Source organism: Vulpes vulpes, chromosome 12, assembly GCF_048418805.1.
Source record: "Vulpes vulpes isolate BD-2025 chromosome 12, VulVul3, whole genome shotgun sequence".
NCBI classification, from domain to species: Eukaryota; Metazoa; Chordata; class Mammalia; order Carnivora; family Canidae; genus Vulpes; species Vulpes vulpes.
The window spans coordinates 26,447,434-26,519,522 of NC_132791.1; the positions used below are offsets into that span (position 1 = coordinate 26,447,434).

The 72,089-nt window shown below is 35.2% G+C and overlaps 1 pseudogene; it reads left to right on the top strand.

The window, feature by feature from the left end:
- The first annotated feature begins 8,393 nt into the window (after positions 1-8,393).
- LOC112927594 (chorion-specific transcription factor GCMa pseudogene) lies at positions 8,394-29,680 on the top strand (annotated as a pseudogene).
- Positions 29,681-72,089: the final 42,409 nt, after the last annotated feature.

Sequence of the window (72,089 nt, forward strand, 5' to 3'; positions counted from 1 at the left end):
ATATTAAAAGTGTGTTACATCTAAAATTGCTACAGGGCAGACACTGGGGAAGGGCGGGGGGGGGGGGGGCAAGAGTATTTGGTGAAACCCACACAAAGGAGAGGAGACCAAAACAAAGACACTAAAGGAATTTTAGGCCTCTATCATCTACAGCTACAGCAAATATTAAACACAGCCTAAATTCCAATGAGATCAACATAAATTTCCACATTAGAGGCCTATTTACCTCAGTTGCTATTATCCAATATAAGTCTAGCTTTCAACAAAACATTCTAAGGCATGCTGAAAACAAGCAAAACACAATCTAAAGAGATACAGCAAGCATCAAGACCAGTCTTAGTTATGACATACATGTTGGAGTTATCAAACATGGAATTTAAAATAAATATGATTAATATGTTAAGAGCTATAATTGGAAAATATAGATGACATGCAAGAATAAATGGATATATAATCAGAGAATAAAATTCTAGGAAATAATCAAAGGAAGCACTAGAAATCAAAAACACTGAAACAGAAATGTAGACTGCCTTTGACGAGCTCATCAGAACATGAAATATGACTGAAGAAATAAGCAGTGAGCTTGAAGATAGAAACTTCCCAAAATGATGAGAACATCTAAGAATTGTAGATCAGTTTCAAAATATGTGATGTATATCATTGGAATACCCAAAGGAGGAGAAAGAAAAAATGGAACAGAAAAATATTTGAACTCTCTAGGCCAAGAACTATCAAAATTAATGACAGACACCACACCACATATCTGGGAAGCTCAGAGAACACAAAACAAAATAAATACAAAACTAACTACACCAAGTCATATCATAGTCAAAGTGCAGGAAATATAAAAATGAAAACTTGATAAAAGCTGGGATTGGTAGGTAGATGGGGAAACCTTATCTATAGGGGAAAAAGAATAGGAATTACATCAGACTTTTCATCAAAATTACATCAAAAACTTTGAGAGCAAGAGAGAAGAGTGAAATACTGATAGTGATAAAAGAAGAAAAAGTACACCAGCCCAGAATATGTGTGAAATTCTCCTTAAAAATTGAAGGAGAAATAAAAACTTAGACAGTAACCAAGGTAGTTCATTGCTAGAACACTTGCCTTTTAAGGAGTGTAACAAGTTTCTTTGGATAGAAAGAAATGTGATTCTGCATAAAGAAAGAAAGAGTACTGCAGGAGGAATAAATGAAGGTGAAATAGAATACTTGAGTCTTCTTATTCTTTTTTTTTAAGATTTTATTTATTCATGAGAGAAACAGAGAGAGAGAGAGAGAGAGAGGCAGAGACACAGGCAGAGGGAGAAGCAGGCTCCACACAGGGAGCCCACTGTGGGACTCCATCCTGGGTCTCCAGGATCACACCCCGGCTGAAGGTGGCGCTAAACCGCTGGGCCACCAGGGCTGCCCAAATCTTCTTATTCTTAATTGATTTAAAACACAATTGATTTTTTTAAACTAATAAGAGTGGCAATTTATTGAATGATTATAGTGTATGAATACCTGAAGTAAATGGTATCAACATCATAAAAGACAGGACAGATGAATTGGGAATATTTTGTTATTTGGTATCTGGACTACATATGAAGCAAAATAGCGTTAATTGAAGACAGACTTAAATTAGTTAAAACTGTATACTGTAAACTCTAGGGCAGCCACTATTTTTTTTAAAGGAAGTATCACTAATCCACATAGAGAAGAGATAAAAGTGAATAATAAAATACTCAATGAAAACAAAAGAAGGCAGAAAACCTCTGGGAATGAGTAAGAAACAGGTAAAAATATGGTTTATGGAGTATATAAAATCTTACTTTAAATATGAGTTACTTAAATATTCTAATTGAAAGAGATTATTAGAATGGATATATATTAGAATGGATATGTGTGTGCATATATATGTATATATGTAAAATATCTCCAAGTATATGCTGCCTAAGACAAAACTCACTTTAAATACTATTCTGAAAAACTAAAATTCAAAGGATGAAGGAAGATACACCATCCAAAAACTTTCTAAACAAAATAAAATAGCTATAATAATTCATACAACACAGTCTTTATAACACGGACATTTATTGAAAATAAAGAGAAGAAATATATAATGATCAAGGGGTCAATTCTCTCCAAAGACATAACTATCTTAAATGGGAACACACTAATCAACAGAACATCAAAATATGTAAGGCAACACAGTTTAATAAGAAGAAATAGATAAATCTCCAATCATGGTTGAGGACCTCAGAACTGTCCCCCATCAGTAACTGGTATATCAGGCAGACAGATAATCAGTAAGTATACAGTTGACCTGAACAGCAATATCAATCAATGTGATCTAATTGACATTTATAGAATGTACCATTCAACAACAAAAGAATATACGTTCTTCTCAAGCTCTCACAAAAAACAGTCATTCACCAGGAGAGACCATTTACCAGGCCATAGAATACACCTTAATAAATTTAAAAGAATAGAAATCATACAGTGTATGTTCTCAGACAGCAATGAAATTAAACTAGGAATCGATACCTGAAAGATAGCTGGAAAATTCCAAAACATTTGGAAATTATGCAACACGCTGTCACATGACACATGGATCAATGAAGTCTCAAGTGAAGTTAAAAACCATTTCAAACTAAATGAAAATAGTTGGGATGCAGCCAACAAACAAAACAATTCTTAAAACTTAGTGCATCAAACACATATATTGGAAAATATTTGAATTACTAAGCTGAGTTTCTAATTTCCTCTATAGTTCCAAAACCCAGAAGAGTCTGTCACACGTGCTTCTTCCTGATATCATCACATTGGCGGCAAAATATTGTTTTAATTACCTGTACACAGACAACAGATCTTGAAGAGGTTATATAATGAAAACCTTAACAAGACAACAGATCTTGAAGAAAACAGACTTTCTGAGAAAGTACTTTTGCTTGGCCCCCAAACTGAAATGTAGTGCATTATACTTCCAGAATCTAAAATTAAAGCTATCCACTGAAGAATATAATTTTGTTTGACAACTTTTAGTATCAACTATTTTAATAATATTGAGTCAATAATGTAAGCTACATGTTTGGCCTATTTAACAATATTTTAATTATTTGACTTTTATTTGTAGATAAATTTCTTTTCTTTCACCATAATTTTATTTTATTATTATTTGTTCTCCCTTTCCAGCCTCAATTTGCATTTAGAATGCTTGTTATAGAAGTACATAGATAGAGTGAAGTTTTGCAAGAGGCCTGAAATGCTGCAGAGGCTGTAGAAATGAAGCCTTTGGGGAGCAAGCAGAAGCTTCTTCTGAAATAAAGCTCAGTTGTAATCTTATTGTGAAATCCAGCTGCTGTCTATGAAGAGTACAAAAAGCTCCTTACTACTCAATAAAGGCAGGTCCTCTTGATTATTCTTGATTTTTAATTTTGGTGCATGATCCAGTGATCTATAGGATTGATGCAATTTAAGATCACAGGCGTAGGGTACTTGGGTGGCTCAGTGGTTGAGCATCTGCCTTTAGCTCAGGTGTGATCCCAGTGTCCTGGGATCAAGTCCCATATTGGGTTCCCCGCAGGGAGCCTGCTTCTGTCTTTGCTCCTGTCTTTGCTTCTGTCTCTCCCTCTCTTTTTGTGTCTCTTGAATAAACAAATAAAAACCAAAAAATAAAATAAAATAAGATCACAGGCTCTCATCCTTGGCTGACTAAGCATATAATAAACAAAGAGACAAAGTGAAAAAATGGCATGAACTGCCCTGGGTTATATTTTTTCATCTTCCATAAGCTTCCTCAAATAAGTTCTATAGATCAAATAAAGAAGTTATCTAATTCTTTATATTTGTTGTCATAAAATATGTCATCTTATGTTTTAAACTGTCATAACTTCTTATCCACAGCATTAGTTTGGAAGAAGCTAAAAAAATAGTTCCACAAATAACTGCACAAGAAGAATGACATTATCTGTCTCTTTTCAGAAAATCTGTTTTTAAAAAATTTTTAAGAGCAATATGTGTTGTTTAAAAGATTCCAGCCATGTGAATTTAAAAGTTAAATTTCTCTTCACGTGGCTCTGGGCAACTTTACTGTCCTCTTCAGAGACAACCTAACACCTACCAGTTTCGTTTGTATAATTGATGACTTTTTACTATGCATCTTTTTTTTATATTTATATATACACGTATAATATTGTACATATTTTATATTCAGTTATTTAAATAGCTGTAAGTTATTCAATGCTGTGGCAATGATATGAGTTTGACTGTTTCTGTAATAAGCCACTGTGATAAATATATAAACTGCCACAGGATACACACAGACACATACACACACAAGCATACACATCACATACCACACATAAATGTTCTTTATAAGAATCTCTATAATATAGGTTCCTGGAAACATAGTAGCAGCACGAAATTATATGTGAAGTTTATACTACTATTGGCTGAGATTATATTGAATACATACAATTTGGAAAAAAACAAACAAACCTGGTGCCTTTAAAATTAAATGGTCTCATCCAGATAATCATTTGTTTCTTCATATATTCTCCATGTCCTACAGAAATCTTTATTAGTTTTCTTATAAATATCTTTTTGGCTTATTATAAATTACTTTAAAATTGCATTGCTGTGTTTTTTATGATATGCTGAACTCTGCTACGGGTATTTCATGTTATCATAAATGCAGTTACAACTGGTATACTTTAAATATTATTGCCCATGTAATTTTAGGGATCCCTGGGTGGCGCAGCGGTTTGGCGCCTGCCTTTGGCCCAGGGCGCGATCCTGGAGATCCGGGATCGAATCCCACATCAGGCTCCCGGTGCATGGAGCCTGCTTCTCCCTCTGCCTGTGTCTCTGCCTCTCTCTCTCTCACTGTGTTCCTATCATAAATAAAAAAAAAAAAAAATATATTATTGCCCATGTAATTTTAGACAGAAGGAGTTTTTTCAATTTTTAATTTATCTTTTGATGATATAAAATTGCTAAATATATATATAGTTTAGGGATTTTGGAGGGAAGAGAAGTGGGAATACAGTTACTTGAAATCTCAGTGTATTTTAAAAAGGGGTTTGGGAGAAAATGCCTCAAATATTATTTGTTCAAATAATCAAATTGCTAAGGTGCCTGGAACATAATGGGTGGAAGATAATGTTTGTTAATACAATTAAATGAATGAGTGAATAATGATTAAGTTAATGACTAGATATCTGAATATTTCTACCAAACTACACTCTCAGGTTACTATGTTTTAAGATTATCTGTTAACCACAATCTTTCCTCCCTTATTTCTAAGGCAACATGATTAGGCTTTATTTTTGTATTTTTCTTGTAGTTACAAATAGCTAAATAAGTAATTTAGCTCCAGTGGAAGTAGAATATAGGCCCCAAAGCTATTGGTATGGCATCTTCATTCTTTCTCCCATTTCCATTGGCTACAACCTAAACATAATGGAATGCTCTTATGAACTATGCAGTGCCCTGGGTGATGACAGGGCCGCTTGCAAACTTAGGATACTCATACTCAGAGTTGGACATAAGAGCAGGAAAAAAAAAACCCAAACAAGCAACAAGAACAACAAAACAATCTTTCATTGGGTCTTTTTGTGCTAGTCCCCTGCCTTAGTATAATACTGTAATACCACCTATTTTAGCCTCTCAATGTTATGACCCAGTTGAATATCCTCTACCTGAAATACTTCTAATTTGATTTCATGACACTATATTTTCCAATTTCCCCTTGTGTCAGGATCCATTGTTTCTTAACCTTCTTTTCTACCTCCACTTTTCTACCTAAATTTTAAGCCCAGAGCTTAGAGGTTGGCTTCCTTATATTTTCTACAAACACTCTGGCCTGACAATATCTCATTCATACTTATGGACCAAAATACCACAGTCTATGGAAGTGGTTCAAAGTATCTTTCCAGTCTTATCTGTGAAATGCAATATTCATATAGCCAACACATTACTTAAAAAGTATGTTGTAGTTTATAGGAGCATGGATTCTGCATCCAACCCAGCTGATACTTAATATTAAGTGTGAGTTGGGGCAAATCAGTTAACCACATACTGCCATAGTTTTTCCTCATTGTAATATTGTAATAGTAAAAGGTCTCATTTCATGCACTTTATTAGGAATGAAATGAGTTTATGTAATCCATCTGTATATAAAATACTCATAAAACTTATAAAACATTGATGAGTTCCTTGATCAGAAGCAGTGCTATGTGGAATAACATAATGGTGAATAAGGCATTTTGTAAGTTTATGACTGATGGTTTTGGCAGAGACATTCGTGCAAGGAAGACAAATGTGTATCCAGAGTAAACATCTATTCCAGTAAGAGCAAAGCAAAACGTTGTCCCCTTCCATGATAGAAGTGGCCTGATGTAATCAACTTGCCATTAGGTAGCTAGCTGATCACACTGGGGAATGGTGTCATTGTGTAGGGTACTATGCTGGCCAGTTGGGCACCCACTAGTGTTTATAATTAGATTTGCCTTGGTGAGTAGATTTCCAGGTTACTGAGTGCATGCCTAATCTCCATATCTGCCAACATGGCCACTTCATGAACCCACTAGGCAATGACAGAGGTAGCTGGGGACCGAGGCTGACTGGTAGCCACAGAGTGGGTCATCTTGTTCATTTGATTATTAAAATCTTCCTCTGCTGAGGTCACTCTTTGATAAGCATCTACATGGGGTACTATTATGACTTGGTAAATTAAGAAACTCAAGCAGTTCTTTTGGAGTATAGTGTACCTCCTTATGTGTCACACTTTGTATCCACTTTTAGGAGCCTGCTGGGACTTCAGTCTAGTAAGAGGTAGAAGCAAAGAGATGAGGTATGGCTAGGTTTCAGAATTTATCCCCTCAATGGAGCAGAGAGACCACCTCTACTGTGGGTGGAGAGGGTACCTCACTGGATGGGAGTAGAGAGGCCTCTTTCACTGGCAAACACTTATCAGAATTTAGGAGCTCAATGCCCCAGCTTCACCAGGGTCTTCCCCACACATCATCCCAACTTTCAGGATCCCCATTCTTTTTCTAAGGTAGTTAGGGAGAATTCAGTCAACTAAATAGTAATGGATTTTTACTTTTTTCATTTTTATGGTTACATTTGATAGCCTTAACATGTTTATGGCAGTATGCTACCACCTTCTTGCATGTATGGTAGAGCTGGCTTACTGAAGGATTTAACTTTAAATTAGTTCTTCTTGGGATGTCTGGGTGGCTCAGTGGTGGAGCATCTGCCTTTGGTTCAGGGCATGATCCTCAGGTCCTGGGATCGAGTCTCCCTTCAAACTCCCCACAGGGAGCCTGCTTCTCCCTCTGCCTATGTCTCTGCTCTGTGTGTGTGTGTGTGTCTTTTATGAATAAATAAATAAAATCTTTAAAAATAAAAATAAAATAAAGTTAGTTCTTCAGCATCGGCTTTACCTGTCTCTGCATGCTTGCGCCTTCTGTAGGTCTTTCTCCATGTCTCGTGGTAAGCCACTCACCACTGCTTGGTAACCTGGTGCTAGGTTCCAGCTGCAGCAATGGAAGTGGGCTATGTGTTGCCAGCAGAGCCTCAGCCTTAAGTAGGCTCTTTGTGCCTGGATCTCAAGATGGGACTTTGTTAATGTTCCTGACTATCTCCCAGTAGCAGCCAAACCATTCCTGTGTCTGTGTTTGTTTCTGGCATGGGCCTTCCTACTATTCTCCCAGTGTTATTAGATTTCAGACTGCCCCAGGAGACTTTTCTGCCCCTCTTCCCAGGATTAAGTTTTTCTTCCCCTCCCTTTTTAAGCCACATTGATTCTAACGATGTTGTAGCAACTACAGGGTTCCCTTCTACTTCTCTACTAACTGAGGCTTGTGTTTCGCATGACAGAGAAGTTAAGGTGATGGTTTGGGTTTACAGGCTTTTTATAAAGTGGTAGCCATTCACTTTCATACGTGAACCACAGAAAGGCACTCTCTAATTCTTCCTTGTAGATTTTTCGTATGATCACCGAATGACAGCCTGTGGAAAAGAGACTGTGAATTCATGCAAAGTCCTCTTGTGTTTGGATACCTGCTAACCCCAAGTGACACATCAGTCCACACGTGACCCCAAAGGGTTCATTAGTATTTTACCTTATTATATACTACCTTATTATAGTGCAGTTTCCCTTGCTTTCTAAAATCTACAAAAGTTCTGTTGGTTCATACATCTATTCAGTTATACTTACATTCAGTTATAGTCATATAGTTTGATATATATTTTTTGATATGTCATTCAATATATAGGGAATTGCCTCATGAATTATAAAGGCTGAGACATCTCATGAACTGCCATCTGAAAGCTGGAGGTTCAGGAAACCTGCTGGGTAGTTTGAGTTCAATCCCAGAGGCCTGCGAGCCAAGAGAGATGATGGCGTAAATGTCAGTCTAAATGCAGAAGACCAATGCCTTAGCTCATCCAGTCAGAGAACAAATACTTCTTTACTCTTTGTGTTTATTCCACCCTCAACAGATTAGATGATGCGCACCCACTTTAGGAAGGACAATCTGCTTTACTCAGCCTGCAGATTCAAATGCTAATCTCATCCAGGAAGATACTCTCAGACACACCCAAAAATAATGTTTGGACAAAGATTGGGATGCTTTGTGTCCTGGCCAAATGGACACATAAAATTAACCATCACATTGCCCTTGGGCTTCATACTAATTGAGTAGCCAGTGTTCTAAACTCTGTGATGAGCTCTAGAAAATTCTAATTTGTAAATCATCTTTTTGTTTTGTTTTGTTTTGTTTTTTCAGGAGCAATGCACTGCCTAGCTTTCTACATAATAGGTGTAAGAGGAAATCCCAGATTTGTGTCTTAAAAGCATAAATGATATCATGGCATGTCCATTTACAATCAACCAGTGAATTCCCATTGTGCTTATCACAAAATTCAATCTTGTTACCATAGTTCTGAGAGATTTTTCTCATGCTTTTCTCTCCTAGCTCTCCCCCTGGCCCTTTTAACCTTTTTTTCTTCTCACTCATTCAGCTCTAATATATTGTCCTACCTGTGGTCTTCAAATATGCCATTGTACATGTTCTCTCAAAAATTCATTCTTCAGATTTAAAACTCCTTTATTGATTACAAGATTTAATCTTAATTCTTAGTTTAAATATCATCCAAAAACTGTAAGACACGTTAAGTCCATAGCAGTTTGTTTTCTTTAGAAAATAATTTCTAATAATTGTATTTCTTTTTATGTGAGCACTTATTTGTTCTCCCAAAGCAAGCATCTTAAGAATTGGGATCAATTACATCTTGCTCAACGTTAAGTCTACAGAGTCTTGGGGATCCCTGAGTGGTTCAGCATTTTAGCACTTGTGTTTAGGCCAGAGCATGATCCTGGAGTCCCAGGACTGAGTCCCACATTGGGCTCCCTGCATGGAGTCTGCTTCTCCCTCTGTCTGTGTCTTTGCCTCTCTCTCTCTCTGTCTGTGTGTGTCTCTCATGAATAAATAAATAAAATCTTAAAAAAAAAAAAAAAAGACTACAGAGTCTTGAATAGTTTTCCATGCATAGTAGACCACTGACAAATATCTATTACCTGTTTCGGTAAGATGAACCCCGTAATTTTTGGAATTCTAATTGTCTATCCTCTTGTTTCATCAGAGCCAGGGATGATCTTGAAGAAAATAACTTTCCTATAGAACGGTTCATCATAAAGATTAATTTAAAAGACCAAGTAACATGTGGTATAGCTTTTGTTCCTGTTACCCTTGACATAGCTTTTTGTAATCCCATATGCTTAGAGCTGTTAAGTATTCCCTATCGTACTTTATTGTATCTGTTGTGTCTATTTATACTGCACAGATTCTCAGAGGAAAACACAAATAGGCCAGATGTGAGAAATAAGTACACACACCATATGAGAAATAGTTGGGTATTTTGCAATATAGATTGCATTGAAAGTTATTCATATGCCAATGTCAAATGTTCATCAAACTTATCTTTTAAGACAAGCCTGCTGACTTATTTTTTTACAGATACCTAAGCCATACTTTCCAGTTGTGTATTGATTTTTAATAATATTTAAACTAGAGAGAAGTTCTTTCATAATGATATCTGTTGTTTTATTTGACAGTGCTAACTTTGCACTAAGTGATTCCTGAAAATTTATGAGCAATGTAGATTTGGGAAGTAGTTCTAAAATCTTTTGCTCTTATTTAAACTTCTCTATCTTAATTTAAAATTTTCTCACCAGTGGTTAAAAGACTCTTATACCACCTCTTATACAGACAACATCCAAAATTATGTTTCAAGTCTTGAGATCTATCATAAGTTCTATGTCCTGCAAGTTGAACCAAAATTAAACACTTAAAAACTCAAAGACTTGAACTAAAATTTTATTTTACTTTTGAAATACTTTTTTCTTATTGTTATTCATTGCCCATTATACTACTTCATTTTTTCCTACCCCACTCCACTCCCCAAAAGCAAGAATCTGGAAATTCATTAGGTATTTTTTGTCCCTTGTGAATTATACTTTTATTTTTATAGTAAGTTTTATTGGTTCTAATCCCTCTACATTATTGATATGCATCTCCATATCTCTATTTCCAGTACCACACAATATAAGGTGATCAGTCAGGATTGCTTATCTAGACTCATAATTGTCTCTTCAAATTTGTCTCTCCTCTTCCTCAAAATTATTTTATCTTCAATGTATTTAAAAATTCTGCTCGATACTTATGATTTTTAAAAATTTTTTAATTTACTTATGATAGTCACACATAGAGAGAGAGAGAGGCAGAGACACAGGCAGAGGGAGAAGCAGGCTCCATGCACCGGGAGCCCGACGTGGGATTCGATCCCGGGTCTCCAGGATCGCGCCCTGGGCCAAAGGCAGGCGCCAAACCGCTGCGCCACCCAGGGATCCCCATTTATATAAAAAAGCCACTCAAGTTTTTTTATTCTGCTAAGTAAATATTAATACGCTCCGCCTTCCTTTCAAAGCCTATTATATCTATATTACGAGATGTTGTATCTCTATATTATGAGATATAATAGGCTTTGTCCTAGTGGTGTATTTTAGACAACTTCTCTTAAAAATTACTTGTTAGGGATCTCATTAAAATGCAGAAAGTACAAAATAGTTCAGTTATTATTTTATAGGAAAAAATTAAGTGGATAGCACTTATTCCAGTGGAGCCTTTCTAAAGAATGGATTCTCAACTCACTGATACTAGTCAACCTTTTTGGATCATAATTCCCCCTTTACCATTAAGATGGTTGGATTATAACAAGTAATTTTTTTTAAAAATTTTTTTAATTTTTATTTATTTATGATAGTCACAGAGAGAGAGAGAGGCAGAGACATAGGCAGAGGGAGAAGCAGGCTCCATGCACCGGGAGCCCGATGTGGGATTCGATCTCGGGTCTCCAGGATCGCGCCCTGGGCCAAAGGCAGGCGCCAAACCGCTGCGCCACCCAGCACAGGAATTTGGTTGAATTAGGAACTACTGCTACTTCCAATTTACAGATGAAACCATGGCTAACATAGTTTATATCAACTTTTATTGAGCTAATATGTAACAGCAAAAATTTGGACTCAGGTCTTTCTGATCCCAAAGCAAATAAAATACTGTCATGAATACCTGCTGTGTGTTAGAGAACTACATGTTTTAAAAATGTTATATTATCTAATCTTGATATTAGACAATAATTTTATTTTGTATTTTTATGATTTGTTTATTCATTTTTGAGAGAGAGAGAGAGAAAGAGAGAGAGGGAAAGTTGGGGGATAGGAGGAGGGAAGGGAAAGAGAAACCTCAAGCAGACTCCTCATTGAGTGTGGAGCCTGAAGTAGAGCTTGACACAGGGCTCAATCTCAGGACCCTGAGATCATGACCTAAGCCAAAATCAAGACACAGAAGCTTAATCAAGCGAGTCACCCATGTGTCCCTAAACTCTGTCAGTTTAGGTTGGGAATGGTAAGGGCTTATTGAAGGCCATATGGGACTAAAGTGTCAGAGGTGGAACTCAAGAGCAGATCTTCTGAGTGCCAAAATCATATGCTATATCCATTACTCAGCTCTATGGTTATGACTCCATAAAGATAGGCACAGGCTTTTTTTCTCTATTTTTCTTCACTAGCTTAGAAGAATTCACAGCCATACAGCTTCTTTAGTTAGTCCACTACATTTAGTTCAAAGGGCTTTAATGATGAAAGGTTAGGGGGAAATTATATGGGAATAAAACATTAATTTCCTTTTCCCCATATCATTGTGTCTAACACTGGGATTACAAACCTAAATTGTTCCTGATTTTTAAAACTTTACTATTATAATTTACATACAATTTTTTCATGTGTCCCCAGTGATATTTATACTTTCTTAAGAAAATAGCAAGTCCACACAAGTAAAGGAGTTGAAGAACATTCAAGGAGAAGACTGATCAGATTTGGGGGGAGAATTGTACTTTCACTAAAATTTGTATATCAAGTCCTCTAAGTTGAATAAGATTTATTTTTCAGTTCCTACATTTATAGATTTACTCAATATTTTGTTTTCTCAAGAGACAGATCTCAGTTGTTTGGCATCCTGTTGGCACTGTAAAGAGGATTATAGAGATAAGATAGTTTTGGAAGAATTGCAACTTAAGAGTGTAGCAAATGAGTTTAAATGGTTAATTCTCAGATAAATAACTTGCTTTTGTTTTGTTTTGTTTTTATGATTCCATTTTTTAAAGGTTTTACTTCATTTATTTGAGAGAGAGAGAAAAGAAGGCCATGACCTGAGCTGAAACCAACAGTCAGACACTTAACCATCTGAGCCACCCAGGCACCCCAATAACCTGCTTTTGGATATATGATACAAGGATAACTGTAGAAGATGGAGAGTCAGAATTATGTAAGATAGGAGACTAAATGGAAAAAAAAGGAATTAATAGAAAGTAGAAAAAATCATATATATAGTTTTATTGAAAAGCAATCATGTGACATTTTGAGGTGGATAGAAGAGAAAAATATGTAAGAGGTCTGCAAAGATAAGATCATGTTAATGTCATGCATATTTTTATATCTTAATTCATAGGTATTTTAAAGACATATTTATATAGCAATATTGCTCTCAAAACTCTGCTAACAAGTCAATGGATTTATGGATTTTGCAAAATACAGTCTATTTAGGAATATGGCAATGGTCCCAAATAATTTTGAAGTGAAAATATGAGTTAAATAACCAAGGAAGCCATCATTACTCAAAAAATAATGCAACCTACATGGATGACTATTTTACTCATATCCTCTTTATTTTAAAAATAACACAACCATTATGATAGGTTAATTTTTATTTTACTTTAAACTTCTAATACTCTGTATAAACCATATGTGAAAAATAATCAGTATCATTAGTAATAAGAAAATTCTAAAACTAAAAAAATATAAGAGTTGTACTGGTACAACTGGTACTGTGGCAAAATTAGCATACAGAAAATGTATAGGGATGCCTGGCTCAGTTGTTTAAGTGCCTGCCTTGGGCTCAGGTCAGGATCTCTGGGGCCTGGGATCCAGCCCTGCATCAGGCTCCCTGCTGAGTGGGGAGCCTGCTTCTCTCTCTCCCTCTGCCTCTCCCCTTACTGTGCACACGCTCTCTTTCTCTCTCTCAAATAAATAAATAAAATCTTTAAAAAAAAGAATATGTACATTTATTATGGATCTGAAGCTTCAAAATAGCTATGTATTTCTCCTGAGTAGAACATAAGTAGATGATTTTTTAAATAAATAAACCATGGTTCGTGACCACATCATAGAAAAATTAACCAGCCAATTCTATCTCTCCCTATGATATTAAATAGACCTTCTTGGGATCCCTGGGTGGCTCAGTGGTTTAGCGCCTGCCTTCTGCCCAGGGCGTGATCCTGGAGACCCGGGGTCGAGTCCCATATCGGGCCGCCTGCTGGAGCCTGCTTCTCCCTCTGCCTCTGTCTCTGCTTCTCTCTCTTTCTCTCTCTCCCTCTCTCTGTATTTCATGAATAAATAAATTAAAATCTTTAAAAAATAATAATAATGAAAAATAAATAAATAGACCTTCTTTTTTTTTAAGATTTTATTTATTTATTCATGACAGACACAGAGAGGCAGACACATAGGAAGAGGAAGAAACAGGCTCCTTGCAAGAGCCCAATCTAGGACTCAATCCCAGGACCCCAGGATCATGCCCTGAGCTGAAGGAAGATGCTCAACCACTGAGTCACCCAGATGTCCCTAGACCTTATTTTTCTCAAATTTAAAAAGAGCTACAAAAAATTACTCCTTTGACTCTGTATAGATTGTATGCAAAAAGTTATGAGGTAGTTTTGGCTTAAAATAAACATTTTGATATTTCAAATTATGTAAGTATTACAGATTCATTACACAAAAAATTTACTCTTTTGAAGAGTAAAATTGAATAATAGATGAACAAGTGCACTGAGAAGACCTAGGGTAGATTCTAGTCTTTGCTTTTATAACCTATGTTTACTAGGGAAGTCCCTTAGCTTCTCTGAGCCTAAGTAATGACTATAAAATGGTTCTGATCCATGTTTGTCTGACTCACAAGCCTTTGTGAGAAGTAAATGATATAAAAGGGATAAAAAGAATTTATAACCATGAAACTATGAAAATGTATGCATTCATATTTTTTCAGCAAACCAAGTTTTCCAGACTTATTTTTCATAAGAGTGGAATTTAAGGGTAGTGCTTTTTAAATTCTTACTAGGATAAAAACACTGGGAACAGCATGTTCCATTGTTTAATATTTTAGTTGGGGATAGGGCTAACAGAAATCAGAGTCTTGTAGATTGAGTGGTTTAGAAAAAGTAACTATTCATTTTTCATACATAAAAATCAGATGTCATTTGCCTATTTTAAACTTCCAATAATATTAATACTATACTCTTTCAGTGTGCCATGTGAAACTCATTTTGCTTTAGAGCTATTTTGAGCTAAAGATTGGCTGTGAGGAAAGCCTGGGCACATACCTCTATCTTGAGTAAGCATCAGAAGTGAAAAATATATATTGGTACTTTTCTCTAAAGATAAAGGTTTAAGTCTCATAATGGTGGATAAAAAAAAAAAGTCAGAACTTTATTTCTTAGTTTGTTTTGGATTTGTGTGGTGTAAAGCCCAAAAGATCTTGCTAGAGAATGAATGTACTTTTTTTCCTGCTGGATACTATGACTCAAATCTTATAAGGCAGACATAATAACATGACATGCTTCTCAATACCTTTGATCCGATTTGATAAAAAACAAATCTTAAATTTCCCATATTTCTAATGAAACTACAGCTGACTCCACACCAGAGATTCTGAAATCCTAAAGATCAGATAGCTAGGGAAAAGCTCTCTAGCACTCACTGGTATATCAGTGCTCTGAAGAGAAGTGTGGATCTGAAAGCAAGCCGAGCTTACCTGGATGATTTCAGTTGAGTAACTCAGAAACATAATGGAATAAGTAAGAACTAAAACTTTAGCTGAGACTACATTTTCAAAAGGTGTTTTTCTTCTTCAACAACCTCTTTTATGTATTCTTTCTGCCTACATTCTCAACTATGTAAGTAGTATGTACAACTGGTTAAAAGTTCAGGTTCTGGCAACCCGGGTGGCTCAGCAGTTTAGCACAGTCTTCACCCCAGGGCCTGATCCTGTAGACCTGGGATTGAGTCCCATGTGGGGCTCCCTGCATGGAGCCTGCTTCTCCTTCTGCCTGTGTCTCTGCCTCTCTCGCTCTCTCTCTCTGTCTTTCATGAATAAATAAATAAAAATCTAAAATAAATAAATAAATAAAAGTTCAGGTTCTGGTATCAACACACATGGCCCATAAAGAGGTTCTGCCCTTATTAGGTTAAGTATCTTAAATGAAGACTCAATTTCTGTATGTATAAAATGACAAAAAATAACAATCGCTACCTCATAGAGTTAATAAAATTGAGACCATGTTTGTAGTGCTTATTAATATAGTTTAATGCATGGCATGGCATGAAGCACATCGTTGGTAATGTTATTAATAAGGGCACCTGAGATAAGTGTCTGCCTTCGGCTTGGGTCATGATCCTGGAATCCCTAGATGGAGCCCCACTTTGGGCTCCCTGCTTGGTGGGGAGTCTGCTTCTCCCTCTCCCTCTGCTCTCCTTTACTCATGCTTGCTCTCTCTTACTCACTCTCTCTCTTAAATAAATAAATTAATCTTTTAAAAATAATAATTATATATATTTGATAATATTAATTATAAAAAGACATATATACCCACTTTTGGGTGGCTCTAATAAACACATTTTACTTATTTTGTGATTGATGAAGGATTATACTGAATCTTTAAGGAACTAATGATTGGCTAGGATGTGGGATGCAAAAGCTTTTTGCCATTTTAGGTCTAATTGGAGAGACTCTGAATGTTGCACTATTAAAAAGTGGACAAGGAATCTCCTTAGTTGTCATGTTGATCCACATATTCTCTAAAATGTGAAGAAAATTAGCTGATCATCTCAGCATTTAAAAAGCCAAACTACCAGTTTCAAATAAACGGTTTTGATTTAAAATGTTGTAGGTGGATGATACTCTTACTGTTCAAATCAATCTTGTCTTTTACCTCTCTGTTAAATTTCCTCAAATGATACCTACTATTTTCAGAGCAAACTAAATGGATCTCTATATGATTGAACCCTATAGTTAGGTTAAATTCTAAGCGGGAAAAAAAGGTAGCCATACTCTAATACCAATATTTTCATTCTCTGCCTCTTGGTTGAAACATTTCTTTTAGAGCATGAAAAAAGAAATGAGAGACTGAGAAAATTATAAGAAGTTTACCTCATATGAACATTAGATGGTGTTTACTCAAACACATTAAGAATGGCACTGAGGGAAATGTCAATTGTCAAAGTACTTACAGGAAAAAAATACAGATTCTAAAATTAAGCTGATGAGTTTAAATTCTACATCTGTTAAATGCTAGCTGGATGATCCTAGGCTAAGTAATTTTATTTAAATAGATCTGTGCCAAATTTCCTTACCTTAAAAGATGCAAGCACCTACTATCTTACAGGTATGCTGAATGAAATAACTAAAGTAGCATTAATGTTAACTAAAATGTAAATTAAAATAGATCTTTTAGAAGTGTTTATTATGTTCTTGGCACTATGCTTATTAATTGAGCATATCACTTTATTTATCTATAAATGCCTTATACAGTGCCTGAAAATAAGGGCTTCTTAATACATTTTTGTCACTCTCTGTATAAAGTCATAGATTGCCTCATCTATGTGTGGCTCTGTGACAAGGGAATACAATGTAATATAATTATCTGGTTTTTTATATCTTCACTACTTGACTGGGAGCTCTCAGAAAGTAGGAAAAAGGTGGTTTTATGTGTGAATTTTCAGGGGACTTTTGGCAGACTTTTAGAATATATTATGTCCTCAATAATGTTTGTTTAGTGAATAAATACAAAGAAGTAAACTCTGGATTGGTAAAATCCAGGAAATAGATTTAGTGAAAGATAGTGCTTTAAAATTCAAGAAATACTGTAAAGAATCAATTACATAGAGCAAGGCAAAGCCTATTTAAATGCTGCACAGCTGGCATAGAGAGAAGTATGATGGATTCAAAGAAGGAAGTCATTGTTATGAGTCAGAATTAGATTTGAAAAAAAGCTCAGCAAGTAGGACCCCAAGATCTGAAAGAGTATTACAAGACAGGAAGCGTATATCAAAACTTCCCAGGAAGACTAACTATGACATATTCATAGTGTAAGGAGCAGACTGCTGTGGCTTCCTAACACTATCTATTTGGGCACAAATGGGGAGATGAGGTTGAAATGGAAACTGATCAAGTTTGACCATGTTACTAATAGTTACCTATTGGTGTCTTTTGAGCAAGAGTTTGCCATGAAGATTGTGTGTGTGTGTGTGTGTGTGTGTGTGTAACTATTTCAGCTTTGGTTAAGACAGATGGAGAAGGAAATAATTTGGGGACCTCGGACCATTTAAGCTCCTACTAAAATTCTGTATTTGTGGAAATACAAGTCTAGGCTTAGATGATAATACTGAGAACACAAAGGGAAGCATAGACACAGGAGGTAATGAAGTGAAGACACAGAGAGAGTTGATGAAATAAGTCCAAAAAGCTAGAAATATACTTCTATCCAAATGGAAATCCATTAGCAAATTTCATCGTGAATTCAATGATTTCTGAATGTGGCAGCCTAATGTTTCTCACATATGTCTGCCAAATACAATTTTAGGGTGGTAATACCAGTTGTTATATGAACAAAAGAGAGATCTGTGGTCAAATAAGCTTAGAAATTCACAATTTAAAAAAATAAAGCTGATTTCTTAACTCAGTGATCACTGTCACTGATAGTCCAGGAAATTAGTACAGTTATTCTTCTTACTATTAAAACTATTTGGTTATATTAAACTAACCCCTTACTGCTCTTTTTTGTCAGAGCATTTCATATGGGTTGAATCTAGATTTAGGAAATGCTGATCTCCATTACAAAGAATAATGCTTTTTTTCTTACAGTCTATTCTCAACCTGACACTTTTATTTTTCAGTTGCAGTTGATGTTATTGCCCTGTCTCCTTTAGGTCTTGAAGGATTTTTTCCAGCTTTTAAATTTTTATTTGATTCGTTCTTCTCCAATTATTGGAGAAGAACGAATCAAATTTTCTTATGGAAAAGAACCTTAAACTGATTTTCATGTTGTTTCTAACAGAAAACCAATTAGTGAATCATTCACTGCCATGAAAAATTTTTTGTACACCTAGTTTTTGAACATTTGTGTCTGAATTCATATTTTCAATATAACAAGGAAAAGGACATAGGAACTTTTTAAGGTGTTTCCATTGAAATTTAATAAGTTTTCGTTGTGTCATAAAATGAAGTGCTTAAACTGAAAATGTATTATCATTATCCTTACTTATTTTTTTTCTTGAAGGTTTATATCATTTATTTGGGAGTGCTCTAACATAACTTCACTTCACTTCTATAAATCGCATTTTTCACTATTCCAGGTATTATATCAAGTGATTAGTGAGGATATACTTCAGAACTTCCTATGTACTTCTGCAAATGATCCAAAATATTTGCTTGAAATTTCGTCTCTAGGTCCAATTCCACTCAGTCTAAAATGCTGGGTTCATTACAGATCAGATATAATATCTGTTAAAGAAGGCATGACTTAAAATTAAATGATGTCTGTATTGTCAACATTGGCTTTTCATCTTCTGTGGCATTCAAAGGATTAGTGACAGGACATTCCTGTACCCTTAGAACCCTGAGTCCCAGGAAACTCTTTAAAAACACTACCTACTGAAAGCATTGGTTGGTCCCTTTAAATGTTCAACTATTCTCAAGGTATAGAACCAGTTAGTCACAAGTTAAGCTATTACACATCAGCTTTGGTCCCAATGATAGTGTTAATATTAATTAGTTAATAATGTTAACCTCTCAAATAATTCAAGGCAGTTTAGCAAGTTGGGCTTTCACTTCTGTAATGGACTACAGATGCTGTCCAGATAATACATATTTCTACTTTTATTTCAAATAATTACTTGAAAATATTTTTGTCATCTTTAATAAAAGTATTTTTCATTTTTTTCAACTTGAATTTAGAAACCTTAAAACCATATTTGTACAATTGCTAGGAATGACAATGGATATTTTATTTTTTTATTTTTTGGCAAAAGTTGTTCATAAGCAGTGAGGATTACATTTGAACACACAGAAGTAAAAGAATATATTTCTTCTCAAGATGATCTTTATTTTTTATTTTTTAAACCTCACAAAGCTAGAGCTTCCTGTGCATTTTATAGTACTAGTAATTGTTAACCTCTTTTAAATTTATCCTTTGCCAAAAAAAAAAAAAAACCCCACACATGATTGTATATATATTGTATATATCCTGTCATCCCCATCCCTAATTGTACAATAATACAGTAAAATTCATTGGTAACATTTTACAAACTGTGGCTTCCTCAAGAGAGGCCATATGCAGATGCCCAATATTATACACATTTGCCCGGGGCCAAAATATCTTTGAGTTCAATGGCACTTGGAAAATACATGGTAAAAATCAACTATCACAGAGAAAGAACATTGGAGCCATAAGAGCTATGCCTACACAAAGGCAAAAGATGACTATGTAGTGCTGTGGTTGGCATGTGGAAAATTTTCAAGTGTTTGTGAAATTACATTGAGAAAGGAGACAGGGCTCCTGCATAGTAGATGGAGAGAAGTGGCTCTCCCATATCCTGCCTGTATTCCAGGATCCTTTGTTCTTTGAGACTTAAAATCATAGAGTTGGGCACAAAGGAGCAGTAGTGTGCATTCATAGGCAGCATCTGTCCTGATCTCTATCTCTCACCCATTCTGAACACTGCTTGTACTTGCCTTTTGGAGTGAATGATCACCATTGCAGCAGATATCTCAAAAGGGACCTCTCACTCATTCTGTTGTTCCTATTACTTCTCCCATGTCTACTGTTAACTTCATTCTTATTTTAAAAATATTTTGGATAATCACACCCATTTCAAATGCTTCAGATACATTTCCCTTTTACTATATCTTCTTCGTTCCAGGAAACTGTAGCCAAGTCCAGATTGTCTATCTTTAATAGGATGCTTCATAGACACTTGGAACACAATAGTTCTAAAATAGTATCCTCCCTGAAACTCTAGCCCTTACATATGCTTCTTTTCTTGAAATTCTGTAAGACTCAGTATTAATGCTATTAATTTAGTCATTCAAGACAAACAAATCATTGATATTAATACTCCCTTCTCCGTATCAATAGGTGATTAAATTCTAACCATTATATTTGCACATTTTTAATATGTTCCATGTGTGTTATCCTCACTTGTCCTGTTCCAGTTATTCTTCAAGGATAATCTCACACTCACATTACAACTTATTTTGCAGTTGTCAGAAAGACGATAACTTTGGCACGTTCAGAGAACAGAGAGAGCATAGGATGTCTTGAGGATAATGGAATGTCTTCAACATAGGTGAGTAAAAGTTGGGAAGAGTAAGGTCAGGGAGTGGTAGAGGCTGCATGTTTTAACTCTTGAAGGACCTAGTAGATTTTTTTTATAAATGTAACAGTAAACCATAGCAAATTTTTGAGCAAGATAAAAATATAAATTTAATTTGACTTATATTTATAAGGATCATCTAGTCATATGTATGGAAAAGGGACTGAATAGGGTGTTGGAGAACACATGAGAAGATGGTAAAGAAGTATGTGGGACAGACAAATTAACATGATTCTATAAAAGTTTTATAATCGTTTACTAAATTAATTCAACAAATATTTAGAGATATTTTACCATGTAATAAAGAGATAAAGCTTTAGCACCCCTACCCTCAGGATAATTACATGCTGATGAAGGAGCCTGCAATAGATATCTGCATAGATCTCAATGTGGACACAATCAGGGAATAAAGAAAACCTCTTTGGGAGAGAAGGCACTTGAGCCCAATTATGAAGTTTTTATATTTGTAGAATTAAGTAAATACTTATCAAGAAGAGCATATGAAATTTATATGGATGTGGAAATAAGAACATTCAAAGGACCTCAAATCAGTGTATTTACTGTGATATACAGCTAAGGATACACTTTGGTTTCATCAATGGAATTAGAATAAATATATTCACTAACCTAAAACTCCTTTTAAGGATGAAAAATTGGTAAAATATTTAGTAGAGTGCTTGACATAGAGAAAACAACAAATGGTAGTATAATTTATTATTATGGCTGGTACAGTGAGGAATGTTTGTAGCAGATGGTTTAAAGAAGTGGTTGAAAGGAGGAGGCAAAGTGACACACGGCAACTTTTGGAGATGATGGATATGTTTATTACTTTGAAGAGGGTGGTGATGGTTACCACAAGTGTATGCATATGTCCAAATTCATTAAATTGTATATTTTATATATATGCCGTGTTTTATTTATTAATTATGCCTTCAAAAATAAAAGACTAACGTATAATTAATAAGGCAGATATACAAATATAAAGTAAACTAAACCATAATAACTATTAAATCTTTTAAAAAGAGAGAAAAAGTAAAACTAGGATCAAGTAGGAATGGTTGTGTTTGCTGTTAGTATTGACTTAATCATGAAAAAAAAACCTAGTAGTCATTCATAGTTTCTATGCAAAATTTATATAATTAGATTTCTCAGAAAAATCATGTGAAAGACGTGGTGGAGAATGTTACATGGCAGAAGGAGGGCTTTTATCAAACTGCCTGGTTAGAAATCTGTGCTAACTCAGATGTGAGGCGCTGACAGTCTGCCCTAAGTTATAGGTCATGTAAACAAAAAGATTATATGCAGAGAAATTTTAGTATACATACTTTATAGTTCTTGGAATTACATTGAATTTCTGTTTTAAGTTGCTGCCAGAACATAAAAACGAAGAAATTGAGTATTTGTTAGAAGTCTGAGTTGACTGAAATTCCATGAGGTTAAATAATAGGTCAAAAGTCATTCAGAAAATAGAAGAGCAGTAATTTAATTTTGATCTGACTCTGGGTCCATATTCATTGCCTTGTTCTTTGCCTTACCAGTCAGTTTGGTCATTAATCTCCCTAGAAAAAATGCTTTCTTCACCCCTTGGTCCAACCACATTATTACTTTTTGTATTCTCTCAGTAATTTGTATAAACTGCTACTAAAGCCTTAATCTCATTATGTTCCAACTGTTTGTTTAGTGTTTTTTTTTTTTTCTAAATAGTTTGGAAATGTCTGGAATTTTGCAGTAATAATATTTATTTTATATAAACACTGTGGGTTCTCAGGTTCATAAAAAATTGATTGATGAAAGAGTTAAAAATATGGTGGCCAGTAACCAGGAAAGTGTGATATTTTATAGAATCCATTTTAAAATGGCACCATTATGTCCTACTGTTCAAAAGACAGGTCGAACTATCTGAATTCACAGCTCTGCCCTCTTATATGTAAGCTTTGCCCTGTGGAGAGAAAATATCTTATGTCTTTAGAAGGCTGTGCTGAAGTTCAGCCTTTGCCATTCAGTATCACAGCAGGAATATCACAGCCCATCACTTCTAAAAGTTAATGTACCATCCTTCACAAGATCCTCTCTAGACTAATATTGCCAAAGGTTAAATGACATTAATACTGAAGTTCATGACTGCATAATGCAGTTTATAATCCTGAGGACATACTTTAACAGCAACAGCCATTCTTCTCATATTCCCCTCGTCTTTTGGACATAAAAATTGCTCTTGTGGAAAATTGTCATTTCCCAGAGGTATAGTTCTTGGTGATGGGGCTTCATGGGGCACAGAATAGCTAAAACCTGAGTAAGGAAGAAAACAGTAGATAAAGAAAGCAACTGCAATCTCAGGATAGTTAAAGTCTAATAATTGGTTTTCTTATGTTCTGTCTTCTCTAAAAAACAGAGAATGTGAAGCTGTGTTTTATTTTTTCCCTATATTCCTGTGAGTGCATCCTGTGTTTGTGTGTGTTTATGTTTGTGTGATACATCTTGCTGTTTTTCTAGTTATTATCCTCTGATGATAGCAGATATTAAAAATCTCCTAATGATCCTGGATCTCAAGTGACTATGACTTTGTCAATATGTACATTGTAGAGAAAGAGAGATATGAGGAACTCAAGCTGCTTGAAACTCATTATTCAAGACAGGGACATTTATTTAAGTTCCTAAGCACTTCCCCACCAGTAGGTAGACATATAAAGTCTTCAAAGAAACTCTTCAGGCTATACATTCTAGGTAACAGACAGGAGTAAGGGATCTTTAGGATTCTGTTAATCTGGGTATTCCTTGGCCTTGCAGTAAGGAGTGTATTTTATTAACAAATATCACATTTTACTAATCTAATAGCTGATGAGAAAACAAAATCACTCTTCTATAATAACTATTTATTTCCTCCTCCTATAATGCCATCACATTCCAGAATAATGGCCCTAGTCAGTGTTCTTAATAATACCATTTAAAACTTAAAAATATTAACAATATATGCCAAATTGTAGTTAGAAAGTGGCCCCCAAAATGTGTCTTTTTATGCCCATTTGTATAGTTCAAAATCATGATGGATAATTCAGATCATGATCAATGGTTATAAATTAGTAGAAGCAAGTGAAGTACAAACATAGTTGCAAGAAGTATTTAAAAACAAATAAACTGCTTAAATAACTTAGAAATATTCAATCTCTTTATTTTCTCATGACCAATTTCCTCATTTATTTTTTTTAATTAAACCAAATAGAAGAGAGGGGGAGGGGGCAAGATGGTGGAAGAGTAGGGTCCCCAAGTCACGTGTCCCCACTAAATTACCTATATAACCTTCAAATCATCCTGAAAACCTATGAATTCGGCCTGAGATTTAAAGAGAACAGCTGGAATGCTACAGAGAGAAGAGTTCACGCTTCTATCAAGGTAGGAAGACAGGGGTGGGGTGGGGGGGTGGAATAAAGAAACAAAAGGCCTCCAAGGGGGAGGGGCCCCACGAGGAGCTGGGCTAAGGCCTGGGCGAGTGTCTCCAGGACAGGAGAGCCCCTTCCCGGAGAAGGAGGAGCTGCACCAACCTTCCCGGGCGGAAAGGTGGTCTAGGGAGTTAGAGCAGGATCCCAGGAGGGGCGGGAATTCCCTCAGGCTCCCGGGGGCACTAACAAGAGCACCTGTGCCCCAGGGAGAGCCCCACACCCCGCGGCCGAGCTCCCTAAAGGGCTGCAGCGTGCGCACGGCTGGACCGGGAGCAGCTCGAGGCGGCTCGGGCGGAGGCTCCAAGGAGTGGGCTGCGCGGCCGGGAGCGCGAATCCAGCAGCGCAGGCCCGGGAGCACAGGGCGCCGGGACACAGCCCAGGATCCGGTGCACCCCCCGGGACAGGCAGAGGTGGGGAGGGCCCAGGACAGCAAGGACGCTCCTGCTGCTGGGCGCCCCGAGCTGTGCAGATCGCCCCCCGCCCCAGGAGCATCCAGGCCCCTGCGAGATGCGGTAGTTACTGCGGGAGCTGACTCCAGGGCTGGAGAGCTGGCCGCCCGCTGTTGCTGTTCCTCCTGGGGCCTCACAGGATAAATAAACCCCACTGAGCCTCACAGTGGCCTCACAGGATAAACAGGATAAACAACTCCCGCTTAGCCCTGCACCAGGCAGGGGGCTGAGCAGCTCCCCCAAGTGCTCACAACTGAGAATCAGCACAGCAGGCCTCTCCCCCCAGAAGACCAGTTAGAAGGACAGGGGAAAAACAAGATATTGACCAAGCAGCACTGGAAAGTTCCAGGGGAAGTCAAGGGATTTACAGTATATAGAATCAGACAATTCTCCCCCTTGTTTTTTGTTTTTTATTTGCTCCCCCCACCCTTTTTTGCTTTTCTCTTTTCTTTTCTTTTTTTTTTTCTTTTATATTTTCTCTTCTTTTTCTCCTTTTCCCAGTACAACTTGTTTTTGGCCACTCTGCACTGAGCAAAATGACTAGAAGGAAAAATTCACCTCAAAAGAAAGAATCAGAAACAGTCCTCTCTCCCACAGAGTTACAAAATTTGGATTATAATTCAGTGTCAGAAAGCCAATTTAGAAGCACTATTATAAAGCTACTGGTGGCTCTAGAAAAAAGCATAAAGGATTCAAGAGACTTCAAGACTGCAGAATTTAGATCTAATCAGGCTGAAATTAAAAATCAATGAAATGAGATGCAATCCAAACTAGAGGTCCTAACTACGAGGGTTAACCAGGTGGAAGTACGAGTGAGTGACATAGAAGACAAGTTGATGGCAAGGAGGGAATCAGGAAAAAAGAGAAAAACAATTAAAAGATCATAAGGATAGGTTAAGGGAAATAAATGACAGCCTCAGAAGGAAAAATCTATGTTTAATTGCGGTTCCCAAAGGCGCCGAAAGGGACAGAGGTCCAGAATATGTATTTGAACAAATCATAGCTGAGAACTTCCCTAATTTGGGGAGGGAAACAGGCATTCAGATCCAGGAAATAGAGAGATCCCCCCCTAAAATCAATAAAAACTGCTCAACACCTCAACATTTAATAGTGACACTTGCAAATTCCAAAGATAAAGAGAAGATCCTTAAAGCAGCAAGAGACAAGAAATCTCTAACTTTTAGGGGAGAAATATTAGATTAACAGCAGACCTCTCCACAGAGACCTGGCAGGCCAGAAAGGGCTGGCAGGATATATTCAGGGTCCTAAATGAGAAGAACATGCAGCCAAGAATACTATACCCATCAAGGCTCTCATTCAGAATAGAAGGAGAGACAAAGAGCTTCCAAGATAGGCAGAAACTGAAAGAATATGTGACCATCAAGACAGCTCTGCAAGAAATACTAAGGGGTATTCTGTAATAGAAAGAGGAAGTTCAAGGGAACAATCCACAAAAACAGGGACTGAATAGGTATCATGATGACACTAAATTCAATCTTTCAATAGTAACTCTGAACATCAATAGGCTTAATGACTCCATCAAAAGGCACAGGGTTTCAGACTGGATAAAAAAGCAAGACCCATCTATTTCTGGTCTACAAGAGACTCATCTTAGACATAAGGACACCTACAGCCTGAAAATAAAAAGTTGTAGAACCATGTACCATTCAAATGGTCCTCAAAAGAAAACAGGGGTAGCCATCCTCATATCAGATAAACTAAAGTTTCTCCCAAAGACTGTAGTAAGAGATGAAGAGGGACACTATATCATACTTAAAGGATCTATCCAACAAAAGGACCTAAAAATCATCAATATTTAAGCCCTGAATGTGGGAGCTGCCAAGTATATCAATCAATTAATAACCAAATTTAAGATATACTTAGATAATAATACACTTATACTTGGTGACTTGAATGTAGCACTTTCCACAATCGACAGGTCTTCTAAGCACAACATTTCCAAAGAAACAAGAGCTTTAAATGATACACTGAACCAGATGGATTTCACAGATACCTACAGAACTTTACAAATGCAACTGAATACACATTCTTCTCAAGTGCACATGGAACTTTCTCCAGAATAGACCACCTACTGGGTCACAAATCAGGTCTTAACCTATACCGAAAGACTGGGATTGTCCCCTGCATATTTTAAGACCAGATGCTTTGAAATTACAACTAACTCACAAGAAGAAGTTTGGAAAGATTTCAAACACATGGAGTTTAAGGACCATCCTGCTAAAAGATAAAAGGGTAAACCAGGAAATTAGGGAAGAACTAAAAAGATTCATGGAAACTGATGAGAATGAAGATACAACCGTTCAAAATCTTTGGGATACAACAAAAGCAGTCCTGAGGGGGAAATACATCACAATACAAGCATCCATCCAAAAACTGGAAAGAACTCAAATACAAAGCTAACCTTACACCTAAAGGAGCTGGAGTAAAAACAGCAAATAGATCCTACACCCAGCAGAAGAAGAGAGTTAATAAAGATTCGAGCAGAACTCAATGAAATCAAGACCAGAAGAACTGTGGAACAGATTAACAAAACCAGGAATTGGTTCTTTGAAAGAATTAATAAGATAAACCATTTGTCAGCCTTCTTAAAAAGGAGAGAAAATACTCAAATTAATAAAATCATGAATGAGAAAGGAGAGATCACCACCAACACAAGGAAATACAAACAATTTTAAAAACTTATGAGCAGATATATGCCAATAAATTAGGCAATCTAGAAGAAATGGATGCATTTCTGGAAAACCACAAACTACCAAAACTGGAACAAGAAGAAATAGAAAACCTGAATGTGCCAAACATCTGGGAGGAAATTGAAGCAGTCATCAAAAACCTCCCAAGACAGGCCTTCCAGGTAAGATAACTTGATCTAGACTACAGCCTTTGGTTCTCCTGAAGGCAAGAGACAGCACATGCTCTAAATAATTTTTCTAATACAAAGAAAGGTTCGCTGAGATCGTCAGCCTCTTGTGGTCTAGGCAATGTGAGCTGACCAAATTATTTAAGTAACACTTTTTTATTTTTTCCATCTCCCTTCCTTTTTTTTTTTTTTTAATTTTTTTTATTTTCCAGCACTTTGCTTTGCCCCAAATCTCCGAGCAAGCCTCATCAAGTTCACCTCGAGTCTCTTCAAGGACAACTTCATCAAGGAAACCTTGAAACCTGACAAAATTTTTATTTATTTATTCATGAGAGACACAGAAAGAAGGCCGAGGGAGAAGCAGGCTCCATGCGGGGGAACCTGATGTGGGACTCAATACCAGGACCCCAGGATCACGCCTTGAGCCAAAGGCAGACTCTGAACCACTGAGCCACCCAAGCGTCCCTAAAATGAAAGTAATTTAGAAAATACTTGAAGAACTCCCACCCACCCACCCACCCTGCAACAATATCAGAAAACAGTCTCCAGGTCTAAGCTGCTCGACTCAAGAGTGGATTGATCCCACTGTATGAAACACCTTTGAAAGGAAAATTCTCCACCACTTCTGCCAGAGGTTGAATAGACGGAAACCTGTGGAAAGTCAAAAAGACCGACTGGTTCCAGGAATGGCCAGATTCTTATGAGAAGCACATCTACAGCTCTGAGGACGGGAATGCACAACGGCATCTGAGCAGCTGGGCCATGCGCAACACCAACAACCACAACTCCCGCATCCTCAAGAAGTCCTGCCTGGGTGTGGTGGTGTGCAGCCGCGACTGCTCCGCCGAGGAGGGCCGCAAGATTTACCTGAGACCTGCCATCTGTGACAAAGCCCGGCAGAAGCAGCAGAGGAAATGCTGTCCTAATTGTGATGGGCCTCTGAAGCTGATTCCTTGCCGAGGCCATGGGGGCTTCCCGGTCACCAACTTCTGGAGGCACGATGGACGCTTCATATTCTTCCAGTCAAAAGGAAAGCACGATCATCCAAAACCAGAAACTAAATTGGAAGCCGAGGCAAGAAGAACAATGAAGAAAGCACACACAGCATCTTCCTCTGTCTCCTTAAAGCTGAAGGGGATCCCAGAGACAAACTTTCAGGTGAAACTCAAAGTTGGGGAAGTTTACCTTTAACTTGGTCTTTCCAGGAAGGCGTCCAACTGCCTGGTAGTTACAGTGGACGTTTAATAGCTAAGCCTCCCCAGCAGAAGTCACTGAATGATTGCTTATTCTTCTCCAAGACTTATTGTTTGGGGGGAACCACTGATTTGGCAGACCCCACTTCCACCTTGGGCCCCACTAAGCTCTATGAGAAATGCAAACTGTCCAGTAGTTGGATCTATAATAGTGGGGACCTGCTTCATCCTGTTTCTGGAGTCTTCTCTGACTACGATGATCGGCAAATGTGGAATAAAAACACTGCTTTGGGGAGAAATTCTCTTAATGACAACTGTTGTCCCAATTATCCTTTTCCTCTGACCAGCTGGCCTTATGACATTCCCCCTCCCAGAACTCTTCAGAATCCTTTACCCAGCAGATTCCAGTGGAACCACCTGCAGCTGAAAGTAGCTATCGTCCATTATGGCCAAATCCAGGGGGGGATCTTTATGTCGAGAAGGTGCATGTGGATTTTAGCAGCTGCTTCCGCCACATGCCATTCACCTCAGGAAGACCCCTTTCTCTTTACCTATACCTCCCATCCCCACCATCAATATTCATTGACAGGCAAGAGCAGCAAATGGGATTTTGATGAAGAAATGAGGGGCATGGGTTTGGATCACTACAACAATGAAATGCTTCTAAACCTCTGTCCTTTAAGATGATCCAAATCTAAATCCTAGAACACTATTAGCAGAAATGTAATTTAGTGCAGACACTATGGAAAATAGTATAGAGTTTCCTTAGAAAATTAAAAATAGGACTACCTGCACTCCCATGTTCATTGCAGCATCATTCACAATAGCCAAAGTATGGAAACTAGCTAAGTGTCCATCAACAGACGAATGGATAAAGAAAATATGGGGTGTGTGTGTGTGTGTGTGTATATACATATATACATATACAATGGACTATTATTCAGCCACACAAAAGCAAGGAAATCCTACCATTTGCAACAACATGGATGGACCTTGAGGGTGTTATGCTAAGTGAGATGAGTCAGACAGAAAAAGACAAATACTGTGTGATCTCACTTACATATGGTATCTTAAGAAACCCAAATTCATAGAAACAGATCAGATTGGTGGTTGCCAGATGTGGGGTGTGGGGTGGGGTGAGGAGAGAATTTGGTGAAGGCAAACAAAAGCTACAAACTTCCAGTTTTAAGATAAATTAAGTCCTGGAGATGTAATGTACAACTCTGGTTAACAATATTGTATTGTATATTTGAAAGTTGCTAAGACAGTAGGTCTTAAATGTTCTTATGACAAGGGGAAAAAATTGTAACTATGTGAAGTGATAGATATTAACTTATTGTGGGAAAAATTTAGTAATATATATATATTGGGTCATTATGTTGTACATCTTAAACTTCTACAATGTTATATGTTAATTATATCAAAAAACTGGAAGAAAAAAAAAAAAAAACCTCCCAAGACACAAAAGTACAGGGCCAGATCGCTTACCAGGGAAATTCTATCAAACATTTAAAGAAGAAACCATACCTATTCTACTAAAGCTGTTTGGAAAGATAGAAAGAGATGGAGTACTTCCAAATTCGTTCTATGAGAACAGCATCGCCTTAATTCCAAAACCAGACAAAGACCCCACAAAAAAGAATTATAGACCAATATCCATGATGAACATGGATGCAAAAATTCTTAACAAGATACTAGCCAGTAGGATCCAACAATACATTAAGAAGATTATTCATCATGACCAAGAGGGATTTATCCCTGGATGCAAGGCTGGTTCAACACTTGTAAAGCAATCAATGTGATTGATCATATCAGCAAGAGAAAAAACAAGAACCATATGATCATCTCAATACATGCAGAGAAAGCATTTGACAAAATGCAGCATCCATTCCTGATCAAAACTCTTCAGAGTGTAGGGATAGAGGGAACATGCCTCAGCATCTTAAAAACCATCTACAAAAAGCCCACAGCAAATATCATTCTCAATGGGGAAGCACTGGAAGCCTTTCCCCTAAGATCAGGAACACGACAGGGATGTCCACTCTCACCACTGCTATTCAACATAGTACTAGAAGTCCTAGCCTCAGCAATCAGACAACACAAAGAAATAAAAGGCATTCAAATTGGCAAAGAAGAAGTCAAACTCTCCCTCTTCGCAGATGATATGATACTCTATGTAGAAAACCCAAAAGACTCCACCCCAAGATTGCTAGAACTCAGACAGCAATTTGGCAGCATGGCAGGATAAAAAAACCAATGCCCAGAAATCAGTGGCATTTCTATACAGTAACAATGACACTGAGGAAAGTAAAATTAAGGAGTCCATCCCATTTACAATTGCACCAAAAGCATAAGGGACCTAAGAATAAACCTAATCAAAGAGGTAAAGGATCTATACCCTAAAAACTACAGAACACTTCTGAAAGAAATTGAGGAAGACACAAAGAGATGGAAAAATATTCAATGATCATGGATTGGAAGAATTAATATTGTGAAAATGTCTATGCTACCCAGGGCAATTTACACGTTTAATGCAATCCCTACCAAAATACCATGGACTTTCTTCAGAGAGTTGGAACAAATTATTTTAAGATTTGTGTGGGATTAGAAAAGACCCCAAATAGCCAGGGGAATATTAAAAAAGAGAACCATAGCTGGGGGCATCACAATGCCGGATTTCAGGTTATACTAAAAAGCCGTGATCATCAAGACAGTGTGGTACTGGCACAAAAGCAGACACATAGATCAATAGAACAGAATGGAGAATCAACTCTCTGATCAACTCATATTGGACCAAGCAGGAAAGACTATCCACTGCAAAAAGGACAGTCTCTTCAATAAATGGTGCTGGGAAAATTGGACAGCCATGTGCAGAAGAATGAAACTAGACCATTCTCTTACACCATACACAAAGGATAAACTCAAAATGGATGAAAGATCTAAATGTGAGACAAGAATCCATCAAAATCCTAGAGGAGAACACAGGTAACACCCTTTTTGAACTTGGCCACAGCAATTTATAAGATACAGCTATGAAGGCAAGGGAAACAAAAGCAAAAATGAATTATTGGGACTTCATCAAGATAAAAAGCTTCTGCACAGCAAAATAAACAGCCAACAAAACTAAAAGACAACCTACAGAATGGGAGAAGATATTTAAAACTAAAAGACAACCTACAGAATGGGAGAAGATATTTGCAAATGACCTATCAGATAAACGACTAGTATCCAAGATCTACAAAGAACTTATTAAACTCAACAGAAAAGAAACAAACAATCCAATCATGAAATGAGCAAAAGACATGAACAGAAATCTCACAGAGGAAGACAAAGACATGGCCAACAGGCACATGAGAAAATGTTCCACATCACTGGCCATCAGGGAAATACAAATCAAAACCACAATGAGATACCACCTCACACCAGTGAGAATGGGGAAAATTAACAAGACAGGAAACCACAAATGTTGGAGTGGATGTGGAGAAAGGGGAACCCTCTTGCACCGTTGGTGGGAATGTGAACTGGTGCAGCCACTCTGGAAAACTGTGTGGAGGTTCCTAAAAGAGTTAAAAATAGATCTGTCCTACGACCCAGCAATTGTACTGCTGGGGATTTACCCCAAAGATTCAGATGCAATGAAACGCCGGGACCCCTGCACCCCGATGTTTATAGCAGCAATGTCCACAATAGCCAAGCTGTGGAAGGAGCCTCGGTGTCCATCGAAAGACGAATGGATAAAGAAGCTGTGGTCATGTATACAATGGAATATTACTCAGCCTTTAGAAACGACAAATACCCACCATTTGCTTCTATGTGGATGGAACTGGCAGGTATTATGCTGAGCAAAATAAGTCAATCAGAGAAGGGCAAACATTATATGGCCCAATTCATTTGGGGAATATAGAAAATAGTTCACGGGAATAAAGGGGAAAGGAGAAAAAATGAGCAGGAAATATCAGAAAGGGAGACAGAACATGAGAGGCTCCTAACTCTGGGAAACGAACAAGGGGTGGTGGAAAGGGAGGTGGGCAGGGGCTGGGGGTTACTGGGTGTTGGGCACTGAGGGGGGCACTTGATGGGATGACCACTGGGTGTTATGCTATATGTTGGCAAATTGAACTCCAATAATAAATAAATAAATAAATAAATAAATAAATAAATAAATGTAAAAGACAATTTAAAAGTAAAAAAAAACAAAAAAAACAAATAGAATTATGTTAGGTCAATAGTACCTAGAGGGAATTCTTAGAACCATGTCATTTTAAAATAGAGTTCTAGAGGTGCCTGGGTGGCTCAGTTGTTTAAGCATCTGACTCTCGATTTTGGCTCAGGTCATGGTCTATTGGTCATGAAATGGAGCCCTAGAGGCGACTCCATGCTGGGAGTGGAGCCTGCTAAGATTCTCTAGCCCTCTGCCCCCTCCCTCCACTAATGTGTTTTCCCTCTCAGTAAATCAATCAATCAATCAATCTGTCTATCTATCTAATCTCCATAATCCTTTTCTATTCTTCCCTTTAAGAGGTGGGGCTAAAACTCGCTTTCATCAAAATGGATTGTACTGAGTTCACTGGCTTCTAATGAATAGCATATGACAAAAATGTGTAAATTCCCAGATTAGTTTATAAAAGACATTGTAGCTCCCTCCTTGCTTCACTCTATAGATTGCTTGCTTTCAAAGAATTTAACTATAATGTTGTGAAAACTTAAGCAACTCTGTGGAGGCATCCATGTAACAACTGAGTCCTTATGCCAATGATTTGCACTGATTTGCCAGATGAGTGAATGAACGCTTGAAATCAGATCTTCCAGCTTCAGTCAAGCCTTCAGGTGACAATCTCACCAGGGACTGATCCAGAACCAGTTAACCAAACTGTTCCCAGATTTCTGATCCAGAGAACCTGTGGGAGATACTACGTTTATTGTTTTTCAATGCTAAGTTTTGAAGTAACAAAAATATGCAGCAATAGATAATACAGATACTGATACTCTGAAACTTCTCAGAGACTTTAATATTGGTGTGTTGTTGCTTTAAGGAGGTTCCACACCCAGTGTGGAGCCCGATGGGAAACTTGAACTCAGGACTTTGAGATCAAGACCTTGAGATCAAGGCCTGAGCAGAGATCAAGAGTTAGACACTTAACCAACTGAGCTACCCAGGTTCTCCTAACATGTTGATTTTTAATTCTAAAGGAAAGACCTACAATGCATTGTCTAGTGCAAATATATTTAACCATTCCTCAAGCCCATTTCTTGGAATTATAATTTTGTAGAACATTCTTTGTAAAAAAGAGTATATATAAAAAATAGTATTTATTGGCAGCTAATATGTGCCAGTAATTTTATATGTGTAATATCATTTAGTCTCATCAAATAAGATATTATTTATCCCACTTAGAACTTAATAATGATATGGTTAAAAGATAAAAGTATTTTTTACCTGATAAACCATAGTTATTTTTTTCAAGCACTGTGGTTTAAACCCAAGTTTTACTTAGTGACATAGGGACAAAAGAAGTGGCTTTTCAAGTAACTAGTTTTGGGTAAAAGTATTTTTTTTTAGTTAAATAGAGGTGCCTGGGGTTGTTCATATGTATGTTCTTTGTAAGCACCAAAATTCATTAATTGTAGTATATGAACTGAAAATCCGAAAAAAAATATTTTAATCAATATGCCATTTTAATATATACGTAGATGTTAAATGTCAAAATAAGCTAACATTTTGCAAAGTCAAGAACCCACTAATTTGAATCACAAGTCATTGTTTTAAGTTATTTTTCCAACATTTAGTATCTATGTTAGGTGCTTCTACTGGCAAGTAAAAGAAATTCTGATGATATATTAAAGATACCTATAATCTCAAATAATCAGATGTCCAGAGATAATCTGTTATAGGATAAATTAATACAATTAATATAAAGTAAGTTAATGATACAAGAGTCTGATCAACTTCTATGTAGTTCTCTTGACATGTGTTGTATGGTTGCTCCTTGGATATACCAGCTCTCAGCATCATATCTGAACAAAAATATGTGCAAAGCCTAAAAGATAGCCTTTATCTTGTGTTGCTTATAAAAGCAAAGAAAATATTCCTAAAACTCTCCTTTCTATCTCATTAGTTTAGGCTATGTCATCTCTATGATCAGAGGAATAGAATTACCAAGACTGGTTTCCAGTAACATTTAACCCCTTGGTCTGGGGAGGGACCAGGAAACATACATATTCCAATAACTCATCAAAATTAGAGTTGTATTTTTTTAAAAAAAAGGAATTTGGTGACATGAACCTACAGATTAAGCAACCAATGTCTGTTGCAATATTGATGTTGAATATTACACAATTTAAATATTCCCTTTCTTCATTTTAAGTGAGAATAATGTCTGCCTGAAAGAGTCATTGTGATTATTACATAGGTTAGTATGCTTTTTACTATGCCTCAGGACAATCTATATGTGTAGATGAATTCATACATACATAATGCATGTATATGTGGATAAATGAATATGTGAATTTCTGCTTTCTTTTATTAATGGAGACTGGCTTTCCCTTCCATTGTCCTAAATTGGAAAAATTTGATTCTATTGGAGATATTTGGGCATAACAAACTATATGGTAGTTTTCTGAATTCATTTTCTCAATTTGCATTTTCTTTTATTTGCATAACCCCTCCCTAGGATCTTAAATATAACTAAAAGGCAAATTTATCTACATGTGAAATCCTGTTCACATCCTTTACTTTCCCCTTTAACACTTGTGACTTGAAAACGCAGATTGTTGCCTTGCTGCAAAAGTTCACTTGAGCATAGTTTTATTATTATCTATGAGAACAGGTAGTCTGATACTTATGTACACCCAGGAGAATGCATAGTAAATGCTCCATCATATACTGAGTGGGAGATGAACTGAAGAGAGATCAGTGCCAACATCAGAAAGTGACTAGTGTTGCTATTAGAAACACAATTATGAGTTCCTGCCTTGAATAATAGAATTTCCATTTTAAAACTAGTACATCTGATGAGAAGTGATACATTGTGTATATTTAATTCAAGATGGAAAAAACTCTATGACCTTGAGAACATGAAACTTAAGGGATTTTGTGAAGAACTGATGGAATTATGAGATCATTGGAATGTCATTATGTCAAGCATTTGATTAGTTATCCTCCCACCTGAGGAACCAGGTTGTTGCTGTTTTGCTTATATACCGTTACTTAGCAATACCTAGAGGTATTATTTAAATTCAGAAATTTACGGACATAAGTATAATTGATTAGATGAATTAAACCTACACCATGGTATGAACGAAAGACTTGGCAAGTAATTTAAAAACATATCATTTATATAGCCAATTGAACATAATTAGAAAACTGTAAGTATTTAAACTGGCTTTGCTTTGCCAATCATTCATTTAATATGATTCTCTTAAAATCCAAAGACATGAGCGACTACAAGATTATGATTTCAAAATGTATTGAACACTATTTCTACATATGTTTTGGAATCCAAAAAAACTTTGCCATTAAGTAAGTGTCACCAAAACTGTTTACTAGAAGCTCCAGGGAAATTCACAACATTCATATATTGGAAAGTCTGTTTAGCATTATTCAAAAGAGATGTGCTCAATATTATTTAACACAGCATTGCTCAAACTCACTTGACAAATTAATATTTTTCCATTTGTATTCTATCATTTTTAACTCCTTGAAAGAACCATTTGTATGCCCATTCTCTCTAATGAGACCATCAAATCTTTTCTTTTTGTCAAAATTATCAATGACCTTCAAGTTATTAGATTTAGTGAATATTTCTCAAGTATACCCTTCTATGACATCTAATCCTTATACAGTCACTCACTTAAAAAAAAAAAAAAGTTCCTCACTTGGCTTCTTGGACCCACTCACTCTCTGGTTTTCTTCTTTCTCTGGTTGCCTCTCAGCCTCCTTAGTAGTTCCAGATGTCACAGACCTCTTGGAGTCAGAGTTACTTAGGGCTCATTTGGTCTTTTACTGTTGTCTATTATTATTACTAAAAATTCTATTTATCTGTTGATTGTCCATACATGTTATGTTATCTCCAGCCTGAAATTAACACAGGTTTGTCAACTAACATCTCCTTTTGTGTGCCTAATTGATACCTCTAACTCAGCATATCTAGCTGGTCTCTTAATCTTGTCACCATGAGCCTGATCCACCTGTACATTCCTTCTCTTCAGGTGTTAGTAACTCCATCAAACCACAAACCTCAAGCCATCTTTGACCCCTCTCTGTCTCTCTGGACAGTTTCCCCATCACACCCTATACCCAACCCATGTATAAACCTTATTGACCATTCTGATCCATACTACAATGATCTCTTCTCTTTCAACTAGTTTGATAACTTCCTAATAGTTTTGAGCATATCAGATCACTCTTTAGCTCAGAGCCCTATACCCTGCACTCATTTACCATTTTACCCAGATTAAAAACCTGTATAGGACTGGTGCTATATAGTCTGGCCTCATTTCACCATTTCCAACTCACATCTTATTTTCTCCCCCTTGTATACTCTCCCCAGCCATACTGGTTTCCTCTGTCTGGCTCAATGACATGTTTCAAGTGCTTATAACAGTTCCTAGTACATGAGATATGGTCAATATGTATTTGTTGAATACATAAGTTAAAATTTATGCATTAATTTAGTACTTAATAAAATCTCCTAAGAGAAAAATACAGATTTTTTTTTCAAAATAATGAAAATATATATAACAAATGATATACTTCTTACTGGAATTACAAACAAAATGTGATTCAACTTTTTTTTCAACTTTAATTGTTATTAATATTGTGATGTTTTCCTCAATACAATGAGATTTAACAGAGATACAATGCAAAATTATTATCAATTTTAATTTTAGATAATATGAATGAAGATTTGAAAATCACAATAAATTTACTTAAAATATGTGAGTAAATAGAGGAAGTAAATAAATATTCTAGGAGGTATTCCATTTTTCCATTTTTTCCAGTTTTATTGATATAATTAATATATAACATTGTATGCGTTTAAGGGGTATACCATATGATTTGATAGATGTATGTATATTTTGTGAAATGATCACCACAATAATTTTAGTTAACCTCTATCACCTCACATAGTTAGAAATTTGTTTCTTGTGATGAGAACTTTTAAGATATACTCCCTTAGCAATTTAAAATATGCAATGCAGTATTGTTGATTGCAGTCAGTATACGTTACATCTTCAGAACTTACTTATCAGTGGAAATTGGTACTTCTTGACCACTTTCACTCATTTTCCTCACACCTCAGGCCTTGCCTCTGGAAACCATCAATCTGTTGTTTCTATGGGTTCATTTTTTCTAGATTCCACATAAAAGTGAGATCATACAGTATTTGTCTTTCTCTCTAACTTATTTTACTTAGCATAATGCCGTCAGCATTCATCTATGTTGTCACAAATGGCAGGTAGTATTTCCTTCTTTTTTATGGTTGAACAGTATTCCATTATATGTAATAATATATATGTAATATGTAGGATAATAATATACATTAGCCAATGTGTTCATTTCTTTTGGCTATATTCCCAGAAGTGGAATTGCTGGATCATATGGTAGTTCTATTTTTAACTTTTTGAGGAAATACCATACTATTTTCCACAGTGGCTGTGCCAATTTACATACTCACTGAGAGTGCAAAAGAATCTCCTTTCCTCTACATCCTTGCCAACAATTCTCTCTTGTCTTTTTGATTACAGCCAATCTAATACCTCATGATGGTTCATATTTTCATTTCTCTGATGATTAGTGATATTAAGCACCTTTTCATGTACCTGTTTTACCATTCATATATCTTTTTTGAGAAAGCCTCTCTTTGGTCCTTTGTCAATTTTTAAATTGTCTTTTTGTTTTTTTGCGATTGAGTTGTTAAGTTCTTTACATATTTTGGATATTAACATCTTGTCAGATAAGTATTTTGCAAAATTTTTCTTCCATTTCCTAAGTTGTCTTTTCATTTTGTTGATTATTTCTTTTTCATTGTAGAAGATTTTTAGTTCAATATAGTCTCTCTCTGATTTTTTATTTTGTTGTATCTGCTTTAGGTGTCATGTCCACAAAGGTCAAGGCCAATGTTGAATCAGAAAAGCCACATTCTTTTCTCACAGAGTTAAAGAATGAATCTCACAGACTAAGGAAAGTGAATAAAGCAGTAAATGTTTATTAAGTGAATAGAGAGAAACCTCTCAGAAGTGAGTGGGGTCCTGACAAGGTTGCTACTTAAGGATTTTTAGGCTGGTCTTTTATTGAAAACTTGACCAGGGAGCTTGTGGCCTTGAGATTCTGGAGTCATCCTAGTTTGAGCAAGGATATTGATAACACCCATAATGATTTACTTCTTTGTAGTCTGATTATTTTCTGTGATTACACTGTAGCCACCAAAGGAAAATACTCCCTAACATATGGGGCCAGGTGGTGTGGTCTATTCCTTTCTCTGGTTTCCTTACATCTCTGCATTTTTGGATTTCTGCGAGCCTGATCAATAACTACCTGTCTAGCTCTTCCTATCTAGCGCCACCTGGCCCTTATTCAATGTCAAGGAGCTTTCCCCCAGTATGTTTTCTTATAAGAGGTTTACAGTTTCAGGTCTTACCTTTTACTCTATAATCTATTTTGAGTTAATTTTTATGAATGGTGTAAAGTAGGGGTCTAATTTTATTTTTTATTAGGTAAACATTTCCCAACACTATTTAACTATCTTTTCTCAGCACTATAATTTAACTATCTCTTATCAATTGAGTATTCTTGACTCCCTTTTCAGATATTAGTTGATCATATATGTCTATGTTTATTTCCGTGATCTTCATTCTATTCTATTGATCTATCTTCATGTAACTACCATACTGTTTTGATTATTATGGTTTTTAAAATATGGTTTCAAAGGATAACATTAAGCAAAATATACCTAACATCATATACATCAATGAATCCATATGAATAAAAATGATCACATATTTTAGAAAGGCATCATCAAAAGAGTTGCCTGAAATGGATATTCTATCAGGCACAAGAGAGAAAGATTTTTATTTGTATCTAATTAATGTGGTTGTGAGGAAGTCACTGGGGCCTGAAATTCTATATCTGTAAATTGAGGGGACAGAAACCTATCAATGGTTAAAACTCTATTCAGCAGTCTCTTAGAGCCCACAGAGGTGGAATACATAACAGAACACATGGGAGAGGATTAGCTTCCTCTTCCATAGTTCTCCCAGAGACATTATGCCTTCTAAGTTACACGTTACTTTGGTATGAAATTTTCTTCTAAGAAAACTTTTGCTAAAATCCAAAATTTGGACACCACTGGATTATACGATACCTAAGATACCTTGAGATTCAAACATTTTTCAACAAGTTGAATTACCTACAGCCCACAATCTACGATAAGTTATGCCAAATGATATAGGAAGAAATCTAGGTATAGGAGTGGATATCTTCAGTCAAGGAACCCATAACCTTTTCTTGCACAGTATGACATTGAAAGTAGAGAATATTTAGTTACAATTTAATTGAAGAGTACAGAAGGGAAGAGACTCACTGCCTGAAAGAAAAGCTGTATTATTTTGTTTCCTTTCCTAGGAAGAAAAGGAAAACCCAAGAGCTAATCTTACATAGACTTCAAGGAAGTGAGGCTCTCAAAGATTGGCAGACTTTGAGAAGTGGGAATGTTTAGAGATTGGTCGAGCCCTAGCTATGAAAGTATATTATCAAGTGGAGTGTCTTTCTAATTGGCTGACGCTTTAAAAGGCTGGACTGTGGAAAAAGGCTATTGCTGCTTGGCTGATTACTAAGAAATGTACTACTGAAGGAAGTTGTCATTGATCAAATATGATGGGCTTAAAACTGACTCAGGTTGTTACTTATTGCTATGGCCAAAAGCAATCAGTCTTTTCTTAGGAAGACAGAAATGTGTTATTCTCAAAAGAAATAGAAAACATGTTTCCTTCCACATCCAGTAGTGTGTTAGAATCATGTTTTCTCACCACTTTCTCTTTTCATTAAAAACTAAAACATTGGTAGAATTCTGGTAAAAAAATAAAGATGGATGTAATGTATGAATTGAGAAGAAGGGCTAGTTTGCTGCTAGTTGGCAGCTTATTTTGTTTCTTCACATATGGTGGATATGAAGGAGCAGTCTGAGTAAGAACATAGTTCGTGGCAATAAGAATGGTCATATTTTCAAAAGAATAAGCCATTTGCAAACATGACATAGCTTTGGTGCTTGTCATAATATAAAGTTTTAATGTGATAAGAAATGTTCAAGGAAAGGAAAACAATGGAAATGATAAGACTGAGATCTTGTTCTGGATGTTATGCTCAGAATTTTAACAATGGACAAACATTAAGTTGAGGAAAAATAATGAGTTACATTGCATCAGTGTAACCCCAAAATGGCTTTAGGGCATACATAAAACATATAAACATGAATAGCATCTATAATTCACTAGAGATTGGAGATATCTTCAGAGAACATATTCTTATTTGATTCTGACATAGAGGATCTATAGTCTTGATTCATTTACCAAAAAATTACTATTGTGATTTGTTTCTCTAGCAGAGTAGATCATTGCTTTCAAGCCTAGTCCACAAGAAATCCTTTCAGGCTAAGGTAATTTTATTCATTCATTCATTCATTCGTTTCTAGTGTTTTAAAAACATACTCTATTTGTATGATTACAAGATTATAGTTTAAAAGATTTGCCAAAATACATATAAATATACATATATGCATGCATACATCAAATATATGTGTGTGAATATATACACAAGTACAACATTTTCTAAATATATATAAAGAAAAATTGGTTTAGAAAACATTGGTGTTTAGCAGTTATGTATTTGTTTTATACATTTTACTAGTTTGGCACTCCAAAAATATTAAATATTAAATATTCTAATATTAAAATATTAGACCAAATTTATCTATTATTGTATTTATTTATATGTTCCTTTAGTTTTCTAATTAATTTGAACTTTTTTATATTATTATTTGTTATCCATTAATCATATACTTAAGGTTCTATAATAATTCAATTCTATTGTCTCCATTAGAATTATAAAACAAAATTATCTTTATTATGTGTTCTTATTTTTAAAATATGATCATTATAAATCAATAAAATGAAAAAATAACCCATCAGTACAAAGAATAAATAAAGTTATTTTATATTAAATGAACCACTGAAGCTTAGTACCTAAACTATGTAGTCAGGTTACCTGGGTTGAAATCCTAGTTCCCCACTCATTTGCTATAGTATACTGGGCAAAACACTTCATATTTCCAAACATTTGTTTTCTCAGTTGTAGAACAGAGATGATGTTAGATTATGCTGCATCAAAAGATTTTAATGAATGTTAAATGGGAAGATTAATGTAAAATATTTCACTGACTCCTTACACATAATAAGCAATCAATAAATGGTAACTTTTTATAAAATACATAAATGCAATTGAGTTAACTCACATTTCAATTTTTAATTGGGTAAAAATTAACGCAATAATGTAGTCTTCCACCTACTCATTGGGCAACAGTCTAAATGTCCAATAATAGAGTATTGGTAAGTAGTCATATATTATTAGTGAGTATACAAGTTAGTTGAATGCAATAAAATTCATTCTGCACAAATAGCAGAAAGTAATTTATTGAGAGTTTACTGGATATCACACCAAACTGCTGGAAATTTTTAGAGTAGTTTGGAGGCTACTCATCATCAGAACCACAAGCAAAATGTGTCATAGAATCAGCCTATTGAGCACATCACTGCTCAGAACTCTGAGCACTAGATTCAGCTGACCCAATATTAGAGGCACTAGACACTCATCATCTCTGCTGGAATTATGACAGTGCTGCCAAAATTGATGGATATAATCTTGCCCTATAGTTTGGTTGTTGCTATAACTCTCACTCTTTCAGTATTCACTGCTGTTTTATACTGTTTTATATTACTTGTTCCTGATTCAAAGCCAGATAGGTCACAAACCCTCATGCTCATCTCATGAAGAGCTCAAAAGTGAATATTTATTTTCTTTAGTGGGAGGTTCATTAAGATACACCAGACATTTGCTGTCAATCCCCCACCCCCCGGCAAATTTACTTAACTATAAACAACAGAGAGCTGGCAGACCAAGAAGAAATAGAAGCCTAGTGCTTTTTGTACCATCATAGGGGTACAAACATTGAATGCCAGGGCATTCAAAAATAGGTAGAAACTTAAAGACCAAGGTTCTGAAGAAAAGAGAACAGAAAGGACAGTTCAATACTCAATTTCATTTATCCTTTTGTGGCATTTTCATATTTTGTATCTGCATGGAATAAAAGGCCTAGATGGCAGACAAAGTGAAAGCTAAGATCCTTGGGAATTAAGCAGAATCTTTGGTTGTCTTATAGAATTTGGGGTTAAAAGGTACTGAAGATGCTTAGTATGAGTACTTCTAATCTGTATTCTGGGCCTCTAGTTGAGCCCCCTAAAAACTATGTACTACTAGTAAAGAAACATAAATCGACCAGCCTCATGAAGTCTGAATTTCAGGTTCTAGCTAACTATTACAATTGTCAGATAAAAATTAAACACTTTCTGGAGGAAGACAACAGTCAGAAACTATAAAATTGTTTATATACTGTGACCATCACTACATGAAAAACTACTAGACATCTAAATGCAGTACTAAGTTATCTAAAAGCAACAAATGTACATTCAACAGAAACAGACCCACATATGATCAAGACTTGGGAGTTATTAAAAAAAAAAAAAAAAAAGACTTGGGAGTTATTAAAAATGTTAAAATAGCTGTAACTCACTGTACAGAACAAGATGAAAACTTTCTTTAGAGAAGCAGAACACGGAAAATAATAAATTGAATAATCTAGAAATAGGAAAATAAAGTACAGTGATTAATAACTCAATAAATGGTTTTAACAGCAAATTAGAAACACAAAAAGAGAGAATTAATAAACTATAAGATAGGTTAGCACAGCCAGGAAGAAAAATGACGGAAAATGAAGAAAAGAGCATAAGAAACATTTGGGACAAAAATGAAAGTGCCAACTATCCTGATTAAAGTACTAGGAGAAAACGCCAAGTGGAGTGAAGCAGGAAAAAACAATAAAAACAAAAACAAAAAATCAAAGATTCAGAGGAAGCTACAATACTCAAACATGATGAGCGCAAAGAAAACACCTAGGAAAATTCTTGTAAATTGCTAAAAAAAAAAAAAAACCACACACACAGAAAATTTGAAAAGCAGAGAAATCTCAATCCTATCTTCAAATAGGTGATCATAATTTTGACGGATGAATTTTCAAAAGAAATATCTGTATGTGGACTTTATATATTTAATTTAGAAATAGTTTATTAAGTGTTAAATAACATTACCATGTTATTTTGAGCAATAAATACTTCTTTTAGCAGTGTGATAATCTTGAGCTGTAATGCCTTTATTCCTTCCTCTCTAGAAATAAAGTTTTTACTAGCCCAGCTGCTATGAGTGCTGCTGGCATCCAGCATCAGCTGTCAGCCCTTATCAGGGATTACTTTCTTGATGTTGTGTGATTGCCTCAGTTGCAAATCATCACCAAAGCTCATGACACCTCATCCTTGATTGATTCACATCCAGTGATTGCTCAACAATAGGTAAAGATATCCTGCTTTCTTGTTTTCATCTCATTTCTGGATGTCTCTGATGAATCTTCCTATCTTCAGCATTCCTTGAAAAGATGGCTGAGCCATTTCATTGAATCTGTTTTGCAGCTTGACTTCTTCCTCTGGTTCAACTTCCTTTCCCCTCATCCAAGGCTGTTGACCCCAGGAAAATCCATTAATAAATCTCCTGCTCCTCTGCCCCAGAGTCTACTTCTCAAGAAAACCAACCTGTGACAAGTAAGTTCCATATTTTTTCTCCACTATTTGGGGCATAACTATTTATGGCTAAATTGAAATAAATTTCATATTATGTTTCTGCTGTTGAACTATTTATGATACTTTGCAGTAGATACTCATATAGAAACTAGAATAGAAATTTTATAGCCAAGTGATAATATTAAATAGAAGTAATAGACTGTTAGAGGAACAAAGATAAAAGAACTGCAAATTGGAATCTCTCTAGTCAGCTAAGTGTATCAGCCTGGTACAGGTGTATTACATTTGGAAAAACAGAAAAGGGAATTGATTTCCAAGCATCTGCACAAAAGCTTTTAAAGAGCTATTGACTATCACTAAGAAATGCTTTATTTGAACTGTCAAAAGTTCAGAAATAATAAAAGTAAAACCAGTGAATCACCGAAGTAGTAATTAGTAAAAGTTTATTGTGCACACACCAAAAAGACAGATGGGAGTGAGGCTCCATGTTCTCAAGCAGTTTATACATTGAGGAGGCAGTGGCTGTTTGTTCTTCATAGCAATTGGTTATAATGTTAAGTGTTCTTTAAATGATAGGGAATTAGTTAGAGATTACTTCATATTATTTTGGGGCAACAGTTTCAGTTTTGCTTATGATTTCCAGAGGCATAAACAAGAAATGACCCAGGCAAAGTTAGTCTTGCAAAATAGTTAAATTAAGTTTTGCTCATGTAATTTAACTGATTTTGTCTGCTCAGGGAACTTTCAAGGTTGGTCTCTGTTTATTTTTACTTTAAGGATGAGAAACATAGGAGTTAGAATTAAGCAAACATAGTAAAAAATGGTGGACAAAGAGATATCAATGTTGATACCAAGTGTTTTTCCTTGGGCATTGGTGGGAGGTAGAATTATCAAATGCTGTCTTACGACAGAATAAGCAAGTCTGGGAGAACAGCAGTTAATTTCAATGAGAGATGTATTACGTGATGTAATATTTCCAAGGTGATGTAAGTATTTCCAAGGTGATATTCCAAGTTAGAGAAATGGTTCTGAATAACAAAAAGTGAAAGTTCACTTAATCAAATTGTATTGTTTTTCTTTATTGTATATGGCTTTGGAGTCCAGAAAATAGGATATAAACCATGCCTCTATATTAACAAGTCAAGGTCTTTACTTTGAAACTGTTCCCCTATTTTTAAATAGATATGACAATTTCCAATTTGATGTTTGTGTTGAGAACAAAATAGGGTAAAGTATGTATGATGCCTAGCAAAATGACCAATTTATGAAACTAGTGACTGATTTAGTGGCACTTTGTCCTGATCTCTGAGCCATGGCTTTTATTTATTTTTGTTTTTTTTTTTTAATTGAACTATAGTTGACACATGATGTTACATTAGTTTTGGGTGTACAGCTTACTGATTCAAGTCTCTGCATTATGCTATGCTCAGTACAAATGTGGCTTTCATCTGTTACCATACAATGCTGATATGATACCATCTTGACTACAGTCTCTATGATGTCCCTTTTATCCCAATGACTTATTATTCCATAACTTGAAGCCAGTATCTCCATGCTCCCCTTATTTTGCTCATCTTCTCCACCTCTTCCTCTGGCAACCATAAGTTTGTTCTCTGTATTTATGAGTCTATTTCTGCTTTTTGTTTGTTTTATTCATTTGTACTTTTTAAAATTATATGCTATTTGTCTTTCTTAGTCTGAGTTATTTCACTTAGTATAATACCCTCTAGATCTATCCATATTGTCATGAATGGCAAGATCTCATTATTTTATATGGCTGAGTAAGATTCCATCAAATATAATTTTCTTGCTCTTAAATAGATAATGAAATGGCAAAGTCCTACATATAAAATATGACTTAACCTATTCAATCCAATCAATTTTATGGAACCATGAGCAATGATTCAAACCATGTCTATTGTTCCAAGAAATAAATTAGTATTTTATGTTGGTTTTGACACAGGACATGTGTTCAAATTTGTACATTGCTTGAGATTAGCCAGAGTTGTATAAAATTTGTTAACATTATCAAGTAATTGATTGAGGAACCAAAGAAATAAAACCTAGCACAGCAAGATTCCTTTTCCACTCTTCATTGTTTGTGCCTGTGATATGTGATTGTTAAATCTGATTGATCACAGCTTCCCTAAAGGTGTGAGAGGTTATAAACCATAAATACTACCTTATATCTTCCTCAAACATTGCATTTTCAGTGTTATATCTCTTCCACATAAATTTTTTCCAATTACTATAGCCCAGGCATCTAATGACTCTCCATTCCCTATGTCACTATTATGATTTTTGTTAGATGGAAGTTTAGAATTTAATTATTATGTAGCCTTATTTTTTCAAATAAATTGTAAGATCTTTAACTGTAGCAGTTAAGCATTATCATTATGTAGTATCTTTTGCAGTTGTAAGCTCAAGGGTGGACACACAAAGGATATGTTCTGATTACGATGTAAGCACAAACTCATGTATTTTTTTTAAAATCTAAGCAGGTATATGGGAATATTGGCCAATAATTTCTCATTTGTTTTACTCAGTTTTCTAATAGTTATATGAAATAGAGATTATAATAGGAGTTAAAATAACTAAGACTGGTTGACATAAAAACTAGGAAAAAAGAAAAAAACAAACTTTTGTTAAGAGCTGTAGAATAATTGCATCAATAATCCAAACAAATCTACAAGAAATAATGACTTCTGTGGAATTAAAATCTAAAGTGAGTATATGCACATGGGAGTATGTAAATACTCATATGTATATTATCTATCTTATTTGACTTCCAAATGAAGATAGAGTAAAATGAATTGAAACTTTGATCAGAATTTATATAAAAATAGTTTTTCTCACACTGGTCGCTATATAAGTTGACAGTTACAACCCATTCTCATAATTCACATAGGATCTTTCAAACTACTGCATATCTCATTAGTTCTAGAGTTGTTAGTTAAGAGATAACTTCAATGAGACATTTTTAAAAATGTCCTTATAATAGATGCAGTAGTATATGAATAGTGTTTCCACGATTTTAGAATAAATGTATATTGTATTGGTCAGCTCATGCTGCCATAACAAAATATCATAGGCTGGATAGCTGAAGAAACAGAAATTTATTTTTCACAGTTCTGGAGACTGAAAGGCCAAGATCAAGATGGCATCAGCATCAGTGTCTGTTGAGGGCTCTTTCCTTGGGTTGAAGTCATTTGTGTTCTCACATGACCTTTTCTTAGTGCATGCAGGTGGAGACAGAGAGCGAAAATAAGCTTTCTGATGCCCCTTCCTGGAAGTGCACTAATCCCATCAGGAAGGTCTCATGACCTCATCTATACCCCATGATCTCAAAAGACCCATCTCTGACTACCACATTAGGAGTTAGGGTGTCAAAATATGAATATGGGGAGAATGATTCAACTTATAGGACATATATTTCAAAAGCTGTTAAAGCATTCAGGCCTTGAGAAAATTTTTTTTCAAGTAAGAGTTAGAAACAGAGTAGTAAAAAACAATTAAGGTAAGTGTAGCTTCATGATCACAAAATTCATTTTGTCATAGCTTTAGGATATTGATTAGAAAGTGACAGTTCATGTCACTAAGCAACAGTTTGACAACAAAACACTAAATAATTTTCAGGATTCTGTCTGGTAGGTTTATTCAGTGATCTAGTGGTGGTTGTAAGTCAAATATTTGCCCAACTATTTTTTAGTGTGATAAATTATTACTTGTTTTCACCCATGATTAATTTAAATTAGTTTTTAAAATAAAAATCTCATATAAAAACATGAAATCAGTAAGGGAGCAAATTGACCAAGTCTTGACTAATTCACAGAGAGAATATATTTTATATGACTTGAAAAAAAGTCAAAAGAAAAGTAAAAATGAGAATTTTCAATAATATTAAAATTACCATCCTAAAATTATAGAACATGTCCGAAAATAAAGTATGAGTACTTGTATGTAAAATACTCTATAGATATGCAAAGTAAATGAACAATTCATAAAAGAAATTAATATGTAAACATGTTTTGAAAACATACTAAAATACCAATAATTGCTTAAAACCAAAATATCTGTCAGGAGAATTACAAAATATATCCTCAATTTTTCCTAATATGTAGAAACTAACAGGTTAGCATTTTTTTTAAGATTTTATTTATTTATTCATGAGAGACAGGGAGAGAGAGAGAGAGAGAGAGAGAGAGAGAGAGAGGCAGAGAGAGAAGCAGGTTCCATGCAGGGAGCCTGATGTGGGACTCGATCCCGGGTCTCCAGGATCATGCCCTGGGCCAAAGGCGGCGCTAAACTACTGAGCCACCCAGGCTGCCCAGGTTAGCATCAGTATACCTTAGCCTGGCCCTATTAGTAATAACTGTTACATTGAACATTTTTTTTTTAAATAACAGGAATTTAGAAGAGGTATTATGAGTTCGATTTAATGATTAAAATTGCTGTTTTTCATAAGACGGGTCTTGTCATTTCATATTAGAGTGAAGACATTTTAATATTTGTTTTCATGTTTGCAATTTGATGTGTCAGGTATTAGAGCATAATATTAAATCGCACTTTTCCCATCCACATTGTTCTTCTTTCTCCTTATATTTTACTGTCATTTATTATCCTGAATCTTCTTTTAACATGCTAATTTTGGTTTATATGTATTTGTTCTTCCTCGAGATGGAAGAAAGTTGTCATTAGCAGGTAGGAAGTATTATTTTCGTCATTTTTGTCATTTTGCCAGTGTACCAGAAAAATTGCTCAGATAATGAGGATTGACAGCAAATATAGAGAATGCAGTCTCGAAAATCAATTTAGAGGATCACTTTTCATTTATTATCTGATTGTAAAGCAGTATAATGATATTGCACACCATGTCAAAATTGCAGTAAACAATTTCAATAACTCAGTACTATTCTAAAGCATTTTTTACTAGTTAGTATGACACTAAAAAGTAATTATCAGCCGCTGTGAAAATAGAGTGTGTCCAATGTTCAAACTTAATAGGTACTTTAGTAAACTAACATGTGTATGATATTTCTTATGCCAGAGGTATCTGGAAATTTGCACATTTCTAACATTGTCACTTCTTAAAATCCATTATTGGATGGATTTGAATTAACCATACTCTAGAGTTAATCAGGGGGTTGGGTGTTAGGAAGGGTGTGTCTCTGAGTGAAAATACTTAATTTTAATCCAAGCCAATGATATTTTTTGACTGCTTTCTCTAAAACTTGAAAACTTCACAAGCATAATAAAAATCCCATAAACCTTCCTCTGGTTAATTTTTTCATGTTGTGAAATATAGTCATCTACACACCTGTTCTGATTCTCCAAACTGTTAACCTTAATAGCATTCTTTTATCATAGACAATATTCTTTTAAAGATCAGTCTTATTTTCATGGTTTTTAAAAGCCAATGATATTTGTGAGAAGTATTAGTATTTCAGAGTCCAGGATTAAAAAGTGATGTTTAGGTAGGGGGGCTTCCAAATGTGTCATCATCATCATTAAATTATATTAGACAATTTGAATAAATCTTTTATAACCTAGGTTTGAATATTATGCCACCAGATGGAGTTTTGCATTTTGTATTGGAGTATTCGATATATGCTATAGAATTTCCAAAAAAAAACAAATTATGTATTTACTGAAATACCAGGAAGCATTCACCAACATAGTAGATTAGATTTCTCTGAGCATTATTTGGATCTGTAATAAAATTTAATTTTATTAAATTAAACTTCTACTTTTAGTAAGTGTCATGTAAGTGATTAGAAGAACACTCACAGGGCAGCCCCAGTGGCTCTGCAGTTTCGTGCCGCCTTCAGCCCAGGGTATAATCCCAGAGACCTGGGATTGAGTCGCATGTCAGGCTCCCTGCATGGAGCCTACTTCTTCCTCTGCCTGTGTCTCTGCCTCTCTCTCTCTCTCTCTGTCTCTATGAATAAATAAATAAATAAATCTTTAAGAAGAACACTCACAAAGAAGTGCATAGCATTAATCTTGAAAAGGTGACATTAAATTAATCAGTGTGGGAACCTGTTTAGTTTAATAGTAGCTTGGAGCTAATACTCTGGAATCACACTTGCTTTTGCTTCAGGGTTGTTTTAGTGACCACTGACCTGAAGATTAAAAAAAAAAAAACTGTTTCACCTGGTTAGTCACTGTTATCAGCAGCTAGCACATGGGTCATATGTGTGCTGGTGATGGGCACCAGTAACTCACACCATTTCTTTTCTTCACCAGAAATTGATTTAACCAACTGAATCTGTTGGAATTTTAGGAAAGTAGCTGTAAATAGTACTCTGAGCACAATATCTAGGATTCTTACTAGATGGTATACACCTATGCCATCATGAAAAAAAAAAAATTAAGCCGAAGTAACAGGCAAGAAAACCTCCGTGTATTAACAAACTGTGCTTAGATAGCACAGCATAACAAGAAAGTGTAAATAAGGTTGTAAGGTTAAAAAAAATGGCTTTATAAATTAAGCCAGGCTTGAAAATTTCAATATCTCTAAATCTCTGTAGTTGAATTTGGACACTAATTTAAAGAGGCTTCTTAAATAATTTCCTAAAGTAAATGGAAATAGCTCATTCCTGGAGCATATATAGGTGAGGCACCTGGAATCTATAGAAATGGAAATTTATTTAGAAGTCAACATCTAAGTGAAATGAGAAACATAAATTCATACATTTTATGTATAATAATAAATTTATTTTTACACATTTTATATAGCAAATGCTTAAGTAGTTATTCTAGGATTGTTAGTGGGACAGTTTAGAGACTGAACTTATGACTGTTCAGGTACCTTTCACGTTTTCTTCAAAGTTAGAAAACATCTGAAAAGAAGAGGAAAAAATTAAAATTGGCTAATTGGTTTCCTATCGGAGTAGGAACTGAAGGAATTATAACCACCTGGAGTAAATGCACATCAGTTCATCCCTGCTTGAAATGACCTCCTCTACAAGTTTGCTGCATTCCTATCTCTCAGAAAGGAAGTTACTGAAAACATAAAGATGTTTGAGTTTATACCATGTGAAGAGTACTGTCCTAGACTGAAATTAACATATCCATTTATCTGTTGTAAAGGAAGTGAAAAGCATATCAATTCTGGGCTGACATTTATCTGCCCATTCCTCTTCTGTCAGTCTTTAATTGTTCTATGCTTTATAATTTGAGGTATAGACTCAATTCAGCCTATTATATCTTTGGCCAAGATTCTTTAAATAATAATAAGCCAAAATGACATCATATTAAACACTCAACTTTTAAGGGAATAAAAGAGAAAAATTAAAAATATGCATAGTTTAAAATTGTACAAATCTTCCTAAAACTTGTATTATCGTGGTGTTATTTTTACAACTTGTTTTGGGATAGATATTCAAAAATTTTATTGAACAATATAGAAAAAATGCTGATTTATCTATACAGATACGTGTGTAACCCAGAACTATTATATTCAATCCTGAATTTCTAGGATTTCTCTTTTGTAGTTTCAAAAATAGCATTGACTCCTGCAATTTATTTCCTTTCTAAAAATTTTCTCCTTGAAATACAAGTAAATGTATGAGTGTAACTTCCTTTTGAGGGGTATGACTTTAAAATGTTCTACGTAGAATGCAAATCAAGATTTATTTATAATAAATATGAGAAGAATATACATACTGAAAGTCCACAAAATTCAATGACTTTGACTTTAAAATTCACATGAAAATAAGCATTAAAGCTAATATTGATACTTTAGATGAAAATAATTATAGTTGAATAATCTCATTTAATGTATATCTAAATAGCATGCTTAAGAATTAAGACTTGGATTTATGACTAGAAAGCATGAGAAAGGCAACCAATGCTACTATGATTGTATCCATAATATTTTAATAAGAATATTAATAAATCTCCATTTCTAACTTTTAAAAAAATGCTCCGGATAACAGCCTTTAAAAAAGTTTTCTTCAATTTCTAACCAAAATACCTTTGAAAACAGAAAATGAAAAAATAATTTACAGAATTAGAAACTTTCATTACTTATAAAACTCAGTGACCAAATAGTAAAATAAAAATAGCACACCAAGTTATTCCATTTATAAAAATGCACATCTGAAATAAGTAGAAATAAGCTTCTGGTTTACAGACAGTTAGTAAATTATTTGCTAAGTTCTATTTAAACTTTTTGAGGATCTAAATGAATGATTTCCTAAGAAATTATAAATTATATAAACTGACTTAATTAGAGAGATAATGGACAGGAGAAATAATTTTTAAAGGCTAAAAATATAACAATGATAGTAATATTATGTCCATCATATTTTTGTAACAGCATTCATAAACTTACATTTCAGAATTTTGTTTTAAAATGCCCTGGATAACAGCTCAACAGTCATCAAATGCAGACAATTTAATAAGAGAAATTCTACAAAACTTTTAAGAATCTTTAATTCCAATATTTTCAGAGTTTTCAAAGGAAAATTATAATTAAAAGCCTCAAAATTAATTTTTGAAACCAGAAAACATTAATAATACATTCATAAACTTCCTACAGTGATAAAATACCAAACCAAATCTTGCCACTAATATTGGTGAAAAAATTATTATGAAAAACTCAACAAACCGCTTTATCTCAGAAATCCAAACATGGTTCAATATAAGAAAATACATTAAGAGTTTAACATAGTAAACTGTGAGGTCGCACAAAATTCATTAAATCATTTACTTGAAAATTTATTTTATAAATTTCAAAAAGGAAAAGTATTCTTGATTTAAAAGCCTTTAATTAAATAAAAATAATGGATTTATAAACATATATTAATATATAACCCAGAATCATGTATAGTAACATAGGAATTACCACAAAAGGCAGGAGGATTAAGTAAGATGTTCATTGTTAATACTGAATATTCTACTGGAAAGCATAGTGAATGCAGTTAGAACAAAGAAGGAAGCAATGTAGAGACTTTAAATTTAAATACAAAAATTAGCTTCAAATGTACAGACAGTGAGTTTGAATAAAGAAGGAAAGCATAGATCCCATTTATTTCAGAATATAAGATCTAAATGGAGAGCACTTTTAAAAGTTTACAATAAGCATGTATAATCCATTTAAAAATCAAACACATTTTTTTAAAAAGACAATGATTTTGGACATAAATAATGCCATATTTTAATAGCAACAAAATATAAATATACACTGAATATTTTAACCAAGAATTGGACTTTTGTGATTAAAATCTGTAAATCTGTAAAAGCTTTTAAAGAGGATTTTAAAAATGGAATGACATACTGAGTGTCTGGGAAAGAACACTCATTGTAAAGATACCTGTTCTTTCTAAATCAACTTGTAAACAAAATTGAAAGACTTTTGAAAATGGAACCTAGAGACTTGATTCTAGAATTTATCTTTCCCCATCAAATGCATACATGTACTATAAAAGTAACTCACTACAAAGAAAGTTACTAGTCCAAGTAATTGACAAAAAGAACAATAGGGACAAAAACATTTTCTGTAAGGAGACTCAAGTGTACTAATAATTTCAAATATTGGAGCAAATGATGAAGAGGGCTTTATTCGATTTAATTTCACCAGTAAAAACAAATTTTAAATACAGACTCAAAGTTAAGTATACAGGTAAGAGAATGTGACATACTTCTAATCCTTGTGGTTTACTTTATGATCTATTGTGGTGCCCCTGAGTACAGCTTCTTCTTAACTCTGTCCAGAGGTCCCATATTACAATCCAGGTTCTGAAAGGGTCCAAAGTGGGATGAGCTGGGAAGCACCTGCCAGAGGAATGGGTGAGCTGTGCTCACAGCCTTTCTCAATACAGGGTCTCTAGGATGTATTTGGAGCTGTGGGGCTTTGCCCAGGGATGTTAAAGACCTAGCCAAAAGTGCTGTCAAAACACTCTATTGGGGTGACTAACTTTGCACATTCTGTACCTTTTCAGAGCCCAGTTCAAGACCTGGAATTCATAGACAGATCCAGTTTAGCTGTGGCATCGCCATTGGATCCAGCAGATACCATAGGCTTTCTTCACAGAGGGCTATAAAACTCCATATCTCTTCTACTGCTTTTTTTTTTTTTTAACTTCCAGGCAGGTTCTTAATTGTTCCTGAATGCCAGGCCCAGAAACCTTGAGCATGTCTGACTTAAAAAGAAATACTAATATGGGAACTCCCTTGAACCAGGTGGCATGGGAGGTTTACCCAGGAGAGCCTGGGGACAGGTGAGAGTTTTAGTCCCACCAATCTCACTTCTAGCTGGCTGCTCTCTCTACTTCTAAATGGTTTCTTTTAGGACTCCTTTTGGAGTGTCAGGTTTGGTCTAGCTTGAAATGCAATAATACTGAAAAAAATTCCTGAATCCGTGAGGCACTCTTGAAGAAGACTCCACAGAATCTGTACACAGATCACTTACTCCAAACTATCAAGACTTCTCCATGGGTCCTCATCCGTATTGTTTCTAGGACCTGGATGTAGCTAAGAATAACTCTGGAAATGACACTGGTGTTGGTCTCAGTCTGGCTCTGGGATTAAAGACCTCTCATTGCTGATACTGATTGCAATCAATAGCAGATAGCTACAATGGAAGGTAAAGCAGGTAGCTAACTAGGTGGTAGTGACATTGGGATTGGTGTTAGATAATTGGCTCTTGGAATCTATATTCTGTATAATGAATCTGAGTGTAATTATTGGTGAACAGCAAGGACATGCCAAGGTTCAAAATAGTTCTGAGACTTGATATTTAGTTAATGGGAAGGGAATCATCACAAGACATTATTGAATCTAATTTATTTAAGATATTATTATATATCTACCAGATAAATAATGATAAAATAAAACTTGCTATTAAAATCAAACTTATTTGGAATATACGGCAATCTATATGCTTATTATAGGGAAGTTAAAATACAAGAAAATGATAGTGAAAACAGCTACCATTTCTAGTCCTTGTAGAGAATTTTCATTTCAATTTTCTTATCTTAGTGTTGCAGTTAGTTATTTTGATTAGTAAAACAAATTTCTGCTAACTAAGTAGTCTAAGACTTTTTTAAAAATAGCAAATATTTTTAAAATAAAAATACAGAAGAACAATCATCATCATCATCATCATGCACAGTACCCATTACTACTTAGGGATCTTTTCTTCCTCCTATATCTTTACTTAGGTAAAATGATTCTATATGTCCTGACCTCTTTTTTTTTTTTTAAGATTTATTGTTTATGTTTAGAGCATGCACATATGCTCAAAAGAGAGAGAGAGCAAGCAGTGAGGAGGGACAGAGGAAAAGACAGAATCTTTAGGAGATGCCACGTTGAGCATAGAGACCTATGAGGGGCTTGATCCTGGGATTCTGAGATCATGACCTGAGCCAAAACCAAGTCAGAGGCTCAACTAACTGAGCCACCCAGGTGCCTTTATATGTCCTGATTTTAAACACAAATATATTTTCAGATGCTCACCAGAAGAAAATACGGAGATGTTTATAATAATGATCAGTGTGTGTTTGGTGGTTTACTTACCAGTCTTTGTTAATTAAAATAAGGAAGCCCCCCCCCCAAAAGTACATAATTTACATCTAAAATCCTTGACAATGAAAATGACTCTTGAAGTTTAATTTTGTTCCCTACAGCAATGATGTTTTTGTAAAGGAATGTAAGTAATAAGAGGTTAGACATTAAATAGTAGGGTCTAGGAGAAAAGGCATATCCACTCTCATTTTAGTAGTCATCAAGTATGTACAGAGATTCTATCTATACAATAAAGATATGCTTATTGGATCATATGTCTTGATAAGAGGAGGGAAACAGGAACAGATGAAGAAGAGCAAGCGGGGCAAACTTTCTTCTTGAAAATCTTCTTTAGTTACAAAAAGAATAATGACACATGCTAGATCCAGAATCTTTAGTCATAGGGAATCGACAATTTCTCCTGTCTTCAGTAGCATTTCTTCTTGTGTAATTGGCATCCCTTTGCATGTATTTCAATAAACAGAATACACCTTTATTTCTAGATTTTTTCCTATCTTCTCTAGTTTCATAAAATACTATGTCCTAGCTTTGTAAGAAATATGGAAGTGGATTTATTCCTCTAACAGTCTTTGTTTTACTGTTACAGATCAATGCCTGAAAATGTGGAATTCCCCTGTATTTTAATTCCTTAAGGGTCCATATTAAGTCTATAAATTAAAAAATGGGGATATGTGTAAGCCATATACAGGAAAACTTAAATATTTCTTACTGGTTCTGCAGTATAATTAATCTGTAATCCAGTTATACGTCAGAGGACAGTGACTCTTAAATTCAACGAAAGTTTTCTTTTTATTTATCAATTCAAGATCAATTTGTGAGCCCTATTTCTTATATCTATAACTGTTAACAGGAAGTGAAATATACATTGACATTAACTATGCCATCCTGTCAGAAACTGTCTTTCATTGCTATTCTTTTTATTTTATACTTACTATATACTTAAGATGGTGAAAGAATACAGAAGAACAGATTTAATGTGACTGAAGTCTCCCCACACAGAATCTTAAATAGCACACAGACTCTTCTTTGGAAAAGCAGATACAAGATTGCTACCATTAAGAGGCCATGAAAAAAAGGACAAAGAACTTAACAAACATTTAGATTCCCCCACAAAGCATTTCATCTTTGTCAGAATTTAATTTAAAACATTTCTGACATTCAATTATTCACTGTAGACAGACTCTGAATCAGATCATCTGCTGCCAAAGCTAAATTATCAAATAGAGAGACATAAACCTGAGTGTTTTCTGCATAATGATAGCCCATAATGATAAAAAATTCTTCCTAAAGGCATCATGTACTGTAGATATTAAGACAGGATCTTAGAAAGAAATGGAGACCTAAAAAAAAATTCTGTTTGCATACTCCTGAATATAGAAATACCTTGAAAAGCAAAGTTGAAAGTCTTAGAAAGATTTTAATTGGATCTAAGCTTAATTTAATAAATTTCATGTTATTTTACCAGTGTCATCCATTTATTAACACCCTTTCAAATTGTCTTATCTATTTGCATTTTATCTTGTTGACATGTTTTAATGAATATTCAAATTTGATGTATTAAAATAGATTAACAACTAAATATAGCAATACTGCCACATACTCAGGGCAATATTATGAGGCATTAAAATGGAATCTCTATTAACCACATGTGGCTTATATATATCACAGAGGGCTCAAATGTCACACAAGGGTGTTTCCCAAATCACAGTCAAATATTCTACTAATCCAGAACCTAAACTTTCCTTTAATATGAGTTTCATTTCCATAGTCTAGCTGCCTATGACATTTAGTTATAAAATGGCAGAGTCCTAATCTCAGAACACTTGAAATATCTTGAGCATTTGATTTAATTTTAAGTGTTTTGGCCAGAGCTATTTGCTGATAAAATGATAATTAGAGTAAGCAATATTTATCATCTTCATCAGCAAACCAGGTGTTTTATTATCAGAACCAATCATTCTTTTAAGGTTAAGCAATGTCTCAACTAAATAGGGTGCACATCCCATTTAACTTAATAGAGTGTTTCTAATCCTTCAGTTCCATATTTGATGTCAATGAAAGTGACTGTCATATAACAAGAAACCCTGTTTGCTTAAAAAAAAATCTCAATTTAAACTAAGATAAACAAAAAGAAGAATTTAATATAAAGATACAGTAGTGTTGAATATCACCACCTAGGCTTCATGAGGTATCAGGAGAGCCTCCTTCAGGAACTTCCTGACTTTGTCTCCTCCTACTGATGCACCAAATACAGCTATACAGAAAGCAATTCCCTCTGAAAGAAATTCAGAAACTAGCTGAATGAATTCTACACATCAAGCAAATAAGAAAATACCCACATTGAAATGGATAGGAAAGGCTAAGACTTCCCCTTGCCATAAACCACACCCCTGGTACAGTGCCAGACGATTAGGTGGGAGCCCCCAGATCCCAGGATTACTGACAGTGATTCTCCCCAGAGCCTGAAAGAGTTGGTGACCACTTTATCTGCATTCTTCCTTGAGCCCATTCTAACAATAAAACTATATTGCCAGCATCTCCCTGGAAGTAGCTTGTCCAAATATCTAGTGCCCCAACTCTTATAGCTGCTACCAAAGGACTGGGCCCCCAAATTACCTAGCTCTGATAACTTAGGGACCTTACCTTTACATATCCCATAGGAGTAGAACAAAAAAGTGGTTATTAATGGGCATGAGAGTCCTAGCTTTAGCCTGCCAGGACTCAATGCAAAGGAGGCAGGCAAAAATGTGCATCTCCTAGTTTTCACTAAAAGGGATGGCACACTTTACACAGCTGCTATCAGAGGATCTGGCTTCTAATTAGCATGCATATGGGGCTTATTGCAATCCTCTCAGAAGCCTGAAAGAGCCAGGAAGCATTTCTCCCACCTTCTCCCTCTGGCTCACTCCGACAATAAGACCAAGTTGTTAATATTTCTATAGAGGAAGCTTTCCATACATTTACAAGTCTTACAGTTAACATCCAAGCGAAGATGGCCTGTCAAATCATCTAGCTCTGGTTGATAGTCAAAGGGTCTCACATTCAAGAGTCCCACAACACTATATAAACAAAGACACAATTTTTAAACTTCAAACCCCACACCTCCCTTCTAGCTATACACCAGGGCTCAGCCTAAAGGGAAAAGGTAAAAATTTGCCATCTCCCAGTTTCTACCTGCAAGAGACTTAATTATATACTTAACCAAGTGTTGTCGGAGAGTCCAGCTTCTAATCATCTTGCTTCTAGATGTCCACGGAAATTCTCAACTTTGGGACACTGACAGGTTTTGGCATATTCTCAACTCTCAGGAAGCCAATAAGAACAAAGATGATGGTTTAGACAATTAAAAAAAATTAAACAACTAGGAGCTCAGGCTGGGCTGATTGACAACATTTATCTCCTGCACAAGACCAGTCTGTCAAGACTAAGAGAGGTAGCTTTGTTATCCAATGTGTAGAAACCAACACAAGGAATCAAGGAAAATGAAAAATAGCAGACTCTGTTTGAAACAAAAGAACAAGATAATTTTCCAGGAAATTATCTTAATAAAAGAAAGATAAGTGATTTATTCTATAGAGAGTTCAAAATTACACTCATAATGATGCTTACTGAGGTCAGGATACTAATGCATAAGCAAAGTGATAATTTCACTAAAGACATAAAAAATATAAAGTATTGAATGAAAGTCCTAGAACTAAAGAGTACAATAATTGAACTGAAAAATTCAATGCAGAGGTTCAACATTAGACTAGATGAGATGAAAGGGCCAGTGAGTTCAAAGGTTGGATACTGGGAGTCATCCAATTAGAGGAGCAAAAAAATTTTTAAAAAGAGTAAATAGAGCTTAAGGTACTTATTGAATGCCAAAAGATAGACCACTGTGCACACCATAAGCATCCCAGAAGAAGAGAGAGAGAAAGGAGAAAGCTTTTTCAAAGAAATAATGGCTATAAATTTCCCTACCTGGGGGATCCAGAACTAGCAAGCCCCAAAATTACCAAATAAGATGAATCCTACAGAATGGGAGAAGATATTTGCAAATGACGTATCAGATAAAGGGCTAGTTCCAAATCTGTAAAGAACTTATTAAACTCAACACCAAAGAAACAAACAATCCAATCATGAAATGGGCAAAAGACATGAAGAGAAATTTCACAGAGGAAGACATAGATATGGCCAACACGCACGTGAGAAAATGCTCTGCATCACTTGCCATCAGGGAAATACAAATCAAAACCACAATGAGATACCACCTCACACCAGTGAGAATGGGGAAAATTAGCAAGGCAGGAAACAACAAATGTTGGAGAGGATGCGGAAAAAAGGGAACCCTCTTACACTGTTGGTGGGAATGTGAACTGGTGCAGCCACTCTGGAAAACTGTGTGGTGGTTCCTCAAAGAGTTAAAAATAGACCTGCCCTACGACCCAGCAATTGCACTGCTGGGGATTTACCCCAAAGATGCAGATGCAATGAAACGCCGGGACACCTGCACCCTGATGTTTATAGCAGCAATGTCCACAATAGCCAAACTGTGGAAGGAGCTTCGGTGTCCATCGAAAGATGAATGGATAAAGAAGCTGTGGTCTATGTATACAATGGAATATTACTCAGCCATTAGAAATGACAAATACCCACCATTTGCTTCAACGTGGATGGAACTGGAGGGTATTATGCTGAGTGAAATAAGTCAATCGGAGAAGGACAAACATTATATGGTCTCATTCATTTGGGGAATGTAAATAATAGTGAAAGGGAATAGAAAGGAAGGGAGAAGAAATGGGTAGGAAATATCAGAAAGGGAGACAGAACATGAAGACTCCTAACTCTGGCAAACGAACTAGGGGTGGTGGAAGGGGAGGAGGGCAGGGGTTGGGAGTGAATGGGTGATGGGCACTGAGGGGGGCACTTGACAGGATGAGCATTGGGTGTTATTCTGTATGTTGGCAAATTGAACACCAATAAAAAATGAATTTATTATTAAAAAATAAAGATGAATCCATACACACCAATACATATTATAATTAAGTTGTAAACAGTTAAAGATGATTTTAAAAGCAACAGAGCAAAGCAACTTGTTACATTCAAGGCAACACCCCTAAGATTGTCAATAAATGTTTCAACAGAAACTTTGCAGGCCAGAGGAGAGCTTCTGTTATAAATTACTACACGTTTTTGTCTCAGACAACACAAACACATTGTCTTACAGTTCTCTATTTCAGTGGTCTCACTGTCTAAAATCAAAGGATTAGCAAGTTATGTTCCATTCTGGATGCTCTAAGGAAGGGGCCCTCTCCTTGTTCATTCAGAGGGTTGGCAGAAATTTGTACATTTTGGTCTAAGGATTGAAAACATACTAAAAACCACTGGGTCATATACTTTAAGCGAGTTCACTATATGACATATGAATTACACTTCAATAAAGATGTATTTTAGAACATTGCGACCCACCTATATGTGTGTGTGTGTGTGTGTATAGTAATCATTGTTAACAAATGTCTGACCCACCTATATGTGTGTGTGTGTGTGTGTGTATATATATATATATATATATATAGTAATCATTGTTAACAAATATATATAATGGTTCAAGGGATCTTTGATAATTTTCACTCCTGGCGGTTGCCCTCTATATTGGCATCATCATTATTTGTATATTCTGTTATGGAATCCCTTAAAAGTGTGTCATAATCTTCACCTACAACTAAAGTACTACTTGGCCTAGTTTATGGCAAAAGTCATATGAGAATGAATGAGCATAGGAGCTCAAAAGATGGTAATTCCTTTTTGTTCAGATGGTCAATGAAAGCTACTTAAAGGATGCAATGGCTTCCATCCAGAGTCAATAAAACTCTGTCATTGAAAAGTGTCAACTTTTCAAACTGTCAAGGAACTGAAAATTATGGTACTGTGATTGTAAGAATGACAATAGTAGGAATAATGAAAATGTTTGTTGGAAGAAGGATAAACTGAACACATAACACCTTGATTCCTGCACTAATCTCTGCATGAGGCTAAAAATATAATTAGGTTGGTAGCTTAAAAATGGAAAGTGAGAAATACCTTTTGGAGATGCCATGAAGAAGTTATTAGACACTTGTTCTACTTTCAACCATCATTTTTTTCTTCCCCCATTAAAAGTTTAAGGAATAAATTCTACGTTCGGCATAAAATCTTGCATCATATTTGATGAAGTACACATTATGATACATGCAATATTTTTTTAAAGATTTATTTTAGAGAGAAAGAGCACATGCCTGAGCTAGGGGAGGAGCAGAGGGAAAGAGAATTTCCAAAAGACTTCCCATGAGCACAGAGCCTGATGTGGGGCTCCATCTCATGACTCTGAGTTCATGAGCTGAAATCAAGAGTCAGATAATTGACTGAGCCGTTCAGGCACCCCATTCATGTACCATTATAAATCACACAGAAAAAAACAAGTTCAATAATTTGAATGTTATGACTTCTATGACTTAAATTTTCTTCAAGCAAAATAGGGGTTTTAAAATATTACAGAATGACTTTCAGAAGGTTAAGGGGGGAAAAAAAAAAGACAAAAGCGTGAGGAAACAATTATACCTGTTTGTCCTTAACTGTGCAAAAGTAGTCCTCCCTGAACTCTTCACACAATATATGCATTATTTTACCTCATAACTCATAAATCATTTGCAAAATTAAAACTTCTTAGTTTACAGTTTAGGCACAAATCTTTAAAATGCCACTTGAATGGATGGTTGGAACAAAAAGGGACTGGATTTAGAAGAAATGAGTAAAAGACTATGAAGAGCTATGGCATGCAGTAAATACTATGTAATGAAAATGTGTGTGGTTACCTTAAAGTAAACTTACTATTGCATTGAGGATTGTGATAGAATCACTATTCCTTGCAGAGCATTAAAAAAAAAAACAGGACAAACTTGTCTTTTAGTTTAAAACTCATATTTGAAATGGTGTTTAAAAATGAAAGAGAAGTTTAATACTTCTGAAAGTCCAGTTCCCACTGGCTAAGAATAGTCAAAACAGGTCAGTTTGACATAGACTTTCCAGGCTTTCCAGGGATCAGTGAAAGGAATAGATGAATATATAACTGGTAATAATTGAGTCTGTAGTAGCAATTGACTATAAACATGGATTCTAAACTACATTAAGGAAAAAAAAACTTGGAAAGGTATCAATTTCAAAATATATCAAAACGACTATATTCTTGTTTTTCCTAAATTTTTGTTCATAATAATCTTGTTTTAATCCTCCATTTGCTTAAAGCATTACTTTAAGCAAACTGAAATGCTTAGCATGTTAATATTTTTAAAACCTCTGTGTAGTTAGTAATCTGTATTTTTAGTTTGCAATACAATTCATTTTAAAAGTGATTTGGGAAACATGAATCTCATGACACTTTAATTTTTGTGCTGTGGCCTCAGAGCTTGATTTGTCTTATGATCTGTCAGTCTTACAAAATTTAAACAAGTCACTTAACTTCCATGTACCTCAGTTTCCCCAGAGAGAGATTATATTTAATAGGACAGCAAAAATAATCCAAATCGGAGATCCCTGGGTGGCTCAGCAGTTTAGCGCCTGTCTTGGGCCCAGGGCGCGGTCCTGGAGTCCCAGGATCGAGTCCCACGTCGGGCTCCCGGCATAGAGCCTGCTTCTCCCTCCTCCAGTGTCTCTGCCTCTCTCTCTCTCTCTCTCTCTATATATATATATATATGTCTATCATAAATATATAAATAAATAAATCTAAAAAATAATAATCCATATCATCTCATGATTGTAAGACATATTACCTACTCGGTATCTGAATCTCCTCAAAACCGCTGTCATTTTGGTAATACTCTGTACAAAACCTCTGACAAATGTACAGTGCATTCGATATTTAGACAGCCCTGAATTTAGGAAGCTCTTTTATAATGATGAATATAATACATTGATTAATAATCGATTAATAATATATTACCCATTAATTGGTATTATTTACATAGATTGAGGTTAGGGCCAAATACATAAATTCAATTTCTGTTCTAAAGAGAAGATATTTATGTAACATATTTACAAAACAGCTTTATAAAATAAATGTCACTAACATACAAGTTGTTATATTTAAGTTCACTTAATTTAAAATGTCAAACTGGGGTATTTAGGTGGTCGTCAGTTAAGCGTCTGGCTTCAGCTCAGGTCATGATCCCAGAACCCTCCAGCCTCAGTCAGGTTCGCTGCTCAGTGGGGAGTCTGCTTCTCCCTCTGCCCCTCCCCCTTCTCATGCTCCTTTTCTGTCTTGTTCTCTTTCTCTCTCAAAGAATTAAATAAAATCTTTAAGAAAAATAAAAGAAAATGTCAAACTGAACTCGACTGTGTGAATTACTAGCCCATTTGAATATTAATTAACACATTAGGCTTCTCAAAGTACAGCTTTCAAGACTTTGCTAAGCATTTTTCTTTTTTTTTTTTTTTTACTTCCAGGACTTAAATATCTGACTTCATTCTCTCTGTCCCTCTAAATCCCACTCTTCTATCAATGAATATAGCATTTTATACCTCTCCTGCTATTGTTTTTTTCCCCTAAATCTGAAAAAATAACTCTTAGCTTAGAATTAGTACATTTCCTTCCAAACTATGGAGTCTGTTCTGATCAGGATGCTAACTGACATTTATACAACTTACTGGGGTATTCCTGTTAAAGAATTTAGAGTAAAGATGTCCTTCCCTTGTTCTCCTTGGTAACATTTAGGATAAAAGAAAAACAAATGACACCTTTGGGAAAATTGGAAAACATCCAGATACTAAAAATCGATATAAAAATAGAGAACCCAGAAGTGGACCCTGAAATGTACGGTCATCTAATATTTGATAAAGGAGGAAAGACTATCCATTGGAAGAAAGACAGTCTCTTCAATAAATGGTGCTGGGAAAATTGGACATCCACATGCAGAAGAATGAAACTGGACCACTCTCTTTCACCATACACAAAGATAAACTCAAAATGGATGAGAGATCTAAATGTGAGACAAGATTCCATCAAAATCCTAGAGGAGAACACAGGCAACACCCTTTTTGAACTCAGCCACAGTAACTTCTTGCAAGATACATCCACAAAGGCAAAAGAAACAAAAGCAAAAATGAACTATTGGGACTTCATCAAGATAAGAAGCTTTTGCACAGCAAAGGATACAGTCAACAAAACTAAAAGACAACCTACAGAATGGGAGAAGATATTTGCAAATGACATAATCAGATAAAGGGCTAGTTTCCAAAATCTATAAAGAACTTATTAAACTCAACACCAAAGAAACAAACAATCCAATCATGAAATGGGCAAAAGACATGAAGAGAAATCTCACAGAGGAAGACATGGACATGGCCAACATGCACATGAGAAAATGCTCTGCATCACTTGCCATCAGGGAAATACAAATCAAAACCACAATGAGATACCACCTCACACCAGTGAGAATGGGGAAAATTAACAAGGCAGGAAACAACAAATGTTGGAGAGGATGCGGAGAAAAGGGAACCCTCTTACACTGTTGGTGGGAATGTGAACTGGTGCAGCCACTCTCGAAAACCGTGTGGAGGTTCCTCAAAGAGTTAAAAATAGACCTGCCCTACGACCCAGCAATTGCACTGTTGGGGATTTACCCCAAAGATTCAGATGCAATGAAACGTCGGGACACCTGCACCCCGATGTTTCTATCAGCAATGGCCACAATAGCCAAACTGTGGAAGGAGCCTCGGTGTCCATCGAAAGATGAATGGATAAAGAAGATGTGGTTTATGTATACAATGGAATATTACTCAGCAATTAGAAACGACAAATACCCACCATTTGCTTCAACGTGGATGGAACTGGAGGGTATTATGCTGAGTGAAATAAGTCAATCGGAGAAGGACAAACAGTGTATGTTCTCATTCATTTGGGGAATATGAATATAGTGAAAGGGAATATAAAGGAAGGGAAAAGAAATGTTGGGAAATATCAGGAAGGGAGACAGAACATAAAGATTCCTAACTCCGGGAAATGAACTAGGGGTGGTGGAAGGGGAGGAGGGCGGGTGTTGGAGGGGAATGGGTGACGGGCACTGAGGTGGACACTTGATGGGATGAGCACTGGGTGTTTTTCTGTATGTTGGTAAATTGAACACCAATAAAAGTTAATTAAAAAAAAAAAGAATAGCTTTTTTCTTAGATTTATTTATTTTGAGAGAGAGAGAGAGAGAGAAAAAGAAAGTGGGGGCAGAGAGGGGCAGAATGAGAGAGAAACTAAGCAGATGCCATGCTGAACACAGAGCCTGACACAGGGCTCGATCTCACGACCCTAAGATCATGACCTGAGCTGAAACCAAGAGTTGCACGCTTAACTGACTATACTATTCAGGCACCCCAAGAAGAGCTTTTAAAGTCAGTAAAAATTGTACTTGGCTAAGGGTACATAGATGCCTTTGTAGCTCACCAGAAGCAGGAAAATTCCTCTAAAAAATATATATATATATTTGAGAAGCCTTTGGAGACTCATTTTAATAACCCATTGCTTGAAAATCCATGCCAGCATGTTAGAGTAGGCTGTCCAAATATACTTGATTCCTTACTGAAAATATGAAGGAGAAATAAATGGTTGAGCTAACAGATGACATATTTATATATTATCTTTGTATTCTATAGATATGAAAAGACAAGGGAGAAAATGTACTGATAGCTTGTAAACTTGTATCTTGGTCATAGATATAAATAGTAGTAAATCACTATATAAGATATTCTAGATACACAGCAGTACATAGTTTGTAAGATAGTATATAAGATATCTAATTTAAATCTAATTTGTGAGGCTGTTCCATTTGCCCACATACACTCTCATTCAACATATAATTGGTCCTTAAATAATGCTCCCACTTATAATCTACTCTAAAGGAAGAAACATAGCAAGTGGAAGGAAAATTTTCTGAGAACAGATGTTAATTTGGGATAAATATTTTACTATGAAATAAAGAAAACTTAAATAAAATCTCTTTAAAACATATCCAGAAAAGGGGCGGGGGGAGGATCAAGCAGGAAAGGTTAGTACACAAAGTGGAGAGAAAAATTTGAATTATAGAACTTAGAAAAAATTTAAAAGAAAGTAAAAACAAAATGAATACAGCATGAGAAGCATCAAAAGGAAGCAAAGACATCCTAAAACATCAAAAGCACAGAGGAAAGACTCAAGGCAAATAAAGCCAAGTTCACTGAAAAGAAAAAAAAATAGGATAAAAAATAGTATAGAAAACAGATAAAGAAGAATCTCTGCACACCTAATTTATATACCCAGTGAATAGAAAAATTGAAGGTAACATACCAAAATAAACCAGAAAGAAAGCTTTTTCCTCTTGAATGAAAGACATGGATCTATAGATTTAAAAAACATATTTTTAAAGAAAGTATAAAAATGATTAACATCAGGGGCGCCTGGGTGGCACAGTCAGTTAAGTGTCCAACTCTCAGTTATCAGCTCAGTTTGTGGTCTCACGGTCATGGGCAGGGCCGCATGCTGAGTGCAAAGTCTGCTTGAGATACTCACCCATGTCTCTCTACTGCTCCCACTCATGCTTTCTCTCTCTCCTAAAAAAAAAATTAAATGATTAATATCAGAAACTATTAAAATAACATGATTTCCACTTTTAGAGGTTAATGAAAAACTTGTATAGTAATCAGAGTCAAGAAGAACAATGAAGATTTGCGTAAGCAGGAGAAATTATCTTAACCTCTTGAGGTTTTTTTTCCCCATAGAAAACTTACTATCTGTAAGCAAGCTCCAGAAAGTCATTGATGAAGAAAAACAAGAAAAAAAAAAGCATTTTTTTCTAGTTCTATTGAGAAACAGCTGATATATATAACTGTATAAGTTTAAGGCATACAGCAGGATAATTTGATTTACATATTTTGTGAAATAATTACTATAGCTTTATTAACATCCATCTCGCACATTGACACAATAAAAAGAAAAGAGGAAATATTTTCCCTTGTGATGAGAACTCAGGATTTACTCTTAACAACTTACTTACATACAGCAGAGTTAACTGTAGTCATCATGGTGTACATTACATCCCCAGTACTTACTTATTTTAAAACTGAAAGTTAGTACCTTTTGACCACCTTCCCCCAATTCCTCTTCTTCCCACATACTACTTCTGGTAACCACAAATCTGGACCTCTTCTTCTGTGAGTTTGATGGGTTTTGTTTTGTTTTGTTTGATTTGTTTCTTTTGTTGTTTTTTAGATACCACATATAAGTGAGAGCATGTAGTATTTGTCTTTGTCTAATTTATATTTCACTTAGCACAATACCTTCAAGGCCAATCCATGTTATCACAAATGGTAGGATTTCGTTGTGTGTGTGTGTATGTGTGCTTGTGTGTGTATGTGTGTGTGTGTGTGTGTGTGTTTTATGACTGAATCGTATCCCATTGTACAAAAATTCCACACCTTCTTTATCCATTTGTCCATTTGGTGGACACTTAGGTTATTTCTATGTCTTGTTATCATAAATAATGTTGCTATGAACATGGAGGTGCAGATATCATTTCAAGTTAGTCTTTTCATTTCCTTTGGATAAATTCCTAGAAGTGGAATTGCTGGATCACATGGAATAATTATCTATAGTGGCCGCACCAATTTATATTCCCACCAACAATGTGCAAGGCTTTCCTTTACTTCACATCCTCACTAATACTTGCTATTTCTTGATTTTGATGATGGCCATTCTAAATATATATATATATATATATATATATATATATATATATATTATATTCATATAATATATAATAATTACATACAATGTTTAAATAATATAATAATTATATATAATATATAATACTATCTTTGTGATTTGATAACTATTATCATTGAGTGGATATATTAAATTTTCTCCTTTTTTTCTGCTTATAAAAAATATAGATCTTTACCTGTCTTCTCTGAGGCCCATGCCTAGCTATTCTTTGGTAGTTAGCAGTGACACGTTTCAAAAGTAAAATAGGAAAAAAAAAACACATGAAATAGAAGTTAGTGGAGAAGTGAAAAATGGTGTGTAGGTTTGACCTTGGGGAGATACTGGCTTTTAAAAAGGAAAACAAAATGGGGATCCCTGGGTGGCTCAGTGGTTTAGCGCCTGCCTTCAGCCTGTGGCATGATCCTGGAGTCCCGGGATTGAGTCCCACGTCAGGCTCCCTGCATGGAGCCTGCTTCTCTCTCTGCCTGTGTCTCTGCCTCTCCCTCTCTCTCTGTGTCTCTCATGAATAAATAAAACTAATAATAAAATAAAATAAAATAAAATAAAATAAAATAAAATAAAATAAATAAAAAAAGGAAAACAAAGTATGACCAAAACAAACATAATTAAGTTGTGGGTAAAAGAGTCTGATAAAAGAGGTACTATGATGGATGTGGAGTATAATAAAAACTAATAAGTGATAAAAGAAAATTCTTAGAACTATTGCCATGTGTTATAAAATTATTGGTGTTAGAAACATGCAAATGAAGACTTTCTGTAATTTTGAAATTATTTTGGATACTATGTCACATTGCTATTGTTTTAATTGTGGAAGAAGCTCTAACAGATTAGACAACTTGAGTCATGGCTTCAATCTGGTTACATACTTTAACAATAACTTAGGAATGTAATTGGATGTGTAAAACATTGCTGGAGTATTACAAGTGAACTGAAAGTTCTCATCTTCTATTTCTGGAGAGTCGATCAGTTAAGTTAAATTTCATAAGTTAAATAATAGAATTTTAGGCACAGTATTTAAAGGTGAGGAGATAAGAATAATATAAATAATCAAAATGGGTTTTAGATTAGGAAAGCATAATTAGAATTACAAAATTAGTTTGCAGCAATGTGGTTGTGCCAATTAATATTTGTCGTTAATGCAACCTACCAGTCCCTCTTACCAAGCTAGTCATCCTGGCACCTCCCAGGACTCCATGCACCTTATCAGCTGGATCTGCCTGGAAGCCTACTCCAGAGTTAGAGCAGGCATCTTACAGACATCTTAAGACCTCTTAAGACCTCTTACTGCCTGGGCTATTGCAGTTATAAAGATTTTGAATAACAGTCTTGAACTTTGGTTAAAAATACTGATTTCCTCATTTTCAGAAAAGAAAATCTATAGATATCTTCTAAAGTTGATCATTTAAAAATACAGATATATGAAGGAAACAGGCTGTAGATCATCCACATCATTACGATGAAAACAGCCACATTCATTCAGAGCTTTATAATTTCAAAAGCATTTTCACACACATTATATGATTCTTAGAACAAACTTGGGGACAGTCAAAATGCATGAGTAAATGGCAGATCTGAGATTAGAGTCTAGATCTGTTGTCACTTAAATCTGTAAAATATTTAATCTGTAGAACACTGCTTTGTTCATATATACTTTTAATTGGATAAGACAGTTCCACTCAAAATGGATTTAAGATAGTATCCATTAAAGAAACAGGAAAGCAAAAGACAAGGTAAAATATATAATATGTATTAAAGGAAAACATTGCCTAGTATGTTTTATATTCCTAATAAATGAGTCTAGTGCTTACGATTAGGTACCACATGTTATATAGTTCCTGATATTCTTGGTGGTGAATAACTCAGGAGATGTTCCAATGGGTGTTGATCATTTGTAATTCTGCTTTTTTTCAAGGTTGTACACTTATTTTAGCTATTATTCAAGAGAAGACAAAACAGCAAAGTCAATGGCTAGTTGTAAAGACATACACAGAACTTTTTGCCACTTTAAATATTCAAAAGTCTCCTGTAAAATATATTGGCTTGTTTTAATTAGCTGAATTAAGTTGTAGAGTTAAGATATATTTATTATCCTTTTGTACACTTAAAATTTAGATACAAAATGAAAAATTCTCTATAAACTTTCTTAGTAAGAACATTTAAATTTAAACTATAATAGGATATTCCTTAAAGAAAAAAGATTTTATTTGCTTATTCATGGGAGACACACAGAGAGAGGCAGAGACATAGAAAAAAGGAAGAGAAGCAGGCTCCATGCAGAGAGCCCGATGCAGGACTCAGTCCTAGGACTCCGGGATCATGCCCTGAGCCAAAGGTAGACGCTCAACCACTGAACCACCCAGGAGTCCCTATAAGAGGATATTCTTAAATTAACATTAGATTTCAAAGTAATCATAATTTTATTGACATTTTTAAATTTTAGTTCCACCATAGTTAACATATAGTGTCATATTAGTTTCAGGTATACAATATAGTGATTGAACAATTCTATACATTACTTAGTGCTCATGAAGATAATGGTACTCTGAATCCCCTTCACCTATTTCACGCATCCCCCCACCTCCCCTCTGGTGACCATCAGATTGTTCTCTATAGTTAAGAGTCTGTTTTTGGTTTTTTTCTCTATAGTTATGAGTCTGGTTGTAGCTTGTCTCATTTTTTCTTTGTTATTTTGTTTTGCTTTATTTCTAAAATTCCATATATGAGTCATTTTTTAGTAAATATCTGCTTTTAACGACATAAATCTACTTTGAATGTTTTGCGGATATACATACATCATGTCATTTTCATTATTTGATATCTGCTATTGGTGCAATCATGTCTATGCATAGTATATTGAAACAGCTTTCAAATACTAAGAAAAATAAATGTTAGATAAATGGAAAA